This window comes from Oncorhynchus keta, chromosome 19 (assembly GCF_023373465.1).
Source record: "Oncorhynchus keta strain PuntledgeMale-10-30-2019 chromosome 19, Oket_V2, whole genome shotgun sequence".
NCBI lineage: Eukaryota > Metazoa > Chordata > Actinopteri > Salmoniformes > Salmonidae > Oncorhynchus > Oncorhynchus keta.
In genome coordinates, this window is record NC_068439.1 from 83,081,361 (window position 1) to 83,153,449 (window position 72,089).

Below are 72,089 nucleotides of genomic sequence, written 5' to 3' on the forward strand. Positions count from 1 at the left end.
GGTCCACTGGTATCTATAATGAGAGACAGTATGGGGTCCACTGGTATCTATAATGAGAGACAGTATGGGGTCCACTGGTATCTATAATGAGAGACAGTATGGGGTCCACTGGTATCTATAATGAGAGACAGTATGGGGTCCACTGGTATCTATAAGGAGAGACAGTATGGGTCCACTGGTATCTATAATGAGAGACATTATGGGGTCCACTGGTATCTATAATGAGAGACAGTATGGGGTCCACTGGTATCTATAATGAGAGACAGTATGGGGTCCACTGGTATCTATACTGAGAGACAGTATGGGGTCCACTGGTATCTATAATGAGAGACAGTATGGGGTCCACTGGTATCTATAATGAGAGACAGTATGGGGCCCACTGGTATCTATAATGAGAGAGACAGGTATCTATAATGAAAGACAGTATGGGGTCCACTGGTATCTATAATGAGAGACAGTATGGTGACCACTGGTATCTATAATGAGAGACAGTATGGGGTCCACTGGTATCAATAATGAGAGACAGTATGGGTCCACTGGTATCTATAATGAGAGAAAGTATGGGGTCCACTGGTATCTATAATGAGAGACAGTATGGGGTCCACTGGTATCTATAATGAGAGACATTATGGGGTCCACTGGTATCTATACTGAGAGACAGTATATGGTCCACTGGTATCTATAATGAGAGACAGTATGGGTCCACTGGTATCCATAATGAGAGACTGTATGGGGTCCACTGGTATCTACAATGAGAGACAGTATGGAGTCCACTGGTATCTATAATGAGAGACAGTATGGGTCCACTGGTATCTATAAAGAGAGACAGTATGGTGTCCACTGGTATCTATAATGAGAGACAGTATGGGGTCCACTGGTATCTATAATGAGAGACAGTACGGGGTCCACTGGTATCTATACTGAGAGACAGTATGGGGTCCACTGGTATCTATAATGAGAGACAGTATGGGTCCACTGGTATCTATACGGAGAGTCAGTATGAGTCCACTGGTATCTATACTGAGAGAAAGTATGGGTCCACTGGTATCTATAATGAGAGACAGTATGGGTTCCACTGGTATCTATAATGAGAGACAGTATGGGGCCCACTGGTATCTATAATGAGAGACAGTATGGGTTCCACTGGTATCTATAATGAGAGACAGTATGGGGTCCACTGGTATCTATAATGAGAGACAGTATGGGGTCCACTGGTATCTATAATGAGAGACAGTATGGGGTCCACTGGTATCTATAATGAGAGACAGTATGGTGTCCACTGGTATCTATAATGAGAGACAGTATGGGGTCCACTGGTATCTATAATGAGAGACAGTATGGGTTCCACTGGTATCTATAATGAGAGACAGTATGGTGTCCACTGGTATCTATAATGAGAGACAGTATGGGGTCCACTGGTATCTATAATGAGAGACAGTATGGGGTCCACTAGTATCAATAATGAGAGACAGTATGGGTCCACTGGTATCTATAATGAGAGACAGTATGGGGTCCACTGGTATCTATAATGAGAGACAGTATGGGTCCACTGGTATCTATAATGAGAGACATTATGGGGTCCACTGGTATCTATACTGAGAGACAGTATAGGTTCCACTGGTATCTATAATGAGAGACAGTATGGGTCCACTGGTATCCATAATGAGAGACTGTATGGGGTCCACTGGTATCTACAATGAGACAGTATGGGGTCCACTGGTATCTACAATGAGAGACAGTATGGGTCCACTGGTATCTATAATGAGAGACAGTATGGGGTCCACTGGTATCTATAATGAGAGACAGTATGGGTCCACTGGTATCTATAATGAGAGACAGTATGGGGTCCACTGGTATCTATACTGAGAGACAGTATGGGGTCCACTGGTATCTATAATGAGAGACAGTATGGGTCAACTGGTATCTATACGGAGAGTCAGTATGAGTCCACTGGTATCTATACTGAGAGACAGTATGGGTCCACTGGTATCTATAATGAGAGACATTATGGGGTCCACTGGTATCTATAATGAGAGACAGTATGGGGTCCACTGGTATCTATAATGAGAGACATTATGGGGTCCACTGGTATCTATAATGAGAGACAGTATGGTGTCCACTGGTATCTATAATGAGAGACAGTATGGGGTCCACTGGTATCTATAATACTCTGACTGCTAGACCTGTCATGGTAGATGGCAATGTTTCACCTCTTCCAAGCCAATGGGGTCACAGACTCACTGTGACCCACGGATGGCCCACTATCAGTAATCAATGTCCCGCTATCAGTAATCAGTGGCCCGCTATCAGTAATCAATGGCTTGCTATCAGTAATCAGCGGCCCGCTATCAGTAATCAATGTCCCGCTATCAGTAATGAATTGCCCACTATCAGTAATCAATGGCCCGTTATCAGTAATCAATTGCCCCCTATCAGTAATCAGTGGCCCGTTATCAGTAATCAATGGCCCACTATCAGTAATCAATGGCCCGCTGTCAGTAGTCAATGGCCCACTATCAGTAATCAATGGCCCGCTGTCAGTAGTCAATGGCCCACTATCAGTAATCAATGGCCCGCTGTCAGTAATCAATGGCCCACTATCAGTAATCAATGGCCCACTGTCAGTAATCAATGGCCCACTATCAGTAATCAATGGCCCGCTGTCAGTAATCAATGGCCCACTATCAGTAATCAATGGCCCACTGTCAGTAATCAATGGCCCGTTATCAGTAATCAATGGCCCGCTAGTCGTTTTGCTCATCGGAGTTCGAGTGGCATGTCCGATGTTGGTCGGCTTGCCAACAAGTCACGAATTTGCTAAACACCTAAATCCTTTGTCCGAGCTCTGTATTGATGTGGGCAAAATGTGTGAGGATATCCTAAAGCCTAAAGTTACAGCGATGATATGACCCCAAGACAATCAGCCACTGAACACATCAGCAACTATTGACAGTCATCTGATCCCCAATTCTCATCACATTCCATTTGATTATCTACTATGGCAACTTAAACCCAATGAAAAACATCTCCTCCATTAGCGTCTGTCCTGATTAGAAACAATCGTGTCAGGGTCGCTGGACAGACAGATGGCAGACAGACAGGTCTTTGGCAGGAGGTTGGACTGCAGGGTAGCTGTCAGGGTAGCTGGACAAACAGACGGGTCTTTGGCAGGTGGTTCGACGGCAGGGTAGCTGTCAGGGTAGCTGGACAGACAGATGGCAGACAGACAGGTCTTTGGTAGGAGGTTGGACTGCAGGGTAGCTGTCAGGGTAGCTGGACAAACAGACGGGTCTTTGGCAGGTGGTTCGACGGCAGGATAGCTGTCAGGGTAGCTGGACACACAGACAGGTCTCTGGCAGGATGTTTGACAGCAGGTCACCTGCGTGCGTGTGTGTGTGCACGTCTCCTTCCATGGCTCCCTCCGCAGGACCACAGGTGTCCGCCGGTCCTCCTGTTGCGTGTCACTGCCAGAAGACGTCTGGTGGAGCTGTAATTGACCCCTGACCCGGGTAAATCCCAATTTAGGCAGCGCCTCTGGTCGGCCTGGCAACAGGGAACAATATCCGTGATTTGCGGATGGATTTGAGAGCATGCGACGAGCGGACACGAGGCGAGCGGATCAGGAGATGTCTATCTGAGTTCAGGCACTACATTCTAAATCGCACCCTATCTAATACTTCACTAGTGCACTACTTTTGACCAGAGCCCTTTGGTAGTAGTGCACTATAAAGGGAATAGGGTGCCATTTGGGATAAAGCCTAGGGCTGGTTTTTCTCAGATTGTCTCATAGACCAAAGCTGGGCTTGATTGATAAGAAACAGAAACGTATTGTATCTATCTGCACAAAAGACTGAAGTGGACAACGTTGACAAAGCAGAACATAGCCTAGATGTTATCATGGACAGCTGTCCTATACCTCCTCTTATCCCTCTCTTTTAGCTGTTGGTTCCCATTCATTTAAAGAAGTGAGGAAATTGGATATTCATTTAGAAGTGAGGAGGTTGTAGAAGTGATACGACCGTCTCCCATGACAGTATCAGCGTCTGATGAGTTTCGTTTGTTTGAAAGCAGACTTGGTGCTGATTGCTTAAAGACACAGGCTCAGGGAGGGGGCCTTTAAAACTGGATGAGTTACGTTTGTTTGAAAGCAGACTTGGTGCTGATTGCTTAAAGACACAGGCTCAGGGAGGAGCGAGACGGAACTAAAAAGGCTTTTGAGCGTAACTGCACAGATACGATATGAGCCACAGAACAACTGTGAATAATCAACGTTCTGGAACACTTCTCCCCTGTGTCTTCCTCATGGTGCTGATTCCATTATTATCTACCATCCATGGGATTCCCCCAGGACTGGGGTGGGTGTGTGGGCGTGCCAGTCTGACTTCCATATAAAATAGGCCTACAAGTTCAGGTTTGTGTGGGAACACAGCCTCCTTAGTTCATCACAACCCCAAACTATCCTCCTTGGTTACCCACAACCCCAAACTATCCTCCTTAGTTACCCACAACCCCCAAACTATCCTCCTTAGTTACCCACAACCCCAAACTATCCTCCTTGGTTACCCACAACCCCCAAACTATCCTCCATTGTTACCCACAACCCCAAACTATCCTCCATTGTTACCCACAACCCCAAACTATCCTCCTTAGTTACCCACAACCCCAAACTATCCTCCTTGGTTACCCACAACCCCAAACTATCCTCCTTGGTTAAAACTATCCTCCATTAGTTAGCCACAACCCCAAACTATTCTCCTTAGTTACCAACCCCAAACATTCCTCCTTAGTTACCCACAACCCCAAACTATCCTCTTTAGTTACCCACAATCCTAAACTATCCTCCTTAGTTACCCACAAGCCCCAAACTATCCTCATTATTTACCCACAACCCCAAACTATCCTCCTTAGTTACCCACAACCCCAAACTATCCTCCTTAGTTACCCACAACCCCAAACCATCCTCCTTAGTTACCCACAACCCCCCAAACTATCCTCCTTGGTTACTCACAACCCTAAATTATCCTCATTAGTTACCCACAACCCCGAAACTATCCTCCTTAGTTACCCACAACCCCAAACATTCCTCCTTAGTTACCCACAACCCCGAAACTATCCTCTTTAGTTACCCACAATCCTAAACTATCCTCCTTAGTTACCCACAAGCCCCAAACTATCCTCCTTAGTTACCCACAACCCCAAACCATCCTCCTTAGTTACCCACAACCCCAAACCATCTTCCTTGGTTACCCACAACCCTACACTATCCTCCTTAGTTACCCACAACCCCAAACTGTCCTCTTTAGTTACCCACAACCCCAAACTATCCTCCTTAGTTACCCACAACCCCAAACTATCCTCCTTAGTTACCCACAACCCCAAACTATCCTCCTTAGTTACCCACAACCCTAAACTATCCTCCTTAGTTACCCACAACCCCAAAACTATCCTCCTTAGTTACCCACAACCCCAAACTATCCTCCTTAGTTACCCACAACCCCAAACTATCCTCCTTGGTTATCCACAACTCTACACTATCCTCCTTAGTTACCCACAAACCCCAAACTACCATCCTTAGTTACCCACAACCCTAAACTATCCTCCTTAGTTACCAACAAACCCAAAGCATCCTCCTTGGTTACCCACAAACCCAAGCTATCCTCCTTAGTTACCCACAACCCCAAACTATCCTCCTTAGTTACCCACAAACCCAAACTATCATTCTTAGTTACCCACAACCTAAACCATCTTCCTTAGTTACCCACAAACCTAAGCCATCCTCCTTAGTTACCCACAAACCCAAGCCATCCTCCTTAGTTACCCACAAACCCAAACTATCCTCCTTAGTTACCCACAACCCAAACTATCCTCCTTAGTTACCCACAACCCCCAAACTATCCTCCTTAGTTACCCACAACCCCAAACCATCCTCCTTGGTTATCCTCACTATCCTCCTTAGTTACCCACAACCCCAAACTATCCTCTTTAGTTACCCACAACCCCAAACTATCCTCATTAGTTACCCACAACCCCAAACTATCCTCCTTAGTTACCCACAACCCCAAACTATCCTCCTTAGTTACCCACAACCCTAAACTATCCTCCTTAGTTACCCACAACCCCAAAACTATCCTCCTTACTTACCCACAACCCCAAACTATCCTCCTTAGTGACCCACAACCCCAAACTATCCTCCTTGGTTATCCACAACCCTACACTATCCTCCTTAGTTACCCACAAACCCCAAACTACCATCCTTAGTTACCCACAACCCTAAACTATCCTCCTTAGTTACCCACAAACCCAAAGCATCCTCCTTGGTTACCCACAAACCCAAACTATCCTCCTTAGTTACCCACAACCTCAAACTATCCTCCTTAGTTACCCACAACCCTAAACTATCCTCCTTAGTTACCCACAAACCCAAACTATCCTCCTTAGTTACCCACAACCCCAAACCATCCTCCTTAGTTACCCACAGCCTTAAACCATCCTCCTTAGTTACCCACAACCCCAAACCATCCTCCTTAGTTACCCACAGCCTTAAACCATCCTATGTCTTCCATAACTCAGCCTGCCGTACTAGGCTTGCACTTCTCTGGTTGTTGTCTTTCTCCTGCACACTGACAGACTGAGCCAGAGCATGGCATTACCCCCTTTCCTTCTCCTCCTCTCCCTTTCCTCCTCCTCCCCCTTTCCTCCTTGGCCACCCCAGTTCCTCTCCCCCTGCCAAAGCCTACTCGTAAATCAGTAGAGAAATGCATATTATTTGCTATCAAACTTTCCCAGCTGTTTGGAGCAAAAGCTCTGATGAGTAATGACCAACAGAAATAAACTGTCATGCTCAAAGCATCGTTCAGACACACGTGTCTGTTGGCAAACGCACACGTGAAAACACAGCTTCCAAAGAAACAAGAGCCTTGACATTTAAAAAAAGAAAAAGCCTTGAGACTTATCTGTTGCAGAGAGACTTTTAACCAAGGGCCATATGTTCAAAGTCATACGGGCCAAACGGAGTAACGGAGAAAAAAAAAAACTCTACGACTAGATTCACTGTAACACAACTAGGAAGGTGACGGGAACTGTACTTGTAATGACTACATAATACTGTCATAACTAGCCTGGTTACCAGTCTACATAATACTGTCATGACTAGCCTGGTTACCAGTCTACATAATACTGTCATGACTAGCCTGGTTACCAGTCTACATAATACTGTCATGACTAGCCTGGTTGCCAGTCTACATAATACTGTCATGACTAGCCTGGTTGCCAGTCTACATAATACTGTCATGACTAGCCTGGTTGCCAGTCTACATACAGTAATACTGTCATGACTAGCCTGGTTACCAGTCTACATAATACTGTCATGACTAGCCTGGTTGCCAGTCTACATACAATAATACTGTCATGACTAGCCTGGTTACCAGTCTACATAATACTGTCATGACTAGCCTGATTGCCAGTCTACATAATACTGTCATGACTAGCCTGGTTGCCAGTCTACATAATACTGTCATGACTAGCCTGGTTACCAGTCTACATAATACTGTCATGACTAGCCTGGTTACCAGTCTACATAATACTGTCATGACTAGCCTGGTTACCAGTCTACATAATACTGTCATGACTAGCCTGGTTACCAGTCTACATAATACTGTCATGACTAGCCTGGTTACCAGTCTACATAATACTGTCATGACTAGCCTGGTTACCAGTCTACATAATACTGTCATGACTAGCCTGGTTACCAGTCTACATAATACTGTCATGACTAGCCTGGTTACCAGTCTACATAATACTGTCATGACTAGCCTGGTTGCCAGTCTACATAATACTGTCATGACTAGCCTGGTTACCAGTCTACATAATACTGTCATGACTAGCCTGGTTGCCAGTCTACATAATACTGTCATGACTAGCCTGGTTACCAGTCTACATAATACTGTCATGACTAGCCTGGTTACCAGTCTACATAATACTGTCATGACTAGCCTGGTTACCAGTCTACATAATACTGTCATGACTAGCCTGGTTACCAGTCTACATAATACTGTCATGACTAGCCTGGTTACCAGTCTACATAATACTGTCATGACTAGCCTGGTTACCAGTCTACATAATACTGTCATGACTAGCCTGGTTACCAGTCTACATAATACTGTCATGACTAGCCTGGTTACCAGTCTACATAATACTGTCATGACTAGCCTGGTTACCAGTCTACATAATACTGTCATGACTAGCCTGGTTACCAGTCTACATAATACTGTCATGACTAGCCTGGTTACCAGTCTACATAATACTGTCATGACTAGCCTGGTTACCAGTCTACATAATACTGTCATGACTAGCCTGGTTACCAGTCTACATAATACTGTCATGACTAGCCTGGTTGCCAGTCTACATAATACTGTCATGACTAGCCTGGTTACCAGTCTACATAATACTGTCATGACTAGCCTGGTTACCAGTCTACATAATACTGTCATGACTAGCCTGGTTACCAGTCTACATAATACTGTCATGACTAGCCTGGTTACCAGTCTACATAATACTGTCATGACTAGCCTGGTTACCAGTCTACATAATACTGTCATGACTAGCCTGGTTACCAGTCTACATAATACTGTCATGACTAGCCTGGTTACCAGTCTACATAATACTGTCATGACTAGCCTGGTTACCAGTCTACATAATACTGTCATGACTAGCCTGGTCTACCAGTCTACATAATACTGTCATGACTAGCCTGGTTACCAGTCTACATAATACTGTCATGACTAGCCTGGTTACCAGTCTACATAATACTGTCATGACTAGCCTGGTTACCAGTCTACATAATACTGCCATGACTAGCCTGGTTACCAGTCTACATAATACTGTCATGACTAGCCTGGTTACCAGTCTACATAATACTGTCATGACTAGCCTGGTTACCAGTCTACATAATACTGTCATGACTAGCCTGGTTGACCAGTCTACATAATACTGTCATGACTAGCCTGGTTGCCAGTCTACATAATACTGTCATGACTAGCCTGGTTGCCAGTCTACATACAGTAATACTGTCATGACTAGCCTGGTTGCCAGTCTACATAATACTGTCATGACTAGCCTGGTTGCCAGTCTACATAATACTGTCATGACTAGCCTGGTTACCAGTCTACATAATACTGTCATGACTAGCCTGGTTACCAGTCTACATAATACTGTCATGACTAGCCTGGTTACCAGTCTACATAATACTGTCATGACTAGCCTGGTTACCAGTCTACATAATACTGTCATGACTAGCCTGGTTACCAGTCTACATAATACTGTCATGACTAGCCTGGTTACCAGTCTACATAATACTGTCATGACTAGCCTGGTTACCAGTCTACATAATACTGTCATGACTAGCCTGGTTACCAGTCTACATAATACTGTCATGACTAGCCTGGTTACCAGTCTACATAATACTGTCATGACTAGCCTGGTTACCAGTCTACATAATACTGTCATGACTAGCCTGGTTACCAGTCTACATAATACTGTCATGACTAGCCTGGTTACCAGTCTACATAATACTGTCATGACTAGCCTGGTTACCAGTCTACATAATACTGTCATGACTAGCCTGGTTACCAGTCTACATAATACTGTCATGACTAGCCTGGTTACCAGTCTACATAATACTGTCATGACTAGCCTGGTTACCAGTCTACATAATACTGTCATGACTAGCCTGGTTGCCAGTCTACATAATACTGTCATGACTAGCCTGGTTGCCAGTCTACATAATACTGTCATGACTAGCCTGGTTGACAGTCTACATAATACTGTCATGACTAGCCTGGTTGCCAGTCTACATAATACTGTCATTACAAGCCTGGTTGACAGTCTACATAATACTGTCATGACTAGCCTGGTTGCCAGTCTACATAATACTGTCATGACTAGCCTGGTTGCCAGTCTACATAATACTGTCATGACTAGCCTGGTTGACAGTCTACATAATACTGTCATGACTAGCCTGGTTGCCAGTCTACATAAGTAATACTGTCATGACTAGCCTGGTTACCAGTCTACATAATACTGTCATGACTAGCCTGGTTACCAGTCTACATAATACTGTCATGACTAGCCTGGTTGCCAGTCTACATACAGTAATACTGTCATGACTAGCCTGGTTGACAGTCTACATAATACTGTCATGACTAGCCTGGTTGCCAGTCTACATAATACTGTCATGACTAGCCTGGTTACCAGTCTACATAATACTGTCATGATTAGCCTGGTTGCCAGTCTGTTTAGGTTACATTCCACTCCTTGTACTCCATGTCATTTGCCTTTGTCTAAACAGACTGGTACACAGACTAGCCCATGACCTAATATGGGACTACAACTACTTCCATCCTATAGTGCCACCGTCTCTCACCTATCCATCAATCCTCAATGTGTGTAGATACAGGTTGTTTTGTTGCCAAGTCCTTAGAGACGTCTGAATTATCATTATTATTAAATAGCTACATTAAATATATGTGAAAATATATCTACACTAAATATATGTGGAAATATATCTACACTAAATATATGTGAAAATATATCTACACTAAATATATGTGAAAATATATCTACACTAAATATATGTGAAAATATATCTACACTAAATATATGTGAAAATATATCTACACTAAATATATGTGAAAATATATCTACACTAAATATATGTGGAAATATATCTACACTAAATATATGTGAAAATATATCTACACTAAATATATGTGAAAATACATCTACACTAAATATATGTGAAAATATATCTATGTGAAAATATATCTACACTAAATATATGTGAAAATACATCTACACTAAATATATGTGAAAATACATCTACACTAAATATAAGTGAAAATACATCTACACTAAATATATGTGAAAATATATCTACACTAAATATATGTGAAAATACATCTACACTAAATATATGTGAAAATATATCTACACTAAATATATGTGAAAATATATCTACACTAAATATATGTGAAAATATATCTACACTAAATATATGTGAAAATATATCTACACTAAATATATGTGGAAATATATCTACACTAAATATATGTGGAAATATATCTACACTAAATATATGTGAAAATACATCTACACTAAATATATGTGAAAATATATCTACACTAAATATATGTGAAAATATATCTACACTAAATATATGTGAAAATATATCTACACTAAATATATGTGAAAATATATCTACACTAAATATATGTGAAAATATATCTACACTAAATATATGTGAAAATATATCTACACTAAATATATGTGAAAATATATCTACACTAAATATATGTGAAAATATATCTACACTAAATATATGTGAAAATATATCTACACTAAATATATGTGAAAATATATCTACACTAAATATATGTGAAAATACATCTACACTAAATATATGTGAAAATATATCTACACTAAATATATGTGAAAATATATATTACATCTAAAAATATATGTGAAAATATATCTACACTAAATATATGTGAAAATATATCTACACTAAATATATGTGAAAATAAATCTACACTAAATATACGTGAAAATATATCTACACTAAATATATGTGAAAATATATCTACACTAAATATATGTGAAAATAAATCTACACTAAATATACGTGAAAATATATCTACACTAAATATATGTGAAAATATATCTACACTAAATATACACTAAATATATGTGAAAATATATCTACACTAAATATACGTGAAAATATATCTACACTAAATATATGTGAAAATAAATCTACACTAAATATAAAATACATCTACACTAAATATATGTGAAAATATATCTACACTAAATATATGTGAAAATATATCTAAATATATGTGAAAAATATATCTACACTAAATATATGTGAAAATATATCTACACTAAATATATGTGAAAATAAATCTACACTAAATATACGTGAAAATATATCTACACTAAATATATGTGAAAATATATCTACACTAAATATATGTGAAAATATATCTACACTAAATATATGTGAAAATAAATCTACACTAAATATACGTGAAAATATATCTACACTAAATATATGTGAAAATATATCTACACTAAATATATGTGAAAATATATCTACACTAAATATATGTGGAAATATATCTACACTAAATATATGTGAAAATATATCTACACTAAATATATGTGAAAATATATCTACACTAAATATATGTGAAAATATATCTACACTAAATATATGTGAAAATACATCTACACTAAATATATGTGAAAATACATCTACACTAAATATAAGTGAAAATACATCTACACTAAATATATGTGAAAATATATCTACACTAAATATATGTGAAAATACATCTACACTAAATATATGTGAAAATATATCTACACTAAATATATGTGAAATATATTTACACTAAATATATGTGAAAATATATCTACACTAAATATACGTGAAAATACATCTACACTAAATATATGTGAAAATATATCTACACTAAATATATGTGAAAATATATCTACACTAAATATATGTGAAAATATATCTACACTAAATATATGTGAAAATATAGTTACACTAAATATATGTGAAAATATATCTACACTAAATATTGGTGAAAATACATCTACACTTTTGAAAATACTGTTCTATTACTGTGTTTTCCTCACTCTCATTTTCCTACTTAAATGCAGCTGTTGATAAGCCATATCTCTTTAGTAACATGCCACACACACACACACACACACACACAATTGATTGTTGATATATATTTTCTGTAGTTCATTACTTTAAATCTGAAACCAGTGATTCTATAGGATTCAAACTACTGGGATGTATTTTTCCTCTAAGTGAGATACTGTATCTCATATCATGGAAATTATTTGTGTGTGTGTGTGTGTGTGTGTGTGTGTGTGTGCGTGCGTACGTGCTACAAATATCCAGCCAACCTGTGCAGAACTCTGGTATAACAACATAATTGAGCAGTGACTGTCCTCTTGTGGACGTTATAGTGAAGTTCTCACTCAGAAAATCAAATATTTATGCAAAATCTCCATCTCACTCAGAAAATTAAATATTATGGCAAAAGCTCCAGAGACCACAGGAGGAGAATGGAGGACGGATCATAATAACGGCAGGAACGGAAGAAATGTTGTAAAAAAAAAATTCACCTTTATTTAACAAGGTAGGCAAGTTGAGAACAAGTGTGACCTGGCCAAGATAAAGCAAAGAAACAACACAGAGTTACACATAAACAAACGCACAGTCAATAACACAATAGAAAAATCTATGTACAGTGTGTGCAAATGTAGAAGTATAGGGAGGTAAAGGCAATAAATTGGCCCTAGAGGTGAAATAATAACAATTTAGAATTAACACTGGAGTGATAGATGTGCAGATGATGATGTGCAAGTAGAGATACTGAAGTGCAAAAGGATAAATAACAATATGGGGGAAGTTGGGTGTGCTATTTACAGATTGGCTGTGTACAGGTACAGTGATCGGTAAGCTGCTCTGACAGCTGATGCTTAAAGTTAGAGAGGGAGATATAAGACTCCAGCTTCAGTGATTTTTGCAATTCATTCCAGTCACAGGCAGCAGAGAACTGGAACGAAAGGCAGCCAAAGGAAGTGTTGGCTTTGGGGATGACCAGTGAAATATACATGCTGGAGCGCGTGCTACGGGTGGGTGTTGCTATGGTGACCAGTGAGCTGAGATAAGACGGGGCTTTACCTAGCAAAGACTTACAGATGACCTGGAGCCAGTGGGTTTGGCGACAAATATGTAGTGAGGGTCAGTCAACGAGGGCATACAGGTCTCAGTGGTGGGTAGTATATGGGGCTTTGGTGATAAAACGGATTGCACTGTGATAACCTACATCCAGATTGCTGAGTAGAGTGTTGGAGGCTATTTTGTAAATGACATTGCCTACGTCAAGGATCGGTAGTATAGTCAGTTTTACAAGGGTATGTTTGGCAGCATGAGTGAAGAAGGCTTTGTTGCGAAATAGGAAGCCGACTCTTGATTTGATTTTTGATTGGAGATGTTTGATGTGAGTCTGGAAGGAGAGTTTGCAGTCTAGCCAGACACCTAGGTATTTGTGGTTGTCCACATATTCTTAGTCAGAACCGTCCAGAGTAGTGATGCTGGACGGTCGGGCAGGTGCGGGCAGCGATCGGTTGAAGAGTATGCACTTAGTTTTACTAGCGTTTAAAAGCAGTTGGAGGCCACGGAAGGAGTGTTGTATGGCATTGAAGCTAATTTGGACACACTGAACCGATTTGACACACTGAACTCTATCTAAGAAATAGTTGGTGAACCAGGCGAGGCAGTCATTTGAGAAACCCAGGGTATTGAGTCTGCTGATAAGATTGTAGTGATTGACAGAGTCGAAAGCCTTGGCCAGGTCGATGAAGATGGCTGCACAGTACTGTCTTTTATCGATGTAGGTTATGATATCGTTTAGGACCTTGAGCATGGCTGAGGTGCACCTATGACCAGCTCGGACACCAGGCTGCATAGTGGAGAAGGTACGGTGGAATTCGAAATGGTCGGTGATCTGTTTGTTCATTTGGCTTTTGAAGATTTCAGAAAGGCAGGGTAGGATGAATATAGGTCTATTTTATTTTTTTATTTTTATTTATTTTACCTTTATTTAACCAGGTAGGCTAGTTGAGAACAAGTTCTCATTTGCAACTGCGACCTGGCCAAGATAAAGCATAGCAGTGTGAACAGACAACACAGAGTTACACATGGAGTAAACAATTAGCAAGTCAATAACACAGTAGAAAAAATGGGCAGTCTATATACAATGTGTGCAAAAGGCATGAGGAGGTAGGCGAATAATACAATTTTGCAGATTAACACTGGAGTGATAAATGATCAGATGGTCATGTACAGGTAGAGATATTGGTGTGCAAAAGAGCAGAAAAGTAAATAAATAAAAACAGTATAAAAACAGTATGGGAATGAGGTAGGTGAAAATGGGTGAGCTATTTACCTATAGACTATGTACAGCTGCAGCGATCGGTTAGCTGCTCGGATAGCTGATGTTTGAAGTTGGTGAGGGAGATAAAAGTCTCCAACTTCAGCGATTTTTGCAATTCGTTCCAGTCACAGGCAGCAGAGTACTGGAACGAAAGGCGGCCAAATGAGGTGTTGGCTTTAGGGATGATCAGTGAGATACACCTGCTGGAGCGCGTGCTACGGATGGGTGTTGCCATCGTGACCAGTGAAGTGAGATAAGGCGGAGCTTTACCTAGCATGGACTTGTAGATGAGCTGGAGCCAGTGGGTCTGGCGATGAATATGTAGTGAGGGCCAGCCGACTAGAGCATACAAGTCGCAGTGGTGGGTGGTATAAGGTGCTTTAGTGACAAAACGGATGGCACTGTGATAGACTGCATCCAGTTTGCTGAGTAGAGTGTTGGAAGCCATTTTGTAGATGACATCGCCGAAGTCGAGGATCGGTAGGATAGTCAGTTTTACAAGGGTATGTTTGGCAGCATGAGTGAAGAAGGCTTTGTTGCGAAATAGGAAGCCGACTCTTGATTTGATTTTTGATTGGAGATGTTTGATGTGAGTCTGGAAGGAGAGTTTGCAGTCTAGCCAGACACCTAGGTACTTATAGATGTCCACATATTCAAGGTCGGAACCATCCAGGGTGGTGATGCTAGTCGGGCATGCGGGTGCAGGCAGCGAACGGTTGAAAAGCATGCATTTGGTTTTACTAGCGTCTAAGAGCAGTTGGAGGCCACGGAATTAGTGATGTATGGCATTGCAGCTCGTTTGGAGGTTAGATAGCACAGTGTCCAAGGAAGGGCCAGAAGTATACAGGTGGATCAGGGAATCGCCCGCAGCAAGGGCAACATCATTGATATATACAGAGAAAAGAATCGGCCCGAGAATTGAACCCTGTGGCACCCCCATAGAGACTCTACTGACGGGATGAGGTCAATATCCTTCCAGGATACCCTGGCCAGGTCGATTAGAAAGGTCTGCTCGCTGAAGTGTTTTAGGGAGCGTTTGACAGTGATGAGGGGTGGTCGTTTGACTGCGGACCCATTACTCACCCAGGCAATGAGGCAGTGATCGCTGAGATCCTGGTTGAAGACAGCAGAGGTGTATTTAGAGGGCAAGGTGGTCAGGATGATATCTATGAGGGTGCCCATGATTACGGATTTAGGGTTGAATCTGGTAAGTTCCTTGATCATTTGTGTGAGATTGAGGGCATCGAGCTTAGACTGTAGGATGGCCTGAGTGTTAAGCATGTCCCAGTTTAGGTCACCTAACAGTACTAACTCTGAAGATAGATGGGGGGCAATCAATTCACATATGGTGTCCAGGGCACAGCTGGGGGCAGAAGGGGGTCTATAACACGTGGAAACATTGAGAGACTTGTTTCTGGAAAGGTGAATTTTTAAAATTAGAAGCTCAAATTGTTTGGGCACAGACCTGGATAGTATGACAGAACTCTGCAGGCTATCTCTGCAGTAGATTGCAACTCTGCCCCCTTTGCCAGTTCTATCTTGTCGGGAAAATGTTTTAGTTAGGGATGGACATGTCAGGATTTTTGGTGGCCTTCCTAAGCCAGGATTCAGACACGGCTAGGACATCCGGGTTGGCGGATTGTGCTAAAGCAGTGAATAAAACAAACTTAGGGAGGAGGCTTCTTAACATGCATGAAACCAAGGCTTTTACAGTTACAGAAGTCAACAAATGAGAGCGCCTGGGGAATGGAAGTGGAGCTAGAGGCTGCAGGGTTAACCTCTACATCACCAGAGGAACAGAGGAGGAGTAGGATAAGGGTACAGCTAAGGGTACCCCTCCTCCCCAGGGATCACCAGGGGTCACCAGGGGTCACCAGGGGTCACCAACCACACCTGTCATTTGGACCCTTTCTTTGAATCTCACATCCTGTCTCCTTTGAGTAGTAGGGCAAAATCACTAGGGAAGCCAATCCCCAAACAAAAGCCATATTACAACCCGTGTGTTGTGATAATTGTGTTGTTTGCTCTATAACCTGTTAGTTCATATGCCTTGACACCCTGATATATACTGCAGGCCTGAAGGCCAAGACAATAAGAAGACACTGTTTAGTTCATATGCCTTGACACCCTGATATATACTGTAGGCCTGAAGGCCAAGACAATAAGAAGACACTGTTTAGTTCATATGCCTTGACACCCTGATTTATACTGTAGGCCTGAATGCCAAGACAATAAGAAGACACTGTTTAGTTCATATGCCTTGACACCCTGATTTAAACTGTAGGCCTGAAGGCCAAGACAATAAGAAGACACTGTTTAGTTCATATGCCTTGAAACCCTGATATATACTGTAGGCCTAAAGGCCAAGACAATAAGAAGACACTGTTTAGTTCATATGCCTTGACACCATGATATATACTGTAGGCCTGAAGGCCAAGACAATAAGAAGACACTGTTTAGTTCATATGCCTTGACACCCTGATTTATACTGTAGGCCTGAAGGCCAAGACAATAAGAAGACACTGTTTAGTTCATATGCTTTGACACCCTGATATATACTGTAGACCTGAAGGCCAAGACAATAAGAAGACACTGTTTAGTTCATATGCTTTGACACCCTGATATATACTGTAGGCCTGAAGGCCAAGACAATAAGAAGACACGGTTTAGTTCATATGCCTTGACACCCTGATTTATACTGTAGGCCTAAAGGCCAAGACAATAAGAAGACACTGTTTAGTTCATATGCCTTGACACCCTGATTTATACTGTAGGCCTGAATGCCAAGACAATAAGAAGACACTGTTTAGTTCATATGCCTTGACACCCTGATATATACTGTAGGCCTGAAGGCCAAGACAATAAGAAGACACAGTGGCAGAATAAATTCAACCACACATTAAGTTTCATCACAAAACTGGAGAGCAACATCTGTCCGGTGATGTCCACAAAACATATTTCATGACCGACAACATGGTCAAGCAAGGTCATTTTCCTGACATTTTCGGCCTACTAAAACAGCTATTGATTTAGAACCACGGAGAGTTACCGCAAGTCGCAAAGAAAAACAGGAGCTGCCTCCACTATTTCAGCATCATTTCAACTTCAACATTTCAGCATCACCTCACCTATGCTTAGTGACAGTGACAACTAATAGATACCAATAATGATTGGCTGTCCATGGTTCTGATATCTGTGTGCGTGCATTCCAGTAGAAAGACATGTTGACTCACCCTTCTTGTAGAGAAATGCCAATGACATCCTCCTCTCTTTCTTGTTGCCTAAACAGTCATACGCTTTATTTTTTTGTTGTCCTAACCTACTTGGCTAAAATATTTGCTCGTTAGCCTAACTTCCTTTCATGGTCAATGGTATGCCAAACCAGCTAGTTAACATTAGCATACTACATCTAGCTACATGTTGAACTTCCATCCTCTCAGGCCAGGGGCACAATGTATGAATTTATGGTCGGATCAAAATCGCCGTTATAATCATTGGCCAGTACGGAGAATTAAGTAATACCACAAGTTCAGATCCCTATCTCCATCCATGGCTAATTTAGGAAAGGGATGGTTTTAGCTAGCTAGCTAGCCACCGGATGAAGACAACACAACAAGATGCAACAATGCAAGTTTTTTTTTCTGACGTTTGGTTTTGTGATGTGATTGGTCTGAAGCCAAATCCAAATTGGCTTCCATTTTTTTTGTTTGTGCACTAGGACCATTCATAGCTGAGCTCACTCAATTAGGTTCAATGCAGAGATTGGCTATTATACAAAAAATAAAAAAAATATCATTATACAAAAATAAAAATATGAAAGGAGGCGAAATTACTCGCTAGCTTCCCTTGCATTCAATGCTACAGGCGTCAACAATGTCATGCTCTTTCTGATCAGACAGCTTCAGATAGATACGCTACACATGGTGACACACAGAGGGGCGCTGTTTCATTCGCTCGGATGCTTTCGCCGGTGAGATACATTCAGCCTCTTGCAAATTGAAGGAAATGTATGAAACACAGAGAGTCAATTTTGTACATTTTTTCTAAGAGTGTAGAGTTGTATCTCCTTTTTTATCCATTTATAGATCGACTTTATAGATTATATTATAGATCAACTTTATAGATTATATTATAGATTGACTTTATAGATTATATTATAGATCGACTTTATAGATTATATTATACATTATATTATAGATCGACTTTATAGATTATATTATACATTATATTATATTATATTATTATAGACTTCAGATGACATTGAAGGACTCCAAAGACCAGACCATTAGCAAGGCTGCACCTCTCCTACAAACTGGACGGAAATGGACATCATCCAAGGCTGTGCAGCAAGCAACATCAGCCCTGAGACACCAAGACATTGTGGGGAATATCCAGCATGGAAGAGGAGGCTTTGGCCTGGCAGCAAGCAAACCAACGTTCCATAAGGCAACAACATCTGAACGCAGGAAGCTGGTGGTCGAGGAGGTGCGCAGACAGGAGGAGACTGCAAGAAGTGCCAAGGCTGTCTCTCTTTCTAAACAAGGGCAATGGACGCGGTGGGAAGGCCTGGAGAGGAGAAAGATCAACTGGAGTGAGCTTTGGCAAATGGAGGCAAGCAACATCAGCTTCATCATAAGAGCTGTTTATGATGTGCTTCCATCACCAAAAAATCTACATCAATGGTATGGCGAGGACTCGACCTGCCCCCTCTGCCCAGCTCCAGCGACTCTCAGGCATATAATGACAGGTTGCAAGACCAGCCTCTCACAAGGCCGCTACACCTGGAGGCACAATCAGGTCCTCAAGAGCCTGGCTGCAGCACTTGAGACCAAGAGGAGTGCAACCAATTCATTACCTCCAAAAACAAGCAATCCCGTCAAAACAACAACATTCATCCGGGAGGGACAGAAAAGGGCCAAGCATCCTCCTACAAAGCCAGAAACTGGACACCTAGCCATGGCCCGGGACTGGAAGATGCTTGTCGATATTGGCCAGCAACTAATTTTTCCACCTGAGATTGCTTCTACCAACCTTAGGCCAGACATGGTACTCTGGTCCCCTTCACGAAAGGCTGTGTACATCATAGAGCTCACAGTCCCGTGGGAAAACTCTGTTGAAGAGGCCTACGAGCGTAAGAAACTGCGTTACACAGAGTTGGCAGCAGACGCAACTCAGCGTGGCTGGAATGCAAAGGTCTGGCCAGTTGAAGTGGGATGCAGAGGTTTCGTGGCTTCTTCCATCATCAGGTTGCTGAAAGAACTTTCTCAAGCAGCTGAAAGAGGCAGCCAGTGGATCTGGATCAAACGGAAGGACCCTTGCTGGGCTATAACTTCATGACCCCCCACCCCCACCTGAGAACCCAATTCAGATCCCTCCAACTTGAGGAGGGCATATGAGGTATGCGGTCAGCTGTATGGCTGGCTCAGGGAAGAGGACGCCCCTGCCTTGCATAGTCCCATGGGACATCTTAATTGGGCATGGGACACAAGCTAAGGCTTGATTACCCTTTAGCTGGCCACCTTTGATGAGGGTGTTTAGTGATTAAAGGCCGAAACACCCACTGATTCGAAGGCACACTACTGAGGATGTGTCCCAAAATTGACATCTTACCCCAGTCTAAGAAATAAACCTCCCATGCCACTCTGTCAACATCACGGCAAATCTCATGTGAGTGCATTCCATCTATTGGCACAATGGACAGTTTTTAACATCTCGTCCCGTGTTTTATGATTCTTAGATCGACTTCATAGATTATATTATAGATCGACTTTATAGATTATATTATAGATCGACTTCATAGATTATATTATACATTATATTATAGATCGACTTCATAGATTATATTATACATTATATTATAGATCGACTTCATAGATTATATTATAGATCGACTTTATAGATTATATTATAGATCGACTTCATAGATTATATTATACATTATATTATAGATCGACTTTATAAATTATATTATAGATTGACTTCATAGATTATATTATACATTATATTATAGATCGACTTCATAGATTATATTATACATTATATTATAGATCGACTTCATAGATTATATTAAAGGGGTTATTTAAAGGGTTTTCCAATGGGGACAGCCGAAGAACCCTTTTTTTCTGTGTAGGAGAACAAGGACCATAATGGGAGCTTCCCAAACGGCATCACATTCCCTGTTGATCAAAGTCCTATGGGCCTCATCAACAGTAGTGCACTATTTAGGGAATGGGGTGCCATTTGGGATGCACATCATCTCTTTAGCATTACACAATACATCTGACTCATACTTAGATGCCTCACAGTGAGCAGAGAGTAGGTGTGTCAGGGATTTTACATCCAGCATCATGACCTGTTTTTACTTTAGTTGATTTGAGTTCCAATGTACTCTGAGTAGCCAGGTAAAATAAGGAATACAAATATATTTTTCAAAGAGCAATTAATTACAATGTAATTACCTGTAATGCACATTGTAAATATAATCCAGTGTGATGCTTTAATCAAGAGAAGAAGGTCTAATAAATGACAGTATGTTTTTTTCACTATAGCCCCATTACGGAGAATATGTGAGACACGAATCAAGAGACTGCAGATGACGTGGCATTTCTACTATCAATGTTCAAATTGGCTACAAGCACTAATATGCGCGCATAAAGCAGGCTCGTTCACGCTTGCGAGCGCCAGCCCCCGCGCGCGTAACACACACACACACACACACGCGCGGTGAAGGGGGAGTGTCATTATTGGCCCAGTGGTTCTACTGGCTCTGGTGGAAGGCTACTCGCTCTGAAAGGAGGGATGCGAGGAGGAGAGGTCAGGCGGAAAAAGAGGAACCCGTTGGATGTCCGTGGATAGTAAGTAAATGAATGCAAGCGCGAGACTATTGTTATTGCTTTTTATATCAGATGAACACACGAAAAAAAGGGTAGCCTTTCTAACAGCTGAATATTAGCCATTCGTGTTCATATTTTATTTTTCTTCCGTCGCATCTGTCTAATTTTCTATTGAAACGTCATTGATTTATTGTGATGTTATTATGGCCCACAACGACATAGATGTGGTGCTCTGTGTTGTCGTACTGTTATTACAGGCGTGTGCCAATACATCGCTAATGCATACAGTATTTCGATACATTGGTAAAATAAAAAAAATAAAAAATAAATAAATAAATATATATATGTGATTTCAAAATCCCAAACAGTAATTTTCATTTTGCACAAAAAAACGTCCAAAAAAACACGCCAAATATTAGACATGGAAACAATCAATTAAGATGACAGTCACCCTACTTGCTGTGTCAGATAGGCTTGAGGCATTTCATTTCAATCATAAAACAGCAGCTAATAACACAACAAGATGTCACTTTATAATGCACAACAAATGACATGCTTTCTCCATCCTTTCCCCTAGGCAAAACCCCTCAGGCTCCCTTCCCTGACAGACTGATATGTCTTTGGACCAATGGGGTGTTGATAATGCAGGCGCAGAGGTTGGCCAGGTGAGATGTAAGACCCGCCCACTGTGTGTCCTACTTCACCTGCACAGGAACAGGAATCTGTAGAAAAAAAAGACCCCAACAATTCTTCTGAAACAAATCAACAGAAGTGATTTTAAGAAAATGGCGGAAAATCGAACAAATGGGTACTGGTAGAAAATGCCACTACAAACCACCTCACCCTTCCCCTTGAGAGAGGATTGCATCTCCTGCTGATTTCTTGATATCTGGCGGATTCTTTTCTTAGATCTCATGTATTTGGTACATTGCAATCAACCCCAGGCATCCTGCTGGCCCACCAACCTATTAGACCAAGAGGACATCCGGGTCTCCTGCTGACTCACCAACCCATTAGACCAAGTAGACATCCCGGTCTCCTGTTGACTCACCAACCTTATTAGACCAAAGGTCAGAGGGCAACATCAGAGTTAACTTAGGGTTACAACATCCGGGCTTACGAGTCCCAGTAAGGGCTATCTCTTCAAGAGAGTGGGATTCCAAATCACCTCTGAAACACAGAATCCACAGCTCTGATCCCTCCCTTCTCTGCGCCCGCTGAGAGGAGGTACCTGTCTGTCTCTTAATTTTCCGGTCTCTGTCTGAGAGGAGGTACCCATCTGTCTCTTCATTTTCCTGTCTCTGTCTGAGAGGAGGTACCTGTCTGTCTCTTAATTTTCCTGTCTCTGTCTGAGAGGACCCAAGAGCCAGAGTCCCGCCGTTTGGGTTTCTCCCTCCTCTTTCTCTGTCTGAGGAGAACCTGGTCTGTCCCTCGCTCCCTGCTAAGTAGGAGGAACTATAGGAGGCACCATGGGGTGTGGTGGCAGCAGGACTGATGTTCTGGAGCCCAGGTACCTGGAGAGCTGGACCAAGGAAACAGAATCTACCTGGCTGACCAGTACAGACACAGACATCCCACTCTCCTCCATACAGAGTATGGATATCCCTTCTGAGAACTCATCTGAAAGCTTCGTCTCTGAGAAAACCATCACACCTGGTAAGAGAACCTACCTGGTTCGGCTTTAGGCTGCACCTGAAACGCCATTTTATTTGCTATATAGACCTCTGGGCCAAAGTATTGCACTATGTACAGTAGGGCACACGTGTCAAACTCATTCCACAGAGGGCCGAGTGTCTGCAGGTTCTCACTCCTCACTTAAGGTCACTGATTAGTAAGGAACTCCCCTCATCTGGTTGTCTAGGTCCCTGATTATTAAGGAACTCCCCTCACCTGGTTGTCTAGGTCACTGATTATTAAGGAACTCCCTTCACCTGGTTGTCTAGGTCACTGATTATTAAGGAACTCCCCTCACCTGGTTGTCTAGGTCCCTGATTATTAAGGAACTCCCCTCACCTGGTTGTCTAAGTCCCTGATTATTAAGGAACTCTCCTCACCTGGTTGTCTAGGTCACTGATTATTAAGGAACTCCCTTCACCTGGTTGTCTAGGTCCCTGATTATTAAGGAACTCCCTCACCTGGTTGTCTAGGTCACTGATTATTAAGGAACTCCCCTCACCTGGTTGTCTAGGTCCCTGATTATTAAGGAACTCCCCTCACCTGGTTGTCTAGGTCACTGATTATTAAGGAACTCCCCTCACCTGGTTGTCTAGGTCACTGATTATTAAGGAACTCCCCTCACCTGGTTGTCTAGGTCACTGATTAATTATTAAGGAACTCCCCTCACCTGGTTGTCTAGGTCACTGATTATTAAGTTAATCCCCTCACCTGGTTGTCTAGGTCACCGATTATTACGGAACTCCCCTCACCTGGTTGTCTAGGTCACTGATTATTACGTTAATCCCCTCACCTGGTTGTCTAGGTCACTGATTATTAAGGAACTCCCCTCACCTGGTTGTCTAGGTCACTGATTATTAAGGAACTCCCCTCACCTGGTTGTCTAGGTCACTGATTATTAAGGAATTCCTCTCACCTGGTTGTCTAGGTCACTGATTATTAAGGAACTCCCCTCACCTGGTTGTCTAGGTCACTGATTATTAAGGAACTCCCCTCACCTGGTTGTCTAGGTCACTGATTATTAAGGAACTCCCCTCACCTGGTTGTCTAGGTCCCTGATTATTAAGGAACTCCCCTCACCTGGTTGTCTAGGTCACTGATTATTAAGTAACTCCCCTCACCTGGTTGTCTAGGTCTTAATTGAAAGGAAAACCCTAAATTCCGCAGACACTAAGCCTTCTGTGGAATGTGTTTGAAGCCAGCAAAGGTTGAAAACATTGCCAAAGGGCCTCTAGTTGCCATGGAAAAGGTAAGTATTTTAGTGGTCACTAAGGGAGATCCATTAGATCCCAAAACAATGTTTAGGCTGCATGACTCAATCACTTAGTGCAGATGTGACAAACCTATGCATCGAGCAGTGGTGTATCAACCAGCTCTCACAGTCTCACATCAGAATTAGACGTTCATCCATGTTTCTCAAACGTCAAATTTAGAAGTTGTTCGAAAACGTCAAATTCTTATTTACAATGGTGGCCAACTCCGGCCAAACCCAGACGACACTGGGCCAATTGCGCACCGCCCTATGGGACTCCCAATCATGGCCAGTTGTGATACAGCATGGATTTGAACCAGGGTGTCTGTATCGATGCCTCTCGCACTGAGATGCAGTGCCTTAGACCGCTGTGCAACTTGGGAGCCCACTGCACAAGAGACTGGTCGATAAAGGGGGACATTAAAAGGTGTTTTCTTCTAGATGCAGATTTCTTTGAAGACGGCTTGCCTGCCCCAGCCCAGGCCTATCTACAGGTGTGCTCTGACATGTCTGAAGCAGGACTGAACAATGTGAAGCTGAGTGCCCACCCTGCAATACTGCCCTCCCACAACCAGGCGCTTCAGCCCTCACCTGTCACAGTACAGAGAAGAAGCGTCCTACGCACTGAGGAAATAGTAAGTCAACTCTATCACTGAGGGAATAGTAAGTCAACTCTATCACTGAGGGAATAGTAAGTCAACTCTATCACTGAGGGAATAGTAAGTCAACTCTATCACTGAGGGAATAGTAAGTCAACTCTATCACTGAGGGAATAGTAAGTCAACTCTATCACTGAGGGAATAGTATGTCAACTCTATCACTGAGGGAATAGTAAGTCAACTCTATCACTGAGGGAATAGTATGTCAACTCTATCACTGAGGGAATAGTAAGTCAACTCTATCACTGAGGGAATAGTAAGTCAACTCTATCACTGAGGGAATAGTAAGTCAACTCTATCACTGAGGGAATAGTAAGTCAACTCTATCACTGAGGGAATAGTAAGTCAACTCTATCACTGAGGGAATAGTAAGTCAACTCTATCACTGAGGGAATAGTAAGTCAACTCTATCACTGAGGGAATAGTAAGTCAACTCTATCACTGAGGGAATAGTAAGTTAATGGTTGAATCTTAAAAGTATTTTCCTCGATTCTCTCTCATCTCCTTCTCAAAATGGGAACCTGTAAGAGCATTGGAGGAGAACATACCACATTCATAACCCGTACATACCCCATCCATAACCCGTACATGCCACATCCATAACCCGTACATACCACATCCATAACCCGTACATACCACATCCTTAACCCGTACATACCACATCCATAACCCGTACATACCACATTCATAACCCGTACACACCACATCCATAACCCGTACATACCACATCCATAACCCGTACATACCCCATCCATAACCCGTACATACCACATCCATAACCCGTACATACCACATCCATAACCCGTACATACCACATCCATAACCCGTACATACCACATCCATCACCCGTACATACCACATCCATAACCCGTACATACCACATCCATAACCCGTACATACCACATCCATAACCCGTACATACCACATCCATAACCCGTACATACCACATCCATAACCCGTACATACCACATCCATAACCCGTACATACCACATCCATAACCCGTACATACCCCATTCATAACCCGTACATACCACATCCATAACCCGTACATACCACATCCATAACCCGTACATACCACATCCATAACCCGTACATACCACATCCATCACCCGTACATACCACATCCATAACCCGTACATACCACATCCATAACCCGTACATACCACATCCATAACCCGTACATACCACATCCATAACCCGTACATACCACATCCATAACCCGTACATACCACATCCATAACCCGTATACCACATCCATAACCCGTACATACCACATCCATAACCCGTACATACCACATCCATAACCCGTACATACCACATCCATAACCCGTACATACCACATCCATAACCCGTACACACCACATTCATAACCCGTACATACCACATCCATAACCCGTACATACCACATCCATAACCCGTACATACCACATCCATAACCCGTACATACCACATCCATAACCCGTACATACCACATCCATAACCCGTACATACCACATCCATAACCCGTACATACCACATCCATAACCCGTACATACCACATCCATAACCCGTACATACCACATCCATAACCCGTACATACCACATCCATAACCCGTACATACCACATCCATAACCCGTACATACCACATCCATAACCCGTACATACCACATCCATAACCTGTACATACCACATCCATAACCCGTACATACCACATTCATAAGCAATATATTTTATATATTTTTTCAAATACCACAAATTATTATGTTTGCTTATCTAAACTGTTTTTGTCCCTATAATGGTGACTAACCATTCTCTCTTTAGTAACAATTGAAGAGTACCAACATAAGACAACACATTCATACGACACACATTACCAGTCAAAAGTTTGGACACGCCTACTCATTCCAGGGTTTTTCTTTATTTTTACTATTGTCTACATTGTAGAATAATAGTGAAGACATCAAAACTATGAAATAACACATATGGAACCATGTAGTAACCAAAAAAGTGTTAAAGTGCTGAGCACTTGTTGGCTGCTTTTCCTTCACTCTGCGGTCCAACTCATCCCAAACCATCTCATTTGGGTTGATGTCCGGTGATTGTGGAGATCAGGTCATCTGATGAAGCACTCCAGCACTCTCCTTCTTGGTCAAATAGTCCTTACACAGCCTGGATGTGTGTTGGGTCATTGTCCTGTTGAAAAACAAATGATAATCCCACTAAGAGCAAACCAGATGGGATGGCGTATCACTGCAGAATGCTGTGGTAGCCATGTTGGTTAAGTGTGCCTTGAATTCTAAATAAATCACAGACAGTGTCACCAGCAAAGCACCCCACACCATCACACCTCCTCCTCCATGCTTCACGGTGGCAACCACACATGCGGTGATAATCCGTTCACCTACTATGCATCTCACAAAGACATGGCATTTGGAACCAAAAATCGCACATTTGGACTCATCAGACCAAAGGACAGTTGATGTTGAGATGTGTCTGTTACTTGAACTATGTGAAGCATTTATTTCAGATGCAATCTGAGGTGCAGGTAACTCTAATGAACTGATCCTCTGCAGCAGAGGTAACTCTGGGTCTTCCTTTCCTGTGGCGGTCCTTATGAGAGCCAGTTAACTCTAATGAACTGATCCTCTGCAGCAGAGGTAACTCTGGGTCTTCCTTTCCTGTGGCGGTCCTCAGAGCCAGTTTCATCATAGCGCTTGATGGTTTTTGCTACTGCACTTGAAGAAACGTTCAAAGTTCTTGAAATTTTCCGGATTCACTGACCATCATGTCTTAAAAGTAACAATGGACTGTCGTTTCTGTATACCAACTCTACCTTGTCACAACACAACTGATTGGCTCAAGCACATTAAGAGTGAAATAAATTCCACAAATTAATTTTTAACAAGGCACACCTGTTAATTGAAATGCATTCCAGGTGACTACCTTACGAAGCTGGTTGAGAGAATGCCAAGAGTGTGCAAAGCTGCCGTCAAGGCAAAGGGTGGCCACTTTGAGGAATATATCAAATATATATTGATTTGTTTAACACTTTTTTGGTTACTACATGATTCCATATGTGTTATTTCATAGTTTTGACGTCTTCACTATTATTCTACAATGTAGACAATAGTAAAAATATAAAGAAAATCTGTTGAAAGAGTTGGTGTTTCCAAACTATTGACTGGTAGTGTATATACCACATATATACCACATATATACCACATATATACCACATTCATAAAGAGTTGCCCTTGTTCCCCCCACAGACTAAATGGCAAGACAACAGGATGTCCACGAAGCAGGTAACCATCACAGTGACACAGAGCATCAGACACGTGGACAAGAGTGGGAAAATTAAGGAGAAGTCCCTCACCACCTTCGAGGTCATGAAGCCTACGGAGGGCCTGAAGGACGTGGCTGAAGGACGTAGTAGGAACATTAGGGAATAACACCGAGGTCTGAGGGGGTAACGGGACAAAGCTAATGACAGAGTGTGGTTTGGAAAATCAATGATACCAAAATGCTGTTTGAGGTTCATGAAGATGAAAAAAAAGATAATGATTTGATTATAGAGATAGAGGGTTTGAATCCGTGGCACAATTGGTCCGCTATCTCTACCTGGGACCAGACCTGATAAACGAGATACCTCCACGGGCCTGACACCAAATGTTGTCAGGATGAGAGAGTTTGTGACTTTGTCTAACGAAGATGAATGCTTTTTATAAGCTGGGCTTGGGACCAAGATGTAAAACAAAAAAAAAAAGAAAAGAAAAAGCATAAGTACAACTTTGACCTGGTAGGAACTGCACTGCACTGCACTGAACTGAACTGAACTGAACTGCACTGCACTGCACTGCACTGCACTGAACTGAACTGAACTGAACTGAACTGAACTGAACTGAACTGAACTGAACTGAACTGAACTGCACTGCACTGCACTGCACTGCACTGCACTGCACTGCACTGAACTGAACTGAACTGAACTGAACTGAACTGAACTGCACTGAACTGCACTGAACTGAACTGAACTGAACTGAACTGCACTGTAGCGGCTGAATGATCGGCCATATTGAAGACGTATCATAATCTAATGTTCCTAAATAGGAAACATGTCTTGAAGTAGCTCGTTTTGTAATGTACTGTATATGTTTAGTATTTAGCTACGGCCAACTCATTGGACAGTGTTTGTTTGGTCTTTGATGGATGAAAAAAACAGTTTTTAGACTACGATGTTTACAGGAAGGTATGTCTTCTAATGAATAGGCACTTTTTGTGAACAAGACTTTATGAACTAGCTAGTGACTTTACAAACTAATGACTTTATGTACTAGTGACTTTATAAACTAGTGACTTTATAAACTAGTGACTGAATGGCTTGATTAAGAGGTCATGCCATTATATATCTAGTATGAGCTCTACATGAAGAGAGGTTGATTCAATCAGAAAGACAATTTAGTTTCAAACGGATTGACTTGTGAAGTGTGATTATTTAAATCCTTCCTCTAGTGCAGGAATGGGCCACCCCCACTTTTGAAGGCCCTCAGATAAATTCCCTCCCCCCAAATTTAAATAATGAGTTCTGATTTTTGGTGGCCCCACCCCCAATCAAAGTTTCCCTTCCCTGATCTATTGAATGCTTACAGTAGCATCAGCAGATTCTCAATGAAATTCTACGGAAGTTTTAGACGGAAACACTGTGTAGCAGACAGTGGTGAAATACAAATATTTTCTCCCTCTTCATATAATTTATACATACATATTTATCTCAAATTCTAATTCAGTTGAAACACAATGAAGTTGTTATCAATGGCTTAGGATTTACTTTGTTTAAACAATACACAATGAATCTGATTGGTTAGAGATAAGTTTAAACAAAACAATTATTTTGATTGGTTAGATATAAGTTTAAACAAAACAATGAATCTGAATGGTTAGAGATACGTTTAAACAAAACAATGAATCTGATTGGTTAGAGATACGTTCAAACAAAACAATGAATCTGATTGGTTAGAGATACGTTTAAACAAAACAATGAATCTGAATGGCAAATAAGAAAAAAACGGTTAAAAGATCAGACTTATATTGATTGGTTGGAATTGATTGGTCGGAATTGATTGTTTGGAATTGATTGGTTGAATGTTGGTGAGTGTACAACAAAAGGGTAAGCAGTATTTCAATGGTGTTTTACTAATTTACATATTGCCTCAGTGTGATTATCTTGGTACCTATTTGTACTTTTTTAACGTAACAGCTTGTAAGTACACTTTGTCAGGTCATTTTGGCTTAACTCTTTGGTTCAAGTTTATGATATGGACAGTATACAATACATTAACATATAGGGACTTCTTTGTAGTTTTGTTTCCTTTTTTAAGTCACTTCCTAGAATTCTTGAAATGTTTGTACCATCTGTAGATACTTTTGGTTGGAAAACTGTCCACTGGTTGACTGTCCACTGGTTGACTGTCCACTGGAAGACTGTCCACTGGAAGACTGTCCACTGGAAGACTGTCCACTGGAAGACTGTCCACTGGAAGACTGTCCACTGGTTGACTGTCCACTGGTTGACTGTCCACTGGAAGACTGTCCACTGGTTGACTGTCCACTGGTTGACTGTCCACTGGAAGACTGTCCACTGGAAGACTGTCCACTGGTTGACTGTCCACTGGAAGACTGTCCACTGGAAGACTGTCCACTGGTTGACTGTCCACTGGAAGACTGTCCACTGGAAGACTGTCCACTGGAAGACTGTCCACTGGAAGACTGTCCACTGGTTGACTGTCCACTGGAAGACTGTCCACTGGAAGACTGTCCACTGGTTGACTGTCCACTGGAAGACTGTCCACTGGAAGACTGTCCACTGGAAGACTGTCCACTGGTTGACTGTCCACTGGTTGACTGTCCACTGGATGACTGTCCACTGGTTGACTGTCCAACCTGTCCACTGGTTGACTGTCCACTGGTTGACTGTCCAACCTGTCCACTGGTTGCCTGTCCACTGGTTGATTGTCCACTGGTTGACTGTCCACTGGTTGACTGTCCACTGGTTGCCTGTCCACTGGTTGATTGTCCACTGGTTGACTGTCCACTGGTTGACTGTCCACTGGTTGACTGTCCATTGGTTGATTGTCTGCTGGTTGCCTGTCCACTGGTTGACTGTCCACTGGTTGACTGTCCAACCTGTCCACTGGTTGACTGTCCAACCTGTCCACTGGTTGACTGTCTACTGTGTATAATGTTGAACTACATTCCGGCGCATAAACATTTTGACATCACTGGGATCATAAAAATGGATTTTGAAGAATACACTTAAAAGAATGAGACACATGCACATTCCGGTACTGTATGTGTCAAAGTAATGGCATCAGCAAAACATATTAACATTGTTGTGTGTTTGGCAATGCCGGATTAAGTGATATGACATGCTATTCTATAAAATCCTTTCTGTGTAATTAATATTACCTGATTGAGCTAATCATGTAAATGTAATTAACTAGAGAGTCGGGGCACCACAAAATAATATTATAGAGCTGTTATCTTCCGAATAAACTCTTAAAGACCTAGTAATATTTTACATCAATAGCAGAATATTAATCGTCACCTTAATTCAGTCTCATCTGAAAGTTGTAAATTCTTGGTTATCTTCACGAACGCTGGCTAACAAGTTGAATCAGCAATACAAAATTGGGTTTAATTATTTATTTACTAGCTACCTGACTAATCACACAGAATCACACATACACATAATTAATCATAACTTGATTACAAATTATGTCATAAAGTAAACGTCCCTAGTGGGCGGAACAGATATGACAGCTTGTTACACAAAGGAAAAGGGGCTGGGTTTGAGTGAAAGAGCAGGAAGACTGAGGAACAAAGGGCGAAGCTGTGCTATCGTAAATATAGTATCTTATGCATTCTAAATTACCGCCCATTTGGAAAAGGAAAATGCAATAAATATTTACGCTGAGCTGTGCTTCAGTAGGTTGGTGGTAGATGGAAGGCCGTGTTGCCTAACCAAGTCCTTTGAAGAATGTCTCTGGTGGTCAATTGGATACGTTGTAGTAACGTCGTTGTGTGATAGACGGGATACTCTGTATGTTCCTTCCTAACCTGCGTTTGCAGCTGCTGTTGCTACCTCAACGGCTAGGAGGTATCACTTCTGTAGTGAATAAGAGTTCAAAGTTCATACCATTCGCAACCAAGGCTCACGCTGATGTTGGCTTCGTTCTGTAGTTATTATCTGAACCATTCTGACATCGGGCCTTCGTCGTCACATCTTCGAAACAGGAGGTTATATTGTCGTCAAGGCTTTATATAGGAAGGGAGAGGAAGGCGTGTTTGAAAAGTTTTATAGCCCATGTCCCTTCACAGGGGAGGGCCACTGATTGAGCAGACCTATCTTATGAAAACCAAAATCTCTCATTTGGAAGCTAAAATCACATTTCATCCAATCACGAATAATGTTATCTCTATGTTAACCAAAGGGTTTGCAAATGTAACATGAGTAGGGTAGAGAGAGGAAAAAGGGGGGAAGAGGTATTTATGACTGTCATAAACCTACCCCCAGGCCAACGTCATGACAACATCTATCTAGTCAAGATGGATAATCATGATGGATTGTGTAGAAATTATTAGAAAACCTTAGGGTCTGTTTGTGTGGGACTACCTGATTGACTGACTACGTGATTGACTGACTACCTGACTGACTAAGTACCTGACTTGACTGACTACCTGACTGACTAATACCTGACTGACTAATACCTGACTGACTAACTGACTTCCTGACTGACTAACTGACTACCTGACTGACTACCTGACTTGACTGACTACCTGACTGACTAACTGACTACCTGACTGACTACCTGAATGACTAATACCTAACTGACTACCTGACTGACTCATGCCTAACTGACTACCTGACTGACTACCTGACTTGACTGACTACCTGACTTGACTGATGACCTGACTTGACTGACTACCTGACTGACTGACTACCTGACCTGCCTGACTACCTGACTTGACTGACTACCTGACTGACTACCTGACTTGACTGACTACCTGACTGACTGACTGACTACCTGATTGACTACCTGACTGACTGGGGATCACCCAGACTCCTCCCTTTCCATCCTCACAAGAAGAAACCGATCTGCCTCTGTGCCGACTCCAACGAATCTGAGAAGAGGAGACTGACCAATGTAAATGACATTGATGTGTGTTGTGTGTGTTGTGTACGTGGTCTCCCATACTGAAACAGTATTGAGTAAAGGGGGCAGACAGGACCTGACAGAGACTACCCACCACAGAGTAGCTTACTGCTGTTTCCCTGCACACCATCAAAATGTCTCTTTGTTCAGCAGGATCTACCATGAACTGAGATGGACACTCTGGAGTCCCAACCCTATTCCCTATATTATATATACACTGCTCAAAAAAATAAAGGGAACACTTAAACAACACAATGTAACTCCAAGTTAATCACACTTCTGTGAAATAAAACTGTCCACTTAGGAAGCAACAATGATTGACAATAAATGTCACATGCTGTTGTGCAAATGGAATAGACAACAGGTGGAAATTATAGGCAATTAGCAAGACACCCCCAATAAAGGAGTGGTTCTGCAGGTGGTGACCACAGACCACTTCTCAGTTCCTATGCTTCCTGGCTGATGTTTTGGTCACTTTTGAATGCTGGCGGTGCTTTCACTCTAGTGGTAGCATGAGACGGAGTCTACAACCCACACAAGTGGCTCAGGTAGTGCAGCTCATCCAGGATGGCACATCAATGCGAGCTGTGGCAAGAAGGTTTGCTGTGTCTGTCAGCGTAGTGTCCAGGGCATGGAGGCGCTACAAGGAGACAGGCCAGTACATCAGGAGATGTGGAGGAGGCCGTAGGAGGGCAACAACCCAGCAGCAGGACCGCTACCTCCGCCTTTGTGCAAGGAGGAGCAGGAGGAGCACTGCCAGAGCCCTGCAAAATGACCTCCAGCAGGCCACAAATGTGCATGTGTCTGCTCAAACAGTCAGAAACAGACTCCATGAGGGTGGTATGAGGGCCCGACGTCCACAGGTGGGGGTTGTGCTTACAGCCCAACACCGTGCAGGACGTTTGGCATTTGCCAGAGAACACCAAGATTGGAAAATTCGCCACTGGCGCCCTGTGCTCTTCACAGATGAAAGCAGGTTCACACTGAGCACATGTGACAGACGTGACAGAGTCTGGAGACGCCATGGAGAACGTTCTGCTGCCTGCAACATCCTCCAGCATGACCGGTTTGGTGGTGGGTCAGTCATGGTGTGGGGTGGCATTTCTTTGGGGGGGCCGCACATCCCTCCATGTGCTCGCCAGAGGTAGCCTGACTGCCATTAGGTACCGAGATGAGATCCTCAGACCCCTTGTGAGACCATATGCTGGTGCGGTTGGCCCTGGGTTCCTCCTAATGCAAGACAGTGCTAGACCTCATGTGGCTGGAGTGTGTCAGCAGTTCCTGCAAGAGGAAGGCATTGATGCTATGGACTGGCCCGCTCGTTCCCCAGACCTGAATCCAATTGAGCACATCTGGGACATCATGTCTCGCTCCATCTGTTGCACCACAGACTGTCCAGGAGTTGGCGGAGGCTTTAGTCCAGGTCTGGGAGGAGATCCCTCATGAGACCATCCGTCACCTCATCAGGAGCATGCCCAGGCGTTGTAGGGAGGTCATACAGGCACGTGGAGGCCACACACACTACTGAGCCTCATTTTGACTTGTTTTAAGGACATTACATCAAAGTTGGATCAGCCTGTAGTGTGGTTTTCCACTTTAATTTTGAGTGTGACTCCAAATCCAGACCTCCATGGGTTGATAAATTTGATTTCCATTGATCATTTTTGTGTGATTTTGTTGTCAGCACAGTCAACTATGTAAAGAAAATTGTATTTAATAAGAATATTTCATTCATTCAGATCTAGGTGTTATTTAATGCTCCCTTTATTATTTTGACCAGTGTATATTGCACTAGGGCTCTATAGTAGTTTATACACTGAGTATACAAAACATTAGAAACACCTTCCTATTATTGAGTTGTAATCCCCCCTCCTACAATATGCCGAAAGCGTTCCACAGAGATGCTGGCTCATGTTGACTCAAATTTCCTCCCATAGTTTCAAGTTGGCTGGATGTCCTTTGGGTGGTGGACCATTCTTGATACAAACGGGAAACTGTTGAGTGTGAAAAACCCAGCAGCGTTGCAGTTCTTGACTCAAACCAGTACACCTGGCACCTACCACAATACCACAATACCCTGTTTAAAAGGCACTTCGATATTTTGTCTTTCCCATTCACCCTCTGAATGACACACATACACAATCAATGTCCCAATTGTCTCAAGGTTTAAAAATCCTCCTTTAACCTGTCTTCATCTACACGGGTTGCAGTGGATTTAACAAGTGACAGCAATAAGTGATCACAGCCTTCACCTGGATTCACCTGGTCAGTCTATGTCATGAAAAGTGGAGGTGTTCCTAATGTTTTGTACACTCAGTGTAGGTAGTGTACTAAATAGGGAGTGGGGTACCATTTGACTCTTCAGACGAACAGTCACAACATCATCCTATCATCTTATAGAAAAAATATGGCCTTCCTTCATAAAGCCAGTATGAGGAAACAGCTTGACCTCTGTCTATAAGGCCAGGCCTTCCTTCATAAAGCCAGTGTGAGGAAACAGCTTGACCTCTGTCTATAAGGCCAGGCCTTCCTTCATGAAGCCAGTATGAGGAAACAGCTTGATCTCTGTCTATAAGGCCAGGCCTTCCTTCATAAAGCCAGTATGAGGAAATAGCTTGATCTCTGTCTATAAGGCCCGGCCTTCCTTCATAAAGCCAGTATGAGGAAACAGCTTGACCTCTGTCTATAAGGCCAGGCCTTCCTTCATAAAGCCAGTATGAGGAAATAGCTTGATCTCTGTCTATAAGGCCCGGCCTTCCTTCATAAAGCCAGTATGAGGAAACAGCTTGGCCTCTGTCTATAAGGCCAGGCCTTCCTTCATAAAGCCAGTATGAGGAAACAGCTTGACCTCTGTCTATAAGGCCAGGCCTTCCTTCATAAAGCCAGTATGAGGAAACAGCTTGGCCTCTGTCTATAAGGCCTTCCTTCATAAAGCCAGTGTGAGGAAACAGCTTGACCTCTGTCTATAAGGCCTTCCTTCATAAAGCCAGTGTGAGGAAACAGCTTGACCTCTGTCTATAAGGCCAGGCCTTCCTTCATAAAGCCAGTGTGAGGAAACAGCTTGACCTCTGTCTATAAGGCCAGGCCTTCCTTCATAAAGCCAGTATGAGGAAACAGCTTGACCTCTGTCTATAAGGCCTTCCTTCATAAAGCCAGTATGAGGAAACAGCTTGAACTCTGTCTATAAGGCCAGGCCTTCCTTCATAAAGCCAGTATGAGGAAACAGCTTGACCTCTGTCTATAAGGCCTTCCTTCATAATGCCAGTGTGAGGAAACAGCTTGACCTCTGTCTATAAGGCCTTCCTTCATAAAGCCAGTATGAGGAAACAGCTTGATCTCTGTCTATAAGGCCTTCCTTCATAATGCCAGTGTGAGGAAACAGCTTGACCTCTGTCTATAAGGCCTTCCTTCATAAAGCCAGTGTGAGGAAACAGCTTGACCTCTGTCTATAAGGCCAGGCCTTCCTTCATAAAGCCAGTGTGAGGAAACAGCTTGACCTCTGTCTATAAGGCCTTCCTTCATAAAGCCAGTATGAGGAAACAGCTTGACCTCTGTCTATAAGGCCAGGCCTTCCTTCATAAAGCCAGTATGAGGAAACAGCTTGATCTCTGTCTATAAGGCCAGGCCTTCCTTCATAAAGCCAGTATGAGGAAACAGCTTGACCTCTGTCTATAAGGCCAGGCCTTCCTTCATAAAGCCAGTATGAGGAAACAGCTTGATCTCTGTCTATAAGGCCAGGCCTTCCTTCATAAAGCCAGTATGAGGAAACAGCTTGACCTCTGTCTATAAGGCCCGGCCTTCCTTCATAAAGCCAGTATGAGGAAACAGCTTGACCTCTGTCTATAAGGCCAGGCCTTCCTTCATAAAGCCAGTATGAGGAAACAGCTTGATCTCTGTCTATAAGGCCTTCCTTCATAAAGCCAGTATGAGGAAACAGCTTGGCCTCTGTCTATAAGGCCTTCCTTCATAAAGCCAGTATGAGGAAACAGCTTGGCCTCTGTCTATAAGGCCTTCCTTCATAAAGCCAGTATGAGGAAACAGCTTGACCTCTATCTATAAGGCCAGGCCTTCCTTCATAAAGCCAGTATGAGGAAACAGCTTGGCCTCTGTCTATAAGGCCTTCCTTCATAAAGCCAGTACGAGGAAACAGCTTGACCTCTGTCTATAAGGCCTTCCTTTATAAAGTATGGCTTCCTCTCTGGCCAGGACGTATTCCTGCATCGAATCACTGGGTAAGTGGAACAGCAGAGGATGGAGAAAGTGAAAATTAGTTTCACACAATCTGATGTGAGGCACAGAAGAGTGCACAACGGTATTCACCTCCTAATATCACTACAAGCTTGATGTTCTCAAATGCTTTATAAATAATATCTCTGAACGGTAGGCGCGGTGTTTGATCAAATCAAAGGTCATTTGTCACGTGTGTGTGTGTGTGTGTGTGTGTGTGTGTGTGTGTGTGTGTGTGTGTGTGTGTGTGTGTGTGTGTGTGTGTGTGTGTGTGTGTGTGTGTGTGTGTGTGTGTGTGTGTGTGTGTGTGTGTGTGTGTGTGTGTGTGTGTGTGTGTGTGTGTGTGTGTGTGTGTGTGTGTGTGTGTGTGTGTGTGTGTGTGTGTGTGTGTGTGTGTAAGAAATATAACAACAGTAGAAAGACATTTGAAAAAAGAGTATACAGACACCTGTTAGTAGCAAGGCTCTATACAGACACCTGTTAGTAGCAAGGCTCTATACAGACACCTGTTAGTAGCAAGGCTCTATACAGACACCTGTTAGTAGCAAGGCTCTATACAGACACCTGTTAGTAGCAAGGCTCTATACAGACACCTGTTAGTAGCAAGGCTCTATACAGACACCTGTTAGTAGCAAGGCTCTATACAGACACCTGTTAGTAGCAAGGCTCTATACAGACACCTGTTAGTAGCAAGGCTCTATACAGACACCTGTTAGTAGCAAGGCTCTATACAGACACCTGTTAGTAGCAAGGCTCTATACAGACACCTGTTAGTAGCAAGGCTCTATACAGACACCTGTTAGTAGCAAGGCTCTATACAGACACCTGTTAGTAGCAAGGCTCTATACAGACACCTGTTAGTAGCAAGGCTCTATACAGACACCTGTTAGTAGCAAGGCTCTATACAGACACCTGTTAGTCAGGCTGATTGAGGTAGTATGCACATGTAGGTAAAGTTAAAGTGACTATGAATATATGATGAACAGAGAGTAGCAGCAGCGTATAAGAGGGGTTGGGGGGGGGCACAATGCAAATAGTACGGGAAGCCATTTGATTACCTGTTCAGGAGTCTTATGGCTTGGGGGTAAAAACTGTTGAGAAGCCGTATTGTCCCAGACTTGGCCTTTCAAAGCACTTCATGGCCACGGACGTGAGTGTTACGATGGTATGCTCATTAAAACATGACTTGATCATCAAGCATTTCGCTACACTCGCATTAACACCTGCTAACCACGTGTATGTGACAAATACAATTTGATTTGATTTGATCCACTCAGCGTCATCCCACTGAAAGGCCCACAGTACACAATAACACAATATATTATTGATGACAAGGAAAAGACAGTCTAACCTAAAAAAATAAAAAATAAAAAAACCTTGGACTGTTTACGCTAAACAAAAGAGACGAGGAGTTACGCTTTCAGGAGCTGATGGAGAGAAAAAAAACACTAAGCCCCCCCACCGCCCCACCTCGACTGGTTACCGCGGCAACCACATTCCACCGTTGCTTGCTGCCGCCCCAACGCAGGACGATGTGTTCCAAATGGCAGCCTATTATTGCCTTATGAAGAGCCTTTATGGGCCTCGGTCAAAAGTAGTGCACTGTACGAGAATGACGTTTAAAAAAGCCTTTAAAAGCCGTAGGGCTTCTCTGCATGGGGTCTGCAGGCCAATTAATGGTATATTAGGGAATCCCCCTCCACCACTCCCACAAATTGGGGAAAACAAACATTCTTTCCCATGTTTTAAAGACATAACCAAATATGTGGGAACTGTGGGGACCCGGTGTCTCTTCAGACTGTTCAGAGTGGGAGAGTGGGAACTGTGGGGACCCGGTGTCTCTTCAGGCTATTCGGAGTGGGAGAGTGGGAACTGTGGGGAGTAGGAGAGCGGGAACTGTGGGGAGTAGGAGAGTGGGAACTGTGGGGTCCCGGTGTCTCTTCAGACTATTCGGAGTGGGAGAGTGGGAACTGTGGGGAGTAGGAGAGTGGGAACTGTGGGGAGTAGGAGAGTGGGAACTGTGGGGTCCCGGTGTCTCTTCAGACTATTCGGAGTGGGAGAGTGGGAACTGTGGGGAGTAGGAGAGTGGGAACTGTGGGGACCTGGTGTCTCTTCAGGCTATTCGGAGTAGGAGAGTGGGAACTGTGGGGACCTGGTGTCTCTTCAGACTGTTCGGAGTGGGAGAGTGGGAACTGTGGGGACCAGGTGTCTCTTCAGACTGTTCGGAGTGGGAGAGTGGGAACTGTGGGGAGTAGGAGAGTGGGAACTGTGGGGACCTGGTGTCTCTTCAGACTGTTCGGAGTGGGAGAGTGGGAACTGTGGGAACCCGGTGTCCAAGTAGACTACACGTAGCTATGTGTGTGGAAAACATTTCATCACATGTAAGATATTTAACTTGTTAAGTACAGTCTGTTTGTACACCACTCTCTACTTGTAGCTGTACAGTCTCTTAGTAACACCACTCTCTACTTGTAGTTGTACAGTCTCTTAGTAACACCACTCTCTACTTGTAGCTGTACAGTCTGTTAGTAACACCACTCTCTACTTGTAGCTGTACAGTCTGTTAGTAACACCACTCTCTACTTGTAGCTGTACAGTCTGTTAGTAACACCACTCTCTACTTGTAGCTGTACAGGCTGTTAGTACACCACTCTCTACTTGTAGCTGTACAGTCTGTTAGCAACACCACTCTCTACTTGTAGCTGTACAGTCTCTTAGTAACACCACTCTCTACTTGTAGCCGTACAGTCCGTTTGTTTGTGTTCTTGGTCTTGTGGTCGCTAGCTAGCTAGCACCGTCATGAAAAGAAGCATGAGGGAAGCCCTACCATATTACATTTCTCTAAGTCGTGAGAACGCCCGGGGGCAGGCGATGTTGAAAAGTCATCTTTAGACATGTTCTACTTTTCTTAAATGTAGTTTTGTAATCGTCTAAAACAAGCAGACAACAAAAAAATGGAGATTGAAAAAGTTATTTTCTGTGATACCTTGGTAACCACAGGTTATTTTCTGTGATACCTTGGTAACCACAGGTTCTTTTCTGTGATACCTTGGTAACCACAGGTTCTTTTCTGTGATACCTTGGTAACCACAGGTTCTTTTCTGTAATACCTTGGTAACCACAGGTTCTTTTCTGTGATACCTTGGTAACCACAGGTTCTTTTCTGTGATACCTTGGTAACCACAGGTTATTTTCTTTGATACCTTGGTAACCACAGGTTCTTTTATGTGATACCTTGGTAACCACAGGTTCTTTTCTGTGATACCTTGGTAACCACAGGTTCTTTTCTGTGATACCTTGGTAACCACAGGTTCTTTTCTGTGATACCTTGGTAACCACAGGTTCTTTTCTGTGATACCTTGGTAACCACAGGTTCTTTTCTGTGATACCTTGGTAACCACAGGTTATTTTCTGTGATACCTTGGTAACCACAGGTTTTTTTCCCCACAGGCGGGCAGGGCCGTGATGTTCTAGCTAACAACGATTGGGACTATAGAAGACCTCACAATGGGCCCAAGGGCTCCAGGCCCAGTCCTGAATGAGGTCAACAGACACCCCACAGAGCGGCTTCAAAGACTGGTGGATAGAAGTGGTTTGTATGGGGCTCTCAGGGTCTAAAAATAATACCAGGATAATACCTACTCAAGTGATATAGTCTTTTATTGGGATGATCAGTAAGGATAAGGACGTTTCAACAGATGCTTTTCTATTCACGTTCATTTAAGCAACAGTACGACAGTTTACATCCTTTGATTCTCACATTTATAGTCCTGAGGTTTTAAAGCTGTGTTTACATGGGCAACCCCGTTTTGTTCATCTTTAGATCAATTGGTTATTTTGCCAATAATTGGATAAAAACCAGGGCCTCGTTCAGCAGGACACAACTTTGGCCAATGTTCAGATATAAATGTATAAATTATATAAAACAAGCACATCTCCAGGATACAGAATAAGGATCTTGTTCTATCTGCAGCTCTATGTCTATCTACAGCTCTTTTTCTATCTGCATCTCTATCTGTAGCTCTAGTTCTATATGCAGCTCTATATCTATCTGTAGCTCTAGTTCTATATGCAGCTCTAGGTCTATATGCAGCTCTAGTTATATCTGCAACTCTAGTTCTATATGCAGCTCTAGTTCTATCTGTAGATTTAGTTCTATCTGCAGCTCTAATTCTATATGCAGCTCTAGTTATATCTGCATCTCTAATTCTATATGCAGCTCTAGTTATATCTGCATCACTAGTTCTATATGCAGCTCTCGTTCTATCTGTAGCTCTAGTTCTATCTGCAGCTCTAGTTCTATATGCAGCTCTATATCTATCTGCAGATCTAGTTCTATATGCAGCTCAAGATCTATCTGCAGCTCTAGATCTATCTGCAGCTCTAGATCTATCTGCAGCTCTTGTCGTCTATCTGCAGCTCATGTCTACCTGCAGCTCTAGTTCTATCTGCATATCTAATTATATCTGCATATCTAGTTATATCTGCATTTCTAGTTATATCTGCAGCTGTAGTTATATCTGCAGCTCTAGTTCTATCTGCATCTCTAGTTATATCTGCACCTCGTGTCATGTCTACCTGCAGCTCTAGTTCTATATGCAGCTCTTGTCTTGTCTATCTGTATCTATATTTCTGTCTACAGCTCTAGTTTGACATGCAACTATAGATCTATCTGCAGCTCTAGTTCTATATGCAGCTCTAAATCTATCTGCATCTCTGGTTCTATCTGCAGGTCTTGTCATGTCTACCTGCAGCTCTAGATCTATCTGCAGCTTTAGTTCTACATGCAGCTCTAGATCTATCTGCATCTCTATATCTATCTGCAGTTTTTGTCATGTCTACCTGCAGCTCTAGTTATATATGCAGCTCTAGATCTATCTGCATCTCTAGTTATATATGCAGCTCTAGTTCTATCTGCAGCTCTAGTCATATCTGCAGCTCTAGTTCTATCTGCAGCTCTAGTTATATCTGCATCTCTAGTTATATCTGCAGCTCTTATCTCTAGTTATATCTACAGCTCTAGTTCTATCTGCAGCTCCAGTTCCATCTGCATCTCTAGTTCTATCTGCAGCTCTTGTCATGTCTACCTGCATCTCTAGTTCTATCTGCATCTCTAGTTCTATCTGCAGCTCTAGTTCTACCTGCATCTCTAGTTATATCTGCGTCTCTAGTTCTATCTGCAGCTCTAGTTCTACCTGCAGCTCTAGTTCTACCTGCATCTCTAGTTACATCTGCATCTCTAGTTCTATCTGCAGCTTCAGTTATATCTGCATCTCTAGTTCTATCTGCAGCTCTAGTTATGTCTGCAGTTTTTGTCATGTCTATCTGCAGCTCTAGTCATATCTGCAGCTCTAGTCATGTCTATCTGCAGCTCTAGTCTTGTCTATCTGCAGCTCTAGTCATGTCTATCTGCAGCTCTAGTCTTGTCTATCTGCAGCTCTAGTCATGTCTATCTGCAGCTCTAGTCATATCTGCAGCTCTAGTCATATCTGCAGCTCTAGTTATGTCTGCAGCTCTAGTCATGTCTATCTGCAGCTCTAGTCATATCTGCAGCTCTAGTCATGTCTATCTGCAGCTCTAGTTCTACCTGCATCTCTAGTTATATCTGCATCTCTAGTTCTATCTGCAGCTCTAGTCATGTCTATCTGCAGCTCTAGTCATGTCTGCAGCTCTAGTCATGTCTATCTGCAGCTCTAGTCATATCTGCAGCTCTAGTCATGTCTATCTGCAGCTCTAGTCATATCTGCAGCTCTAGTCATGTCTATCTGCAGCTCTAGTCATATCTGCAGCTCTAGTCATGTCTATTTGCAGCTCTAGTCATATCTGCAGCTCTAGTCATATCTGCAGCTCTAGTAATGTCTATTTGCAGCTCTAGTCATGTCTATCTGCAGCTCTAGTCATATCTGCAGCTCTAGTCATGTCTATCTGCAGCTCTAGTCATGTCTATCTGCAGCTCTAGTCATGTCTATCTGCAGCTCTAGTCATATCTGCAGCTCTAGTCATATCTGCAGCTCTAGTCATGTCTATCTGCAGCTCTAGTCATGTCTATCTGCAGCTCTAGTCATATCTGCAGCTCTAGTCATATCTGCAGCTCTAGTTATGTCTGCAGCTCTAGTCATGTCTATCTGCAGCTCTAGTCATATCTGCAGCTCTAGTCATGTCTATCTGCAGCTCTAGTTCTACCTGCATCTCTAGTTATATCTGCATCTCTAGTTCTATCTGCAGCTCTAGTTCTATCTGCAGCTCTAGTCATGTCTATCTGCAGCTCTAGTCATGTCTGCAGCTCTAGTCATGTCTATCTGCAGCTCTAGTCATATCTGCAGCTCTAGTCATGTCTATCTGCAGCTCTAGTCATATCTGCAGCTCTAGTCATGTCTATCTGCAGCTCTAGTCATATCTGCAGCTCTAGTCATGTCTATTTGCAGCTCTAGTCATATCTGCAGCTCTAGTCATATCTGCAGCTCTAGTCATGTCTATTTGCAGCTCTAGTCATGTCTATCTGCAGCTCTAGTCATATCTGCAGCTCTAGTCATATCTGCAGCTCTAGTTATGTCTGCAGCTCTAGTCATGTCTATCTGCAGCTCTAGTCATATCTGCAGCTCTAGTCATGTCTATCTGCAGCTCTAGTTCTACCTGCATCTCTAGTTATATCTGCATCTCTAGTTCTATCTGCAGCTCTAGTTCTATCTGCAGCTCTAGTCATGTCTATCTGCAGCTCTAGTCATGTCTGCAGCTCTAGTCATGTCTATCTGCAGCTCTAGTCATATCTGCAGCTCTAGTCATGTCTATCTGCAGCTCTAGTCATATCTGCAGCTCTAGTCATGTCTATCTGCAGCTCTAGTCATATCTGCAGCTCTAGTCATGTCTATTTGCAGCTCTAGTCATATCTGCAGCTCTAGTCATATCTGCAGCTCTAGTCATGTCTATTTGCAGCTCTAGTCATGTCTATCTGCAGCTCTAGTCATATCTGCAGCTCTAGTCATGTCTATCTGCAGCTCTAGTCATGTCTATCTGCAGCTCTAGTCATATCTGCAGCTCTAGTCATGTCTATCTGCAGCTCTAGTCATGTCTATCTGCAGCTCTAGTCATGTCTATCTGCAGCTCTGATTCTCCTACTGGTGAGTAATGCAGTTACAGAGTGAGTCAAACTGATATAAGACACATCCCACTGGACACACACTGATCGAATCAACATGCTGATGCCTTTTGAATTATATTGTCACGGTGCTGACTTTTGCCCAATGCCTGCAGCAAAAGCCTCTACCCCGTCCTCTGGCTAGGCAGAGTACTTTGGGACTTTAGTTACTTCGGTGTAACAAGGGCCTTGCCGTGCGGCCCTACCAACCCTTCTATTTATTCGTAATGGCCCTTGGCGTGAGTTGGGTTTGTTCCTTCGTTCACGTTGTCACTCCCTTATTGTCCGGTCTAGTATGAGGCCTTGGATAGATATACTCCTATTTAAATATTATTAAGCGTTATGGATTCCTCCTATATTTCCTTACCCTCAAGTTATCTTTACCTATGTATATATCAATACCTAATAACAACTCCTAGTAGTTATTATGCTCGTCAGCTAGTAGTCACTCGGAAACTAGTATTGGTATATGTTTTGACTTCCTTAAAAATATATTATTGTCCACACAATGAAATATTCTTTAGTGCAATCACTTTAACCTATAACCAGGGTCACTTTCTGTTCAGTGAGAGTGTCAAAGGCGTTTGCTCTCCAGATCGTTAATCTGGCCTAGTTGTCAAAGTTTCAAGCTTTTATTAAGTCACTCTGTTTTTTGTCTTATACACATCATTACAATTCAATGGTTATACAGTTTCTCAATACAACAATAATGCTCAATCAATCCTTAATGCTTTAAGCTATGCCAGATAATATTGCAAAACTTTTAAATGCGTTAACACTTCTAACAATATTGACTAAATAGCGAAAATAGTTCAATTACCTTAAATGCTCAGCCCCTTGGTCACTTTCCCGTAATTGGTATTCTTACAGCTATGACGCTAGATTCCGAATTCCAGTATCTCTATACACTTCCAACTCTGTGTATGGACTCAATATATTGTAACTGGTACTTGGCTGTTTTTCCTTGAATTGCTAGTCACCTCTGGTTTCTGGTGTCAAAAATGCGAACGCCCGCTTTGTCTATGTGATCAAGAGGTGTTTTAGACCTCTGTTTTTCGGAGACTCAGTCGGGTTCACAAGATTCAGCCAGCTTCTTCAGAGTATGACCCAATAAGTACTTAAGCAAAAATATCCAGCTCTCAAAATACTGTTCTAGTCCAACAAAAAGTGTATATCCTAATACTATTCACTTCCAACTCTGTGCATAGACGCAATATATGGTAACTGGTATTTGGCTGTTTTTTCCTTGAATTGCTAGTCACCTCTGGTTTCTGGTGTCAAAAATGCGAACGCCCGCTTTGTCTATGTGATCAAGAGGTGTTTTAGACCTCTGTTTTTCGGAGACTCAGTCGGGTTCACAAGATTCAGCCAGCTTCTTCAGAGTATGACCCAATAAGTACTTAAGCACAATTATCCGGTTCCCAAAATATTGCTTTACTCTATCAAAAAGCGTATAGTGCAATAGTAAATTTACCTATGATGATCCTCCATATGAAGTCTGTCTCACATGTTAACGAGGATCATGCTGTCTTATGATCTCTGTTCTCTTTATATATCTTTTTAAAGGGGAAGTTCCCACTGGGGCTGTAGACCTACGTAATCTTAGGCCTGTGTGTTAAACGGAAGCTTCCTATTATTACCCTTTAAGGTCATGCACTACTGACTCTCACATTGCTGCTTCCGTGTTACTGTTGGCTGATTCCACTCAATCATACCAGCTGGTTGTTTCTACCACTGGAGGTGGCGTAGGTGGTATGTCAAGCGTCAGCTGGGAGAAGTCTATGATATAGGTATCTCCTCTGCTTCTCCCTGTTGTCCAGTTTCTGCAGGTGCGGTCCATGGTTCCATGAGGTCCCGTGAATGCCCTGTGTTGTTGTACCCATTGCTTGATGGAGTGGGCAGATTCTTTTAATCTCTTGTCACAATATCATGCTTTTTGCATCATATTGATGATGTGGCTGTTGACACTTTTGCGTGTTGAAAGTCCAATATCTTGAAAACTTGACTGCTGACGTGCAAAACATTTTTTGGGACTGTATCAACAGTGGACTGATGAAAACAATACCGACATTTAGTTTTTCAGTGGATTTCCCCCTTTAATCCTGCTCTTTAACTTTTAGTTGAGATGGAGACGTGAATCCAACACAGAATTTGTTAACTGGTCGACAAGTTCAAATCAAATAAAACTTTATTTGTCACATGCGCCGAATACAACAACGTGTAGACTTTACCGTGAAATGCTTTCTAATAAGCCCTTAACCAACAGTGCCGTTCAAGAAGAAGAAAATATTTACCAAGTAGGCTAAAATAAAAAATGTAAGTTGTAAATTGTCCGGTGGTGATTTTTATGAATTGTTCAGCAGTCTAGTGGCTTGGGGGTAGAAGCCGTTGAGGAGCCTTTTGGTCCGAGACTTGCCGCTCCGATACCGCTTGCCGTGAGGTAGCAGAGAGAACAGTCTATCACTTGGTTAACAGGCTATTTAATCTGTTGCCGTGCGGTAATGAATTGCGTTTGGTTGTCTGTTGCCGTGCGGTAATGAATTGCGTTTGGTTGTCTGTTGCCGTGCGGTAATGAATTGCGTTTGGTTGTCTGTTGCCGTGCGGTAATGAATTGCGTTTGGTTGTCTGTTGCCGTGCGGTAATGAATTGCGTTTGGTTGTCTGTTGCCGTGCGGTAATGAATTGCGTTTGGTTGTCTGTTGTCGTGCGGTAATGAATTGCGTTTGGTTGTCTGTTGCCGTGCGGTAATGAATTGCGTTTGGTTGTCTGTTGCCGTGCGGTAAGGAATTGCGTTTGGTTGTCTGTTGCCGTGCGGTAATGAATTGCGTTTGGTTGTCTGTTGTCGTGCGGTAATGAATTGCATTTGGTTGTCTGTTGCCGTGCGGTAATGAATTGCGTTTGGTTGTCTGTTGCCGTGCGGTAATGAATTGCGTTTGGTTGTCTGTTGTCGTGCGGTAATGAATTGCGTTTGGTTGTCTGTTGCCGTGCGGTAATGAATTGCGTTTGGTTGTCTGTTGCCGTGCGGTAATGAATTGCGTTTGGTTGTCTGTTGCCGTGCGGTAATGAATTGCGTTTGGTTGTCTGTTGCCGTGCGGTAATGAATTGCGTTTGGTTGTCTGTTGCCGTGCGGTAATGAATTGCGTTTCGTTGTCTGTTGCCGTGCGGTAATGAATTGCGTTTGGTTGACTGTTGCCGTGCGGTAATGAATTGCGTTTCGTTGTCTGTTGCCATGCGGTAATGAATTGCGTTTGGTTGACTGTTGCCGTGCGGTAATGAATTGCGTTTGGTTGACTGTTGTCGTGCGGTAATGAATTGCGTTTCGTTGTCTGTTGCCGTGCGGTAATGAATTGCGTTTCGTTGTCTGTTGCCATGCGGTAATGAATTGCGTTTGGTTGACTGTTGCCGTGCGGTAATGAATTGCGTTTGGTTGACTGTTGTCGTGCGGTAATGAATTGCGTTTCGTTATCTGTTGCCGTGCGGTAATGAATTGCGTTTGGTTGTCTGTTGTCGTGCGGTAATGAATTGCATTTGGTTGTCTGTTGTCGTGCGGTAATGAATTGCGTTTGGTTGTCTTTTGTCGTGCGGTAATGAATTGCGTTTGGTTGTCTGTTGTCGTGCGGTAATGAATTGCGTTTGGTTGTCTGTTGCCGTGCGGTAATGAATTGCGTTTGGTTGTCTGTTGCCGTGCGGAAACGAATTGCGTTTGGTTGTCTGTTGTCGTGCGGTAATGAATTGCGTTTGGTTGTCTGTTGTCGTGCGGTAATGAATTGCGTTTGGTTGTCTGTTGTCGTGCGGTAATGAATTGCGTTTGGTTGTCTGTTGTCGTGCGGTAATGAATTGCGTTTGGTTGTCTGTTGCCGTGCGGTAATGAATTGCGTTTGGTTGTCTGTTGCCGTGCGGTAATGAATTGCGTTTGGTTGTTTGTTGCCGTGCGGTAATGAATTGCGTTTGGTTGAGTGTTGCCGTGCGGTAATGAATTGCGTTTGGTTGTCTGTTGCCGTGCGGTAATGAATTGCGTTTGGTTGTCTGTTGCCGTGCGGTAATGAATTGCGTTTGGTTGTCTGTTGCCGTGCGGTAATGAATTGCATTTGGTTGTCTGTTGTCGTGCGGTAATGAATTGCGTTTAGTTGTCTGTTGCCGTGCGGTAATGAATTGCGTTTGGTTGTCTGTTGCCGTGCGGTAATGAATTGCGTTTCGTTGTCTGTTGCCATGCGGTAATGAATTGCGTTTGGTTGACTGTTGCCGTGCGGTAATGAATTGCGTTTCGTTGTCTGTTGCCATGCGGTAATGAATTGCGTTTGGTTGTCTGTTGCCGTGCGGTAATGAATTGCGTTTCGTTGTCTGTTGCCGTGCGGTAATGAATTGCGTTTCGTTGTCTGTTGTCGTGCGGTAATGAATTGCGTTTCGTTGTCTGTTGCCGTGCGGTAATGAATTGCGTTTCGTTGTCTGTTGCCATGCGGTAATGAATTGCGTTTGGTTGACTGTTGCCGTGCGGTAATGAATTGCGTTTGGTTGACTGTTGTCGTGCGGTAATGAATTGCGTTTCGTTATCTGTTGCCGTGCGGTAACGAATTGCGTTTGGTTGTCTGTTGTCGTGCGGTAACGAATTGCGTTTGGTTGTCTGTTGTCGTGCGGTAACGAATTGCGTTTGGTTGTCAAGGCAACCAAATATCAACATTTTGAAAGAGATCTGTCCCGTGAGTCTGGCTTTAATTCCAGTTCGTCAGCAAATTAATAATTGATATGTTGGTTTCAGATTTCCCTTTCAACCGTAAATCAAAGTTAATTAATAGGAATAAATCAAATAACACTTGAAATACGGTTAGAGATTTGATTTAGTCATAATCTTTAACATTTATTTTTGAGATGGAGATGTGAACATATTTGTTTACTAACTTGTAAATTCCATTTTAAATCAACCGAAGCTTGAAAACCCTAGTTGGATCCTGGGTTGAATTTAATCAATAGCTATTGATGACCTCCCAAATGCTATACAGGCCTAAATTGTTGATACGTTGATGATATATGATTGATGTATGGTTACATTTCATTTGCTCTGTTAAACTTACCCTTTGGAATGACTTTGATAGCACCAGAGAATCTATTAGGTGGAGATTTATCAACTACCATTCTCACGATAGCACATTGGTAACAGTCAGTGACAACTATGTAAGCAGGGCAGTGTAGGACAGGGCAGTGTAGGACAGGGCAGGGCAGGGCAGTGTAGGACAGGGCAGTGTAGGACAGGGCAGTGTAGGACAGGACAGGGCAGGGCAGTGTAGGACAGGACAGGGCAGGGCAGGGCAGTGTAGGACAGGGCAGTGTAGGACAGGACAGTGTAGGACAGGACAGTGTAGGACAGGGGAGTGTAGGACAGGACAGTGTAGGACAGGGCAGTGTAGGACAGGGCAGTGTAGGACAGGACAGTGTAGGACAGGGCAGTGTAGGACAGGACAGGGCAGGGCAGTGTAGGACAGGGCAGTGTAGGACAGGACAGGGCAGGGCAGTGTAGGACAGGGCAGGGCAGTGTAGGACAGGACAGGGCAGGGCAGTGTAGGACAGGGCAGGGCAGTGTAGGACAGGACAGGGCACGGCAGTGTAGGACAGGGCAGGGCAGTGTAGGACAGGGCAGTGTAGGACAGGGCAGTGTAGGACAGGACAGGGCAGTGTAGGACAGGGCAGGGCAGTGTAGGACAGGGCAGTGTAGGACAGGGCAGTGTAGGACAGGACAGGGCAGTGTAGGACAGGGCAGTGTAGGACAGGACAGGGCAGTGTAGGACAGGACAGGGCAGTGTAGGACAGGGCAGTGTAGGACAGGGCAGTGTAGGGCAGGGCAGGGCAGTGTAGGACAGGGCAGGGCAGTGTAGGACAGGACAGGGCAGTGTAGGACAGGACAGGGCAGTGTAGGACAGGACAGGGCAGTGTAGGACAGGGCAGTGTAGGACAGGGCAGGGCAGTGTAGGGCAGGGCAGTGTAGGACAGGGCAGGGCAGTGTAGGACAGGACAGGGCAGTGTAGGACAGGGCAGTGTAGGACAGGGCAGTGTAGGACAGGACAGGGCAGTGTAGGACAGGACAGGGCAGTGTAGGGCAGGGCAGTGTAGGACAGGACAGGGCAGTGTAGGGCAGGGCAGTGTAGGACAGGGCAGGGCAGTGTAGGACAGGGCAGGGCAGTGTAGGACAGGGCAGGGCAGTGTAGGACAGGACAGGGCAGTGTAGGACAGGACAGGGCAGTGTAGGACAGGGCAGTGTAAGACAGGACAGTGTAGGACAGGACAGGGCAGTGTAGGACAGGACAGGGCAGTGTAGGACAGGACAGGGCAGTGTAGGACAGGACAGGGCAGTGTAGGACAGGGCGGTGTAGGACAGGGCAGTGTAGGACAGGACAGGGCAGTGTAGGACAGGACAGGGCAGTGTAGGACAGGACAGGGCAGTGTAGGACAGGGCAGTGTAGGACAGGACAGGGCAGTGTAGGACAGGACAGTGTAGGACAGGGCAGTGTAGGACAAGGCAGGGCAGTGTAGGACAGGGCAGTGTAGGACAGGGCAGTGTAGGACAGGACAGGGCAGTATAGTACAGGACAGGGCAGTGTATGACAGGACAGTGTAGGACAGTGCAGTGTGGGACAGGACAGGGCAGTGTAGGACAGGACAGGACAGTGTAGGACAGGGCAGGACAGTGTAGGACAGGACAGGGCAGTGTAGGACAGGACAGTGTAGGACAGGGCAGTGTAGGACAGGACAGGACAGTGTAGGACAGGACAGGACAGTGTAGGACAGGGCAGGGCAGTGTAGGACAAGGCTGGGCAGTGTAGGACAGGACAGTGTAGGACAGGACAGGGCAGTGTAGGACAGGGCAGGGCAGTGTAGGACAGGACAGGGCAGTGTAGGACAGGACAGGGCAGTGTAGGACAGGGCTGGGCAGGGCAGGGCAGGGCAGTGTAGGACAGGACAGGACAGTGTAGGACAGGGCTGGGCAGGGCAGGGCAGGGCAGTGTAGGGCAGTATAGGACAGGGCTGGGCAGTGTAGGGCAGTATAGGGCAGGGCAGTGTAGGGCAGGGCAGGGCAGTGTAGGACAGGACTGGGCAGGACTGGGCAGTGTAGGACAGGGCAGGGCTGGGCAGTGTAGGGCAGGGCTGGGCAGTGTAGGGCAGTGTAGGACAGGACAGGACAGGGCAGTGTAGGACAGGGCTGGGCAGGGCAGGGCAGTGTAGGGAAGGGCTTGGCTGGGCAGTGTAGGGCAGTGTAGGACAGGGCAGTGTAGGGCAGGGCAGTGTAGGGCAGTGTAGGACAGGGCTGGGCAGTGTAGGGCAGTATAGGGCAGGGCAGTGTAGGGCAGGGCAGTGTAGGACAGGGCTGGGCAGTGTAGGGCAGTATAGGACAGGGCAGTGTAGGGCAGTATAGGGCAGGGCTGGGCAGTGTAGGGCAGGGCAGTGTAGGGCAGTGTAGGACAGGGCTGGGCAGTGTAGGGCAGGGCAGGGCAGTGTAGGACAGGGCAGTGTAGGACAGGGCAGTGTAGGACAGGGCAGTGTAGGGCAGGGCAGTGTAGGGCAGGGCAGTGTAGGGCAGTGTAGGACAGGACAGTGTAGGACAGGACAGGGCAGTGTAGGACAGGACTGGGCAGGGCTGGGCAGTGTAGGACAGGACTGGGCAGGGCTGGGCAGGGCTGGGCAGTGTAGAACAGGGCAGGGCTGGCCAGTGTAGGACAGGGCTGGGCAGTGTAGGACAGGGCAGGGCAGGGCAGGGCAGTGTAGGACAGGGCAGTATAGGACAGGGCAGTGTAGGACAGGGCAGTGTAGGACAGGGCAGTATAGGACAGGGCAGTATAGGACAGGGCAGTATAGGACAGGGCAGTATAGGACAGGGCAGGGCTGGGCAGGACAGTGCAGGGCTTAGTTAAAACCCTGGATGGGAGACTAACGTGTGGCTGTAAATAGATCTACTCTCCAGTAGGAGGTGCTGTAGACAGATCAACTCTCCAGTAGGAGGTGCTGTAGACAGATCAACTCTCCAGTAGAAGGTGCTGTAGATAGATCAACTCTCCAGTAGGAGGTGCTGTAGACAGATCAACTCTCCAGTAGGAGGTGCTGTAGATAGATCTACTCTTCAGTAGGAGGTGCTGTAGACAGATCAACTCTCCAGTAGGAGGCGCTGTAGGTTCATCAATTCTCCGGTTCCTGGCTAGATCAACCTTTCGGTTACTGGCCCAACGCTCAAACTTCTAGGTTTCCCCTTCTGAGTCACAAGGGGATTCGATGAACAATTACTGTCCGTTACTATATCAACGGTGTGATAACCTAATGATTATAATTTTGGACATCATTACTGCCTAAATAACATTATTTTAATCATCGCTATGCAAACAAGACTGATTTCCGCGACCATTTCACTGTTTGAGCAAGTTTTCTTTACCTAATAAAATGAAAATATCAATTTGAACTACTTTTGGGTACCTTGTTAACATTACAATATTGAAATCCATGTCTTAAGCGTTGCTAAGTTACGGAAATGGCAAAGAAAACGTGTCATCTGCTTGACACAATACAGTTACTCAACCTTATGTAGTCATGTGTATCTGTCGTAGGTCCTAGGATACAACAAGGAATCGTGTGGAACAAATAAATACCATTCAAGGGATTCCTTACATTTACATTTAAGTCATTTAGCAGACGCTCTTATCCAGAGCGACTTACAAATTGGTGCATTCACCTTATGACATCCAGTGGAACAGCCACTTTACAATAGTGCATCTAAATCTTTTTAGGGGGGTGAGAAGGATTACTTACCCTATCCTAGGTATTCCTTACGATTTACAATGATGAACACTTTGTGAAACAGCTGTGAAAACCAACCTGCTAATATTTATGATTGTAAATACATAAACTTTGTATCTTTTTTTTTGGTACAGTTGTGTCATGAATTCATTTTCATAGATGTATTTATTTTTTTGCACTTAAATGGTAATCATATACTAAAATATTGGATTCTGGTGTGTGGAATATAGAGAGAGGTGGTTGCTGTGTGGGTGGGAAGTTCTGCCTGTCCCTTGTTCTCAACAGGCACAGCCAGTCTGTTTCTCCTGTGTCTTGTCCATGTTCAGTCTCACCTTGTTCTCAACAGGAAGTCAGTCTGTTTCTCCTGTGTCTTGTCCATGTCCAGTCTCACCTTGTTCTCAACAGGAAGTCAGTCTGTTTCTCCTGTGTCTCGTCCATGTCCAGTCTCACCTTGTTCTCAACAGGAAGTCAGTCTGTTTCTCCTGTGTCTCGTCCATGTCCAGTCTCACCTTGTTCTCAACAGGAAGTCAGTCTGTTTCTCCTGTGTCTTGTCCATGTCCAGTCTCACCTTGTTCTCAACAGGCACAGCCAGTCTGTTTCTCCTGTGTCTTGTCCATGTTCAGTCTCACCTTGTTCTCAACAGGCACAGCCAGTCTGTTTCTCCTGTGTCTTGTCCATGTCCAGTCTCACCTTGTTCTCAACAGGCACAGCCAGTCTGTTTCTCCTGTGTCTTGTCCATGTCCAGTCTCACCTTGTTCTCAACAGGCACAGCCAGTCTGTTTCTCCTGTGTCTTGTCCATGTCCAGTCTCACCTTGTTCTCAACAGGCACAGCCAGTCTGTTTCTCCTGTGTCTTGTCCATGTCCAGTCTCACCTTGTTCTCAACAGGCACAGCCAGTCTGTTTCTCCTGTGTCTTGTCCATGTCCAGTCTCACCTTGTTCTCAACAGGCACAGCCAGTCTGTTTCTCCTGTGTCTTGTCCATGTCCAGTCTCACCTTGTTCTCAACAGGCACAGCCAGTCTGTTTCTCCTGTGTCTTGTCCATGTTCAGTCTCACCTTGTTCTCAACAGGCACAGCCAGTCTGTTTCTCCTGTGTCTTGTCCATGTTCAGTCTCACCTTGTTCTCAACAGGAAGTCAGTCTGTTTCTCCTGTGTCTTGTCCATGTCCAGTCTCACCTTGTTCTCAACAGGCACAGCCAGTCTGTTTCTCCTGTGTCTTGTCCATGTTCAGTCTCACCTTGTTCTCAACAGGAAGTCAGTCTGTTTCTCCTGTGTCTTGTCCATGTTCAGTCTCACCTTGTTCTCAACAGGAAGTCAGTCTGTTTCTCCTGTGTCTTGTCCATGTTCAGTCTCACCTTGTTCTCAACAGGAAGTCAGTCTGTTTCTCCTGTGTCTCGTCCATGTCCAGTCTCACCTTGTTCTCAACAGGAAGTCAGTCTGTTTCTCCTGTGTCTTGTCCATGTCCAGTCTCACCTTGTTCTCAACAGGCACAGCCAGTCTGTTTCTCCTGTGTCTTGTCCATGTTCAGTCTCACCTTGTTCTCAACAGGCACAGCCAGTCTGTTTCTCCTGTGTCTTGTCCATGTTCAGTCTCACCTTGTTCTCAACAGGCACAGCCAGTCTGTTTCTCCTGTGTCTTGTCCATGTCCAGTCTCACCTTGTTCTCAACAGGCACAGCCAGTCTGTTTCTCCTGTGTCTTGTCCATGTCCAGTCTCACCTTGTTCTCAACAGGCACAGCCAGTCTGTTTCTCCTGTGTCTTGTCCATGTCCAGTCTCACCTTGTTCTCAACAGGCACAGCCAGTCTGTTTCTCCTGTGTCTTGTCCATGTCCAGTCTCACCTTGTTCTCAACAGGCACAGCCAGTCTGTTTCTCCTGTGTCTTGTCCATGTCCAGTCTCACCTTGTTCTCAACAGGCACAGCCAGTCTGTTTCTCCTGTGTCTTGTCCATGTCCAGTCTCACCTTGTTCTCAACAGGCACAGCCAGTCTGTTTCTCCTGTGTCTTGTCCATGTTCAGTCTCACCTTGTTCTCAACAGGAAGTCAGTCTGTTTCTCCTGTGTCTCGTCCATGTCCAGTCTCACCTTGTTCTCAACAGGAAGTCAGTCTGTTTCTCCTGTGTCTTGTCCATGTCCAGTCTCACCTTGTTCTCAACAGGCACAGCCAGTCTGTTTCTCCTGTGTCTTGTCCATGTCCAGTCTCACCTTGTTCTCAACAGGCACAGTCAGTCTGTTTCTCCTGTGTCTTGTCCATGTCCAGTCTCACCTTGTTCTCAACAGGCACAGCCAGTCTGTTTCTCCTGTGTCTTGTCCATGTCCAGTCTCACCTTGTTCTCAACAGGCACAGCCAGTCTGTTTCTCCTGTGTCTTGTCCATGTCCAGTCTCACCTTGTTCTCAACAGGCACAGCCAGTCTGTTTCTCCTGTGTCTTGTCCATGTCCAGTCTCACCTTGTTCTCAACAGGCACAGCCAGTCTGTTTCTCCTGTGTCTTGTCCATGTTCAGTCTCACCTTGTTCTCAACAGGCACAGCCAGTCTGTTTCTCCTGTGTCTTGTCCATGTTCAGTCTCACCTTGTTCTCAACAGGAAGTCAGTCTGTTTCTCCTGTGTCTTGTCCATGTCCAGTCTCACCTTGTTCTCAACAGGCACAGCCAGTCTGTTTCTCCTGTGTCTTGTCCATGTTCAGTCTCACCTTGTTCTCAACAGGCACAGCCAGTCTGTTTCTCCTGTGTCTTGTCCATGTTCAGTCTCACCTTGTTCTCAACAGGAAGTCAGTCTGTTTCTCCTGTGTCTTGTCCATGTTCAGTCTCACCTTGATTGATAACATATCTCTTGGAGCGCCAGAATATACATGAACAGCGGACAATCATTTTTACCTGGTCAAAAACCTCCGTATCCTGGTCAAAAACCTCCGTATCCTGGTCAAAAACCTCCGTATCCTGGTCAAAAACCTCCGTATCCTGGTCAAAAACCTCCGTATCCTGGTCAAAAACCTCCGTATCCTGGTCAAAAACCTCCGTATCCTGGTCAAAAACCTCCGTATCCTGGTCAAAACCTCCGTATCCTGGTCAAAAACCTCCGTATCCTGGTCAAAAACCTCCGTATCCTGGTCAAAAACCTCCGTATCCTGGTCAAAAACCTCCGTATCCTGGTCAAAAACCTCCGTATCCTGGTCAAAAACCTCCGTATCCTGGTCAAAAACCTCCGTATCCTGGTCAAAAACCTCCGTATCCTGGTCAAAAACCTCCGTATCCTGGTCAAAAACCTCCGTATCCTGGTCAAAAACCTCCGTATCCTGGTCAAAAACCTCTGCACCACCAATAGACACCACCACCACCAATAGACACCACCACCACCAATAGACAACACCACCACCAATAGACACCACCACCACCAATAGACACCACCACCACCAATAGACACCACCACCACCAATAGACAACACCACCACCAATAGACAACACCACCACCAATAGACAACACCACCACCAATAGACAACACCACCACCAATAGACAACACCACCACCAATAGACACCACCACCACCAATAGACACCACCACCACCAATAGACACCACCACCACCAATAGACAACACCACCACCAATAGACACCACCACCACCAATAGACACCACCACCACCAATAGACACCACCACCACCAATAGACAACACCACCACCAATAGACAACACCACCACCAATAGACACCACACCACCACCAATAGACACCACCACCACCAATAGACACACCACCACCAATAGACACACCACCACCAATAGACAGACCACCACCAATAGACAACACCACCACCAATAGACAACACCACCACCAATAGACACCACCACCACCAATAGACAACACCACCACCAATAGACAACACACCACCACCAATAGACAACACCACCACCAATAGACAACCACCACCACCACCACCAGACAGACACCACCACCAATAGACACCACCACCACCAATAGACACCACCACCACCAATAGACAACACCAACAGACACCACCACCACCAATAGACACCACCACCACCAATAGACACCACCACCACCAATAGACACCACCACCACCAATAGACAACACCACCACCAATAGACAACACCACCACCAATAGACAACACCACCACCAATAGACACCACCACCACCAATAGACAACACCACCACCAATAGACAACACCACCACCAATAGACAACACCACCACCAATAGACAACACCACCACCACCAATAGACAACACCACCACCAATAGACACCACCACCACCAATAGACAACACCACCACCAATAGACAACACCACCACCAATAGACAACACCACCACCAATAGACACCACCAATAGACAACACCACCACCAATAGACACCACCACCACAACACCACCAATAGACACCACCACCAATAGACAACACCACCACCAATAGACAACACCACCACCAATAGACAACACCACCACCAATAGACAACACCACCACCAATAGACACCACCACCACCAATAGACAACACCACCACCAACCACCAATAGACAACCACCACCAATAGACACCACCACCACCAATAGACAACACCACCACCAATAGACAACACCACCACAACACCACCACCAATAGACAACACCACCACCAATAGACACCACCACCACCAATAGACAACACCACCAATAGACAACACCACCACCAATAGACACCACCACCACCAATAGACAACACCACCACCAATAGACAACCACCACCACCAATAGACACCACCACCACCAATAGACACCACCACCACCAATAGACACACACCACCACAACACCACCACCAGACACCACCACCACCAATAGACACCCACCACCACCAATAGACACCACCACCACCAATAGACACCACCACCACCAACCAATAGACAACACCACCACCAATAGACAACCACCACCACCACCACCAGACACCACCACCACCAATAGACACCACCACCAATAGACCACCACCACCATAGACAACACCACCACCACAACACCACCACCAGACAACACCACCACCAATAGACACCACCACCACCACACCAATAGACACCACCACCAATAGACACCACCACCAATAGACAACACCACCACCAATAGACAACACCACCACCAATAGACAACACCACCACCAATAGACAACACCACCACCAATAGACACCACCACCACCAAATAGACACCACCACCACCAATAGACACACCACCACAATAGACAACACCACCACCAATAGACACCACCACCACCAATAGACAACACCACCACCAATAGACACACCACCACCACAACACCACCACCAATAGACAACACCACCACCAATAGACACCCACCAATAGACACCACCACCACCAATAGACAACACCACCACCACCACCATAGACAACACCACCACCACCAATAGACAACACCAATAGACACCACCACCAATAGACAACACCACCACCAATAGACAACACCACCACCAATAGACACCACCACCACCAATAGACACCACCACCACCAATAGACAACACCACCACCAATAGACAACACCACCACCACCACCAATAGACAACACCACCACCACCATAGACAACACCACCACCAATAGACAACACAACACCACCAATAGACAACACCACCACCAATAGACAACACCACCACCAATAGACAACCACCACCACCAATAGACAACCACCACCATAGACAACACCACCACCAATAGACACACCACACCACCAATAGACAACACCACCACCAATAGACAACACCACCACCAATAGACACCACCACCACCAATAGACACCACCACCACCAATAGACAACACCACCACCACCATAGACAACACCACCACCAATAGACAACACCACCACCAATAGACACCACCACCACCAATAGACAACACCACCACCAATAGACAACACCACCACCAATAGACAACACCACCACCAATAGACAACACCACCACCAATAGACACCACCACCACCAATAGACAACCACCACCAATACAACACCACAACACCACCACCAATAGACACCACCACCAATAGACAACACCAATAGACACCACCACCACCAATAGACAACACCACCACCAATAGACACCACCACCACCAATAGACACCACCACCACCAATAGACACCACCACCACCAATAGACACCACCACCACCAATAGACACCACCACCACCAATAGACAACACCAATAGACAACACCAATAGACAACACCACCACCAATAGACAACACCACCACCAATAGACAACACCACCACCAATAGACAACACCACCACCAATAGACAACACCACCACCAATAGACAACACCACCACCAATAGACAACACCACCACCAATAGACACCACCACCACCAATAGACAACACCACCACCACCACCACCAATAGACAACACCACCACCAATAGACAACACCACCACCAATAGACAACACCACCACCAATAGACAACACCACCACCAATAGACAACACCACCACCAATAGACAACACCACCACCAATAGACAACACCACCACCAATAGACAACACCACCACCAATAGACAACACCAACACCAACACCACCACCAATAGACAACACCACCACCACCACCAATAGACAACACCACCACCAATAGACAACACCACCACCACCACCACCAATAGACAACACCACCACCAATAGACAACACCACCACCAATAGACACCACCACCACCAATAGACAACACCACCACCAATAGACAACACCACCACAGACAACACCACCACCAATAGACAACACCACCACCAATAGACAACACCACCACCAATAGACACCACCACCACCACACCACCACCACAACAGACAACACCACCACCAATAGACAACACCACCACCAATAGACAACACCACCACCAATAGACAACCACCACCACCAACCACCAATAGACAACACCACCACCAATAGACACCACACCACCACCACCAATAGACAACACCACCACCAATAGACAACACCACCACCAATAGACAACACCACCACCACCAATAGACAACACCCACCACCAATAGACAACACCACCACCAATAGACACCACCACCACCAATAGACAACACCACCACCAATAGACACCACACCACCACCAATAGACAACACCACCACCAATAGACAACACCACCACCAATAGACAACACCACCACCAATAGACAACACCACCACCAATAGACAACACCACCACCAATAGACAACACCACCACCAATAGACAACACCAAAAGACAACACCAATAGACAACACCACCACCAATAGACACCACCACCACCAATAGACAACCACCACCACCACCACCAATAGACAACACCACCACCACCAACACCACCACCACCATAGACAACACCACCACCAATAGACAACACCACCACCAATAGACAACACCACCACCAATAGACAACACCACCACCAATAGACAACCACCACCACCACCAATAGACAACACCACCACCAATAGACACACCACCACCAATAGACACACCACCACCAATAGACACCACCACCACCAATAGACACCACCACCACCAATACCCACCACCAATAGACAACACCACCACCAATAGACAACACCACCACCAATAGACAACACCACCACCAATAGACAACACCACCACCAATAGACAACACCACCACCACCAATAGACAACACCACCACCAATAGACAACACCACCACCAACAGACAACACCACCACCAATAGACAACACCACCACCAATAGACAACACCACCACCAATAGACAACACCACCACCAATAGACAACACCACCAATAGACAACACCACCACCAATAGACACCACCACCACCAATAGACAGACCACCACCAACAGACACCACCACCACCAATAGACAACACCACCACCAATAGACAACACCACCACCAATAGACAACACCACCACCACAACACCACCACCAATAGACACCACCACCACCAATAGACAACACCACCACCAATAGACAACACCACCACCAATAGACAACACCACCACCAATAGACAACACCACCACCAATAGACAACACCACCACCAATAGACACCACCACCACCAAATAGACACCACCACCACCAATAGACACCACCACCACCACCACCACCAATAGACACCACCACCACCACCAATAGACAACACCACCACCAATAGACAACACCACCACCAATAGACAACACCACCCACCAATAGACACCACCACCACCACCAATAGACACCACCACCACCACCACCAATAGACAATAGACACCACCACCACCAATAGACAACACCACCACCAATAGACAACACCACCACCAATAGACAACACCACCACCAATAGACAACACCACCACCAATAGACAACACCAATAGACACACCACCACCACCACCACCAGACACACACCACCACCAATAGACACACCACCACCAATAGACAACACCACCACCAATAGACAACCACCACCAATAGACACCACCACCACCAATAGACAACACCACCACCAATAGACAACACCACCACCAATAGACAACACCACCACCAATAGACAACACCACCACCAATAGACACCACCACCACCAATAGACAACACCACCACCAATAGACAACACCACCACCAATAGACAACACCACCACCAATAGACAACACCACCACCAATAGACAACACCACCACCAATAGACACCACCACCACCAATAGACAACACCACCACCACCAATAGACAACACCAATAGACACCACCACCACCAATAGACACCACCACCACCAATAGACACCACCACCAATAGACAACACCACCAAATAGACACCACCACCACCAATAGACAACACCACCACCAATAGACAACACCACCACCAATAGACAACCACCAATAGACAACACCACCACCAATAGACAACACCACCACCAATAGACAACACCACCACCAATAGACAACACCACCACCAATAGACAACACCACCACCAATAGACAACACCACCAATAGACAACACCAATAGACAACACCACCACCAATAGACAACACCACCACCAATAGACAACACCACCACCAATAGACAACACCACCACCAATAGACAACACCACCACCAATAGACAACACCACCACCAATAGACACCACCACCACCAATAGACACCACCACCACCAATAGACAACACCACCACCACCACCACCACCAATAGACAACACCACCACCAATAGACACCACCACCAATAGACCACCACAACACCACCACCAATAGACAACACCACCACCAATAGACAACACCACCACCAATAGACAACACCACCACCAATAGACAACACCACCACCAATAGACAACACCACCACCAATAGACACACACCACCACCACCATAGACACCACCACCACCACCACCAGACACCACCACCACCAATAGACACCACCACCACCAATAGACACCACCACCACCAATAGACAACACCACCACCACCAATAGACACCACCACCACCAATAGACACCACCACCACCAATAGACACCACACCACCACCAATAGACACCACCACCACCAATAGACAACACCACCACCAATAGACAACACCACCACCAATAGACAACACCACCACCAATAGACACCACCACCACCAATAGACACCACCACCACCAATAGACAACACCACCACCAATAGACAACACCACCACCAATAGACAACCACCACCACCAATAGACAACACCACCACCAATAGACAACACCACCACCAATAGACAACACCACCACCAATAGACAACACCACCACCAATAGACAACACCACCATAGACACCACCACCACCAATAGACACCACCACCACCAATAGACACCACCACCACCAATAGACAACACCACCACCAATAGACAACACCACCACCAATAGACACCACCAATAGACACACCACCACCAATAGACAACACCACCACCAATAGACAACACCACCACCAATAGACAACACCACCACCAATAGACAACACCACCACCACCACCACCAGACAACACCACCACCAATAGACAACCACCACAACACCACCACCAATAGACACCACCACCACCAATAGACACCACCACCACCAATAGACAACACCACCACCAATAGACAACACCACCACCAATAGACAACACCACCACCAATAGACAACACCACCACCAATAGACAACACCACCACCACAACACCACCACCAATAGACAACCACCACCACCAATAGACAACACCACCACCAATAGACAACACCACCACCACCACCAATAGACAACACCACCACCAATAGACAACACCACCACCAATAGACACACCACCACCAATAGACACACACCACCACCAATAGACAACACCACCACCAATAGACAACACCACCACCAATAGACAACACCACCACCAATAGACAACACCACCACCACCACCACCAATAGACAACACCACCAATAGACAACACCACCACCAATAGACAACACCACCACCAATAGACAACACCACAACACCACCACCAATAGACAACACCACCACCAATAGACAACACCACCACCAATAGACAACACCACCACCAATAGACAACACCACCACCACCACCAATAGACACCACCACCACCAATAGACACCACCACCACCAACCACCAATAGACACCACCACCACCAATAGACAACACCACCACCAATAGACAACACCACCACCAATAGACAACACCACCACCAATAGACACCACACCACCACCACCACCAATAGACACACCACCACCAATAGACACCACCACCACCAATAGACAACACCACCACCAATAGAAACCACCACCACCAATAGACAACACCACCACCAATAGACACCACCACCACCAATAGACACCACCACCACCAATAGACACCACCACCACCAATAGACAACACCACCACCAATAGACAACACCACCACCAATAGACAACACCACCACCAATAGACAACACCACACAACACCACCACCAATAGACACACCACCACCACCAATAGACAACACCACCACCAATAGACAACACCACCACCAATAGACAACCACCACCAATAGACACCACCACCACCAATAGACACCACCACCACCAATAGACAACACCACCACCAATAGACAACACCACCACCAATAGACAACACCACCACCAATAGACAACACCACCACCAATAGACAACACCACCACCAATAGACACCACCACCACCAATAGACAACACCACCACCAATAGACAACACCACCACCAATAGACAACACCACCACCAATAGACACCACCACCACCAATAGACACCACCACCACCAATAGACACCACCACCACCAATAGACACCACCACCACCAATAGACAACACCACCACCAATAGACACCACCACCACCAATAGACACCACCACCACCAATAGACAACACCACCACCAATAGACACCACACCACCACCAATAGACAACACCACCACCAATAGACACCACCACCACCAATAGACAACACCACCACCAATAGACAACACCACCACCAATAGACAACACCACCACCAATAGACACCACCACCAATAGACAACACCACCACCAATAGACACCACCACACACCACCACCAATAGACACACCACCACCAATAGACACCACCACCAATAGACACCACCACCACAATAGACAACACCACCACCAATAGACACCACCACCAATAGACAACACCACCACCAATAGACAACACCACCACCACAATAGACACCACCACCACCAATAGACAACACCACCACCAATAGACAACACCACCACCAATAGACACCACCACACACCACCACCAATAGACACACCACCACCAATAGACACCACCACCACCAATAGACAACACCACCACCAATAGACAACACCAATAGACAACACCACCACCAATAGACACCACCACCACCAATAGACAACACCACCACCAATAGACAACACCACCACCAATAGACAACACCACCACCAATAGACACCACCACCACCAATAGACAACACCACCACCAATAGACAACACCACCACCAATAGACAACACCACCACCACCAATAGACAACACCAATAGACACCACCACCAATAGACAACACCACCACCAATAGACAACACCACCACCAATAGACAACACCACCACCAATAGACAACACCACCACCAATAGACAACACCACCACCAATAGACAACACCACCACCAATAGACAACACCACCACCAATAGACAACACCACCACCAATAGACAACACCACCACCAATAGACAACACCACCACCAATAGACAACACCACCACCAATAGACACCACCACCACCAATAGACAACACCACCACCAATAGACACCACCACCACCAATAGACAACACCACCACCAATAGACAACACCACCACCAATAGACACACACCACTACACAACACCACCACCACACCACCACCACCAATAGACACCACCACCACCAATAGACAACACCACCACCAATAGACAACACCACCACCAATAGACACCACCACCACCAATAGACACCACCACCACCAATAGACAACACACCACCACCACCACCACCAATAGACACCACCACCACCACCAATAGACACCACCACCACCAATAGACACCACCACCACCAATAGACAACACCACCACCAATAGACACCACCACCACCAATAGACAACACCACCACCAATAGACAACACCACCACCAATAGACAACACCACCACCAATAGACACCACCACCACCAATAGACACCACCACCACCAATAGACAACACCACCACCAATAGACAACACCACCACCAATAGACACCACCACCACCAATAGACACCACCACCACCAATAGACAACCACCACCACCACCACCAATAGACACCACCACCACCAATAGACAACACCACCACCAATAGACAACACCACCACCAATAGACACCACCACCACCAATAGACAACACCACCACCAATAGACAACACCACCACCAATAGACACCACCACCACCAATAGACAACACCACCACCAATAGACAACACCACCACCAATAGACAACACCACCACCAATAGACAACCACCAATAGACACCACCACCAATAGACAACACCACCACCACCACCAATAGACAACACCACCACCAATAGACAACACCACCACCAATAGACAACACCACCACCAATAGACACCACCACCACCAATAGACACCACCACCACCAATAGACAACCACCACCAATAGACAACACCACCACCAATAGACAACACCACCACCAATAGACAACACCACCACCAATAGACAACACCACCACCAATAAACACCACCACCAATAGACACCACCACCACCAATAGACAACACCACCACCAATAGACAACACCACCACCAATAGACACCACCACCACCAACACCACCACCACCAATAGACACCACCACCACCAATAGACAACACCACCACCAATAGACAACACCACCACCAATAGACACCACCACCACCAATAGACAACACCACCACCAATAGACAACACCACCACCAATAGACAACACCACCACCAATAGACAACACCACCACCAATAGACAACACCACCACCAATAGACAACACCACCACCAATAGACAACACCACCACCAATAGACACCACCACCACCAATAGACAACACCAATAGACAACACCACCACCAATAGACACCACACACCACCACCATAGACAACACCACCACCAATAGACAACACCACCACCAATAGACAACACCACCACCAATAGACACCACCACCACCAATAGACACCACCACCACCAATAGACAACACCAATAGACAACACCACCACCAATAGACAACACCACCACCAATAGACAACACCACCACCAATAGACACCACCACCACCAATAGACACACACCACCACCAATAGACAACACCACCACCACCACCACCAATAGACAACACCACCACAACACCACCACCAATAGACAACACCACCACCAATAGACACCACCACCACCAATAGACAACACCAATAGACAACACCAATAGACAACACCACCACCAATAGACACCACCACCACCAATAGACAACACCACCACCAATAGACAACACCACCACCAATAGACAACACCACCACCAATAGACAACACCACCACCAATAGACAACACCACCAATAGACAACACCACCACCAATAGACAACACCAACACCAATAGACAACACCAATAGACAACACCAATAGACAACACCACCACCAATAGACAACAACACCAATAGACAACACCACCACCAATAGACAACACCACCAATAGACAACAACACCACCAATAGACACCACCACCAATAGACAACACCAATAGACAACACCACCACCAATAGACAACAACACCAATAGACAACACCACCAATAGACACCACCACCAATAGACAACACCACCAATAGACACCACCACCAATAGACAACACCACCAATAGACAACACCACCAATAGACAGCACCAATAGACACCACCACCAATAGACAACACCAATAGACACCACCACCAATAGACACCACCAATAGACAACACCAATAGACACCACCACCAATAGACACCACCAATAGACAACACCAATAGACACCACCACCAATAGACACCACCACCAATAGACAACACCACCAATAGACAACAACAACACTAATAGACCAACAACACTAATAGACAAACAACAACACCAAGTCAACCACACATTTGAAAGACTACAGTATATGTAATAATCGTATACACAATTGCATTGTTTACCTCAGTGAACAGCTGCGGCTCCCATCCGTACTCGGTGGAGGCCTGGATCCTGCTGTTGTGTGCAAAGAGAATTACCTTCAGGTTGTCCTCCCAGCCTTCCTTCCTGTTCCCAGTGGACATTTAATCAGGAAATAAGAAACATCTAAATAGCTGCATTTATGTTGCCTCTCATTCCATGAGTGTCACGCCCTGGCCTTAGTATTCTGTGTTTTCTTTATTGTTGTGGTTAGGCCAGGGTGTGACATGGGTGATTATGTGTTTGTCTTGTCTAGGGGTTTTGTAGATTGATGGGGTTGTGTTCAGTGTAGTATTCTAGGTAAGTCTATGGTTGCCTAGAGTGGTTCTCAATCAGAGGCAGGTGTTTATCGTTGTCTCTGATTGGGAATCATATTTAGGCAGCCATATTCTCTGGGTATTTCGTGGGTGATTGTTTCCTGTCTCTGTGTTTTGCACCAGTTAGGACTGTTTTGGGTTTTCCACTGTTTTTTGTTTTGTATATGTATATTGTTCACGGTATCATCTTTATTATTAAAGATGTTCAACCATAACCACGCTGCATTTTGGTCCTCCTCTCCTTCCCAGGAAGAAAACCGTAACAATGAGTTTGTTATCCTGTACAGTTTTCTCCAGGAAGTATTCAGACCCATTTTGTTGTTGTAAAGGTTTTCCTCCTCTCCGTCTGAAGATCGGAGGACCAATATGCGGAGTGGTAAGTGTCCATGGTTCTTTTAATAAGCAATACTCAACATGAACAACTGAATACAATAAACGAACGAAAACCAAACCAGTACCGTGTGGTGAAAAACACAGACACGGAAATAAACACCCACAAACCAACAGTGAAACCCAGGCTACCTAAGTATGATTCTCAATCAGAGACAACTAATGACAACTGCCTCTGATTGAGAACCATACTAGGCCGAAACAGAAATCCCAAAATCATAGAAAAAGAAATATAGACTGCCCACCCCAACTCACGCCCTGACCATACTAAATAACGACAAAACAAAGGAAATAAAGGTCAGAACGTGACAGTTTGTGATCCAGTACAGTTTCTTCAGGAAGTATTCAGACCCATTTTGTTGTGTTACAGCCTGAATTCAAAATGGGTTAAATATATGTTTGTTTTATTTCTCCGATCTAAACACAATTACCCGTAATGACAAAGTGAAAACATGTTTTTATACATTTTTGCAGATGTATTGAAAATGAAACGCAGAACTATTTAATTTACATAAGTATTCACACCACTGAGTCAATACTTTGTAGAATCACCTTTGGCAGCGATTACAGCTGTGAGTCTTTCTGGGTAAGTCTATATGAGCTTTACACCTGGATTGTACAATATTTGTTCATTATTAGTTTCTAAGTTCTTCAAGTGCTGTCAAATTGGTTTAGTCATTATCTTTAACATTTATTTTTGAGATGGAGATGTGATTGGCTGTTGATCATTGCTTGACAACTAATTTCAAGTCTTGCCATAGATTTTCAAGTCAAGTCAAAACTGTTACTCGGTCGCTCAGGGACATTCCCTGTCTTCTTGGTAAGCATCTCCAGTGCAGATTTGGCCTTGCTTTTTAGGTTATTTATTGTAATTAATAACTTCACTATGCTCAAAGGGATATTCAATGTCTGGTTTTTTTAACCCATCTACCAATGGGTGCCCTTCTTTGTGAGGCATTGGAAAACCTCCCTGGTCTTTGTGGTTGAATCTGTGCTTTAAATTCACTGCTCGACTGAGTGACCTTACAGATAATTGTATGTGTTGGTACAGAGATGAGAGAGTCATTCAGAAATCATGTTAAACACTATTATTGCACAGAGAGTCCATGCAACTTATTATGTGAATTGTTAAGCTGTCACGATCGTTATAAGGAGGGGACCAAGATGCAGCGTGGTGTGTTTCCATTCTTTTATTTGGAAGAGAAACTTAAAGAAGACAAACACGAACAACCGAAATGTGAAGCTCAAAATAGTGCTCACAGGCAACTATACCTAGACAAGATCCCACGAGATCTCAAATTCACCTAGATAAACCACCCTAGTCACTGTCACACCCCAACCAACAGAGATTAAACAGTTCTCTATGGTCAGGGCATGACACAAGCACATTTTTACCACTGATTTTATTTAGGTTGGCCATAAACAAAGGGGTTGACTCCAGATTTCAGCTTTTCATTAAAACATAATTACATTTTGACATTAGGGGGTATTGTTTGTAGGCAAGTGACAACAAATCTCAATTTAAATCCATTTTAAACGCAAGATGCAACAACAAAATGTGTAAAGAAGTCACGGGTTGTGAATACTTAATGAAGGCACGTCTAGAATATGCCAAAAAAGCTCTGTCTCCTGTCTCCAATCTCCAGTTGTGTCGATACATATTTTTATTGAAGATGCAGATTGAATTGGTGCCTTCTTGGCCAGAGACACGAGACTGGGGCTGAGAGACACGTCACTGAGACTGGGGCTGAGAGACACGTCACTGAGACTGGGGCTGAGAGACACGTCACTGAGACTGGGGCTGAGAGACACGTCACTGAGACTGGGGCTGAGAGACACGTCACTGAGACTGGGGCTGAGAGACACGTCACTGAGACTGGGGCTGAGAGACACGTCACTGAGACTGGGGCTGAGAGACACGTCACTGAGACTGGGGCTGAGAGACACGTCACTGAGACTGGGGCTGAGAGACACGTCACTGAGACTGGGGCTGAGAGACACGTCACTGAGACTGGGGCTGAGAGACACGTCACTGAGACTGGGGCTGAGAGACACGTCACTGAGACTGGGGCTGAGAGACACGTCACTGAGACTGGGGCTGAGAGACACGTCACTGAGACTGGGGCTGAGAGACACGTCACTGAGACTGGGGCTGAGAGACACGTCACTGAGACTGGGGCAGAGAGACACGTCACTGAGACTGGGGCAGAGAGACACGTCACTGAGACTGGGGCAGAGAGACACGTCACTGAGACTGGGGCTGAGAGACACGTCACTGAGACTGGGGCTGAGAGACACGTCACTGAGACTGGGGCTGAGAGACACGTCACTGAGACTGGGGCTGAGAGACACGTCACTGAGACTGGGGCTGAGAGACACGTCACTGGGGCTGAGAGACACGTCACTGAGACTGGGGCTGAGAGACACATCACTGGGGTGGAGAGACACATCACTGGGGCTGAGAGACACATCACTGAGACTGGGGCTGAGAGATACGACACTGGGGCTGAGAGACACGTCACTGAGACTGGGGCTGAGAGACACGTCACTGAGACTGGGGCTGAGAGACACGTCACTGAGACGGGCTGAGAGACACGTCACTGAGACGGGCTGAGAGACACGTCACTGAGACTGGGGCTGAGAGACACGTCACTGAGACTGGGGCTGAGAGACACGTCACTGGGGCTGAGAGACACGTCACTGAGACTGGGGCTGAGAGACACATCACTGGGGTGGAGAGACACATCACTGGGGCTGAGAGACACATCACTGAGACTGGGGCTGAGAGATATGACACTGGGGCTGAGAGACACGTCACTGAGACTGGGGCTGAGAGACACGTCACTGAGACTGGGGCTGAGAGACACATCACTGAGACTGGGGCTGAGAGACACATCACTGAGACTGGCCTCTTGTCTACC

The 72,089-nt window shown here is 44.8% G+C and overlaps 2 protein-coding genes across 2 annotated transcripts; one reads left to right on the top strand and one right to left on the bottom strand.

The window, feature by feature from the left end:
* The first annotated feature begins 21,636 nt into the window (after window positions 1-21,636).
* On the top strand, window positions 21,637-31,694 carry baalcb (BAALC binder of MAP3K1 and KLF4 b). The gene is made up of 4 exons (XM_035765587.2): window positions 21,637-21,877; window positions 22,434-23,512; window positions 25,224-25,417; window positions 28,689-31,694. Exons 2-4 carry the CDS (start codon window positions 23,326-23,328, stop codon window positions 28,869-28,871), a joined length of 564 nt encoding a protein of 187 aa, XP_035621480.1. The 5' UTR covers window positions 21,637-21,877; window positions 22,434-23,325; the 3' UTR covers window positions 28,872-31,694.
* Window positions 30,795-31,538, bottom strand: LOC127909079 (uncharacterized). The gene has a single exon (XM_052468981.1). It carries the CDS (start codon window positions 31,536-31,538, stop codon window positions 30,795-30,797), a length of 744 nt encoding a protein of 247 aa, XP_052324941.1.
* Window positions 31,695-72,089: the final 40,395 nt, after the last annotated feature.

Bases quoted from the DNA above. Each gene is read 5' to 3' on its own strand.
- baalcb (XM_035765587.2), top strand. From the start codon at position 23,326: ATGGGGTGTGGTGGCAGCAGGACTGATGTTCTGGAGCCCAGGTACCTG. The intron at 23,513-25,223 runs GTAAGAGAACCT...GTTTTCTTCTAG, and splicing joins TGAGAAAACCATCACACCTG to ATGCAGATTTCTTTGAAGAC. The intron at 25,418-28,688 runs GTAAGTCAACTC...TTCCCCCCACAG, and splicing joins TCCTACGCACTGAGGAAATA to ACTAAATGGCAAGACAACAG.
- LOC127909079 (XM_052468981.1), bottom strand. From the start codon at position 31,538: ATGGACAGTCAACCAGTGGACAGTCAACCAGTGGACAGTCAACCAGTG.